Here is a 72,089-nt window from a genome sequence, read left to right on the forward strand (position 1 = left end):
GTAATTTAGCCAGTAGTACATTTGGAGGATTTGTTGGTTGTTCAAAAAAATGGTAAAAGGTCACTGCCAGTTGGTCTAACTCAACCGTACGGAGCCCTTAAGCGCCTCCGAGTTATCTCCAGTTCTGGGGAAAACTCACTCGTCCGAAGGGCCACTAGTGGTAAAGCCCAAACACCCTCGGGATTGAACCGGAGATCACAAAGATCCTGATTTTCCTTTATCGAGTCACTCATACATTTCTCAAAGTGTTATCTATGGAGGATCAAAGTCTCAATTGAAAAACTCATGCTTTCTGAAGAAACGTGGATCGACTCACTGGTAGACGATCTACTTTCCTCGGGTGTGATTATGCTATTTCACCGATGGTTTCTCTTGGATCTGGGTTCTTCCACCTACAAAATGAACAGCACCGTAAACTTACCCCTCAGAAAGGGACAGAGGGGTCCTCTTTGGGGTAACCCTCCGGTGTGAGAATAAGTATTTGTGGGAGAAGATAATAATATGTGAGAGTAAGGAATTTGGAGTGTATTGCTTAATAGCTGAATACTCTGTAATTGGATGTTATCAGATGTGACTGTATGTAACTGAATGATTGAGTGTCTTTTCCTTGTGGAGTTGATGTGGTATTTATAGTGCTAGGGTTTCCACTGATTGAGGCTTAGACCTAATCAGGGCCTTGCTGGCCTCCTCCAATTGCTTTGCGCCACGTGTCCTTGGGGACACCTGGTGCTTTTTCATTGGTTATAATCACGTGGTAGCACATGGTTTATGCTGAGTTGTCCACCTTTCATTGGCAGCTGTCGACATCAGCATATTCTTATTCCTTAAAAAGATACCTTCTGGAAGGTTGTCTGACGTGCACAATCAAGGTTGCCCTAATCCTGATTTGGATAAGGACGAGGTTGATTATGTGCATGTGTGATATGCGCCAATCCTGAGGATGCGCGAGGTCTTCTCTTTATTCTCACGCGCAGATGTTTCATGCGCAGATGTGATATGCACGAGCATGTGATATGCGCCGCGCGCTGATGCGCCACGCGCATATGTGATATGCGTGAGCATATGTGATGCGTGAGCATATGTGTGCCTGGGCATATGATGCCTGAGCATGTGTGGTGCCTGGGCATATGATGCCTGAGCATGTGTGGTGCCTGGGCATATGAAGCCTGAGCATGTGTGATATGCGCCATGGGCATAGGTTTTGGCTTTGTGCCTTCGTAATGTCTTGATTTCAAGACTCTTGTCTATATTTTGTGGGTTGACCCGCCTTGCTCGGTGTTGAGGCGGGTACATACCTCTTCAAGCCCCCCCAGTCTAATGTGTGTCTTGTCTCGCGCGAGCGAGGCAAGATAGATATTAGACTTAACAGTTTGTTCTTTCAGTAGTGGTTTGTCTTTTTCTTCTTATTGTTCATCGTTGCGCGAAATTCTATCCTTTTGGTTGCAAACGAATCGTCCCTGTACGTGGTTGGTTGTTGCTGACGTGGGCCAGTGATGGAGACGTGTCAGACCTTTCGTGTGCTCGAGGTGCTACAGTTGCCTTTCGTGTCCCCTCACATGCTGTCAGGGACACGTGTCGCGCTCGCGTTGGTCCGTTCCTGCGAGTGGTGGCTCGTGAATTCTGGCAACAGCTGTAGAGTTTCTTTTCGTGTCCCCTCTCACAGTGTCAGGGACACGTGTCGCGCTCGCGTTGGCTTACACCTGCGAGTGGGGGCGCGTGAAGTTCGATCAGCACCAATATTTCTCTCTCCTGGGCCTATAAAAGCCAGCCCTTAGAGTTTTTTATCCTTCATCTTGTTGTTTATTATTCAGAGCTCTTTTCTTTCTTTCCTTGTATTCCGATTACCTTTGTTCTGCTTCCAGCTATCTGTTCTTCAGAAGTTTCCCCTGTTCGATTTTACAGTTGTATGTCTGATAGTTCAGACAACACAATCTCCCCCATCCATTGCCGTGTGAAATCGTTAGTGATGTCTACATTGAAGAAGACCGGCAAGGGGAAGAAGGCTGCTGAGGCCTCATCGGAGGAGGTAGGGAGGACCAAGGCCGTGAAGAGGTGGAATGAAATCCCCTGCAAACTGAGGCAGGCCGATCTTGACAGCCTTATCGCCTCTCAGGGTTTTCCCCCTCTGTTTGGCTGCATGTTGCCTGGGGCCGGGCAAACGGCGGCGGACCCGCCTACCGGCTATATATCATTGTATTGCCATTTTTTCACCCACTGCAACCTTCGTCTCCCGATGACAAGGTTTGTGGGTGCGCTGCTTAGGTTATATGGGATTCATATATCCCAAGTCCATCCGTTTGGACTTGTGCGCATGACTCATTTTGAGTTCATGTGCAAATCTCAGCGCGAGGAGCCCACCCCTCGGCGCTTTCAGTTTTTTTACAAGCCCAAGATCCAAGACTCTTGGTTCTCTTTTATTCCTCGCAGTCAGAAGGTGAAGTGCTCCACTGTTTCATTCAAGAGCCTTCATGACTGGTCTGAGAGGTTTTTTTACATCAGGGCTGGTGTGATCCCCATCCGCATGACCATGCGCGAGATCTCTTCTGCGCCTGCGGATGTGGGTGTCCTCAAGAACCCAACTGGCGCCTGGGTTAATAAGTTGACCGCTGAACCATCCCCCGCCAAGAACATTTGTGAGGAGGCGCTGGTGGGGGTTGGTATGAGCAGGCGGTGGGCGGACAGCGCGACTGAGCCCGTTATCCAAGTTGACGGCTTGTGTAAGTTAATCTCATTGCTTTACTTCTGCGCGAATATAATTCGTTTTGCTGATATAATTTGACTTTGTTTTGTGCAGTCACCAAGGAGTATATCCACGCCGCCTATGATGAGCATATGGAGGGTGGCTCCGTCGCGCTCGGCGCTGGGGAGGTTGGCATCCCCGATCGCTTTGATGACATGTTCATCCCTGTTGATCTGGGATTTGTCTTTGACAGCGACGCGCCTGGTAAGCCTTTGTACTTATGCATTTTCTTTTATAATACCAAATTTTGCTAACACTTCTGTTGCGTGTATTGTAGATGCGCTCGAAAACTACGAGCTGGAGCTCGCGAAAGAGGAGGAGGAGGAGGCGCCCCAACTAAAGCGTAAAGCTAAGGGGAAAACTGGCGCAGGGGCCAGTAAGAGACAGAAGAAAGATGTTGCCCCTGTTGTTCAGGATCCTCCTACTCAGGCGGGGGGATTTGAGAAAACCCAGGAGTTTCCCTCCAAGTTTCCCGTCTTCCCTGCCTCAAAAAGTGGGCAGACCTCCTGTCCACACGAGGTATGGTGCGACTACCTCCTCCCTTCGCGCTACGGAAAAGGGAAGTGGTGTTGCGCCTTCGACAGGTATACTTTGCTTACCCTTTGCTTATCTTTCATGGTTCTATGAGCGCGATTCCATTGAATGTTTGCTCTCTCAAATGCTTGTAGAGCCGGCGACAGCGCCACAAGATGTCGAGGCTGCGCCGGAGGTCGCTTCGAAGTCCCCTGTTTTACCCTCGAAAAAGGGTAGAATGGACTTCATGGCGATGTTTGCCTCGCGAACGGAGTTGCGCCAAGGTACGTATTGTGCTTATATTTTCTGACTTTTTCCTTTTAGATCAAGTCATGAACCATTTCTTTTTGTTGACTTTTTCATAGGAGTCGTAGCTGGCGTACAAGCTGCTGGCGGCACTCCTGGCGCCGGTGCCAGCGCCGCTGGTTCGGCTCCTGCTCCTGCTAGTGCTGAATCTCCCCTCATTGGGATTACTAAGGAGCAGGAGGCCGTTTTGCGCGCCGACTTGGCTGCGTCGAGACCTCCCTCACCTCCTCCTGCGCACAGCCCTCCTCGCGAGACCGATTTTGGCTCTAGGTCGCAGGAGAAAAGGCCTGTTTCCGAGGAGGATGAGGAGTTTGAAGTTGAAGACTCCGACCGCGGTCGCTTTAGTCCTGCAGCGCCACGAGGCTTCGCGGCGGAGCCTTCTCGTGGGGCTGGCGCTGACTTTTCTGCTTCATCCCCGCAGGTATAGGTTCTTGTTTTTTTTTGCTCCGCTGCGCGGACTTCCATCTTAATGTTTTGATGACTTAGATAATTACTTTGTTTCTGCAGGAAGCCGATCAAATTTACCGCCCGAGATGGAATATTACTGAAGACAACACATTTCAGTCCATGGGTGTGTGTGCGGAATTCTGGGCTCATGTTGTGCCTCCATCTGAAAGGAGGTTCCAGGAGGACCGCGCTCGCGACGACTTGCTCAACGATCATATGTTTGCTGGGTCAGCCTTCTTTGCTGCCTCCCAAGAGCTTCGCTATGATTACGTAAAAGTACGTGATGCTCTTGCGGAAGCCAAGCAAGAGGCTAAGGTGTCTGCTTGGCATCTTTCTGATGCTCGAGAGAGAGCTGAGAAGCTCCAAGCAGAGCTCAGTGAGAACAGAGCAAGTGCCAACAGCGCCTTCGTGAAGCGCGGGCATGAGCTTCAGGCTGCGCGGGAGAAGCTATAAGCGGCGGAGGCGGACGCAGCCAAGTACGCGCGCAGAGCGCGCGACTTGGAGCTGGAGGCGGTGGCGCGTGACCAAGCTCTTGTCCAGTCTATAACTGAAAAATCATCACTGGAGAGCGAGGTTGCGCGCCTGAAGAAGGAGCTGGCGGCCGCGCAGGCCGAGAAGGATGAAGCCTTGGCGATGGCAGCGTCTAGCCAGGAAGCATTTGATTCTGCGCGGGCGGAAAAGGAAGAAGCCTTGGCGGCAGCAGCGTCCGACAAAGAGGAGCTAAAACAGACTAAGGAAACTGTTGAGTTGTTAAACTCTCAGATTCCTGCCCTCGAGACGACTGTTTCTTCTCTCGCGCAGGATCGCCAATGGCTAGTCTCACAGGGCATGACTCGTTGCGCTTATGCGATGAAATACTCAGACGAGTTCCAGGCCCTTGTGATGGATTGCAACGCTGCCGCGCGCTTGGTGGGTCGAGCTGAAGGGTTTAAGGATGGCTATGAATATGGGATGCTGAAGAAGAACCCATCCGAATACCCTTATCAGAGCGACGTTGCCTGCGCGGACATGGCCGCGATGGGGGAGAAGTATTTGAATACTCCCATTCTCATCCTTGGGCAGGTACTTTAACTTTAATGAGATTACTTTGATTTATTTTCCAAGTATTTTTGTACTCATATTTTTGCTTATGATTTGCAGATATCCGCGCTTGCTGACCAGCCCGACCTCGGCGCGCTAAAGAAATTACTTGACGAGTGCGAAGGGGCTGGTGGCGGCGATGATGGCGCGGGGAATACTGCTCCTGCAAGCGGCTCTGGCGTGGCCAAAGGATCCGCTCCTGACACTACTGTGATAGAAGACTCCATTCAAGATGAACAACTTGACTATGGTCAGTTTGGAGATGACGAGGAGCAGGCTGCGCCAGATGCTGAGAGCGGTGATGAGGATGATGAAGAGGCTGATGTCAACGTGGAGACTTGAGAAGCCCTTCATGTTTTTTATTTTTATTTGTAGTTTGTATCTCATCTTGTAAACTTGTAAATTTCAACGCTTTGGAATGAAATGTTGTTTTTCCCTTATTCGCATCTTGCGCATTTCCCATTCATCTCTTTATATTGAATGCTTGCTTGTTGAATTTAAGATATGCTTGCACGTTGAAATAAGAACAAGGTTGTAAGGAAATTATTATACTTAATCCTTGTCATATTGTAAGTGATTTTGCCATATCTTGATTATGTTGACACGTGTCTTGGCGTTTCCATTATTCCTCTTTTGCGCGACGTTATCGCGCATTATGGAATTATGAGTTTTTTTAGCCTTTACGTATCAATGTGTTACTCAGATATCCATTACAATTTTATGCGCGACCTCGACCTGAGACCTTAACAACTATGTTTTGGCATTTGCTTTGCCTTAGTTGTGTTTAGGTATTTTATGGTCAGGCTGCGCGGCATGTAGGATGGATGTTGTGAGTTATTTGAGCTAAGGCTCACATTATTGGGCTAAGGCCCTGAGCTAAGGCTCATAATTTTGGGCTAAGGCCCTGACGTTTTAGAGTTAAGACTCGTTAACGCGTTTGCGCATGTATGTTTTACTTCGTTTTATTTTGTTTTGATGTCAATACAATGTTGTCATATTGCTCAAAATTAATAAAGGGAAGTGTGAAACATGTATGCAAAGGGTAATAGAATCCACGATAAGTGAAGATAGCGCGTATCATTATTCATAATGGCTTAAAAAGCCTTGATTACAAAGTTGACATTTTTTACATGAAACATTTTCTAAGCTGTGCCGCGTTCCATGCGCGCGGGATCTTCTTTCCATTCAAATCTTTTAAGGCGTATGCGCCTTTTCCCAATTCTTCCAAGACTTGATAAGGTCCCTCCCAATTGGGGGACATTTTTCCCGGGGGTATCGCGCGGCTAGCTTCATTGTTTCGAAGGACAAAATCATTTTTCTTGAAGTGGCACTCTTTCACGCGCTGGTTGTAATATTTTTCCAGTTTTTTCTTGTATTTGGCTTCACTGATGATAGCCGCCTCTCTGCGCCCTTCAAGTAAGTTGAGATCCAACCTTCTTTCGCGCTCGTTATCAATCTTGCTTATCATGAGCACTCTATGGGATGGGCATCCAATCTGCTGGGATCATTGCCTCTGTTCCATAGGTTAGGCTGAACGGGGATTCGCCATTGCTAGTTTTGCTTAATGTCCTATGTGCCCACAAGACATTAGGTAGCTCTTCGACCCAAGAATGGGATTCTCCCTCTAACCTTCTCTTCAGCCCATTCAGCAAGCTTTGGTTAGCGCGTTCCACTTGGCCATTCCCCTGAGGGTGATAAACTGAAGTGAAAATTTGGTTGATGCGCAATTCCTTGAGCCAGCTGGATATCTTCTTGTCAGTGAATTGCTTGCCATTATCGCTCACAATTTCCATGGGCAAGCCAAAACGGCATATGATGTGGCTCCATATAAACTGCTTCATCGCTTCGGCTGTGATTTTTGCTAGTGGCTTGGCTTCAACCCATTTTGTGAAATAGTCTACTGCCACTACCAAAAATTTTACCCGCCCTTGCGCTTGCGGAAGGGGACCCACAATGTCGATTGCCCATTTGTGGAAAGGCCATGCAGAGGTCACTGGAATCAAGTTGTTCTTTGGCCGCATGGTGTTTGGCGCATAGCTCTGACATGCTTTGCATTTTTGGATCTCTTTTAGAGCGTCCAAGTACATGCCTGGCCAATAGTAACCTGCGCTCATTGCCTTGGCAACCACCATGCGCGGGCCAGCATGTATTCCACAGATTCCTTCGTGTATCTCTCTGATCACATAACTTGCTTCCTCAGCATCTAGGCATTTCATGAGCGGCCCAAGATAAGAGCGTCGATATAATGTGCCATCAAGGAGTTCATAGTTCTGCGACTTGTGTCTTATCTTCCTCGCCTGTGCGCGATCATCTGGTACCTTTCCCTCCTTCAAGAATTCCATTATTGGAGTTATCCATGATGAAGGGGTTGTATGAGTTACAAGAACAGACTTCGCTACCACCGACGGGTTGCTCATTACTTCTACCCTGACATCTTTGCCAAAATGATCAAAACTGGTTGATGCCATCTTACTCAGCGCGTCTGCAGATTTGTTTTCACTGCGCGGAATATGAATGATTCTGAAGCAGTCAAATTGCTCGATGAGCTTTTTCGCCTGCTCTAGATATAGAGGCATGGTGTTCTCCTTGGCATCATAAAGGCCATTGACCTGTGCTGCTACCAGGTATGAATCAACATGGGCCTCTAGCTTTTTAACTCCGAATTTGTGCGCGATGCGCAGCCCAGCCAGCAGGGCTTCATACTCAGCCTCATTGTTGGTGCTTTTGAAGTCCAACCTGATGGCGTATGTATATTCATGATTCTCTGGATCCACCAGTTTTAGGCCTGCGCCGGACCCTTCGTTGTTTGAAGCTCCGTCAGTGAACAATCTCCACACATTTTCTTCATCATTGGCTCGCGGAGGGTCTACCTCGCGCTGAGCCTCTTCAATTTTTCCTTCAGGGACCTCGGCAATGAAATCAGCCAAGACTTGTCCCTTTATTGCTGGACGGGGCTTATAGGCGATCGTGTGCTCGCCTAATTCCAGCGCCCACTTTGTCAGCCTTCCCGAGAGCGCGGGGCGCCGCAAAACTTGTTGTATGTTGTAACCAGTCAGAACTTCAATGGGATGACCATTGAAATATCTATGAAGCTTGCGCGACGCGTGTGTTAGTGATAAAACTAACTTTTCCATGATGGAGTAGCGTGTCTCAGGATCTGTCAGCACCCGACTCACATAGTATATTGGCGTTTGGATTCCCTTGCGATCCACCAATAATACTGCGCCGATGGCGCGCTCTCCTGCTGATAGGTATAATGTCAAAGTTTCACCAGGAAGTGGAGCTGTGAGCGCGGGCAGATTTATCAAACATTCTTTTATCTCCCTGAATGCTTGCTCGGCCTCAGGAGTCCATTTGAATTGGCTTTTCTTTAAGCAATTCCTCAATGTGTTGACAAATGGGGTAGATTTGCTTGCATGGTTCGCTAGGAACCTGTTGATTGAAACCAATCTACCATTCAGCTTCTGGACCTCTTTCATGGTGGATGGCGAGGGCATGTCAAGGATGGCCTCCACCTTCTCAGGGTTCACCTTGAAACCATCCTTGGTGACCATTACACCTAGAAATTTTCCCTCTAGTACGCCGAAAGTGCATTTGCTCGGATTGAGCTTCATGTTAACTTCCTTTAGGCGCCCGAGGGTTTCTTCGATGTCTTTGAGCATTTGCTTTTCCTCCCTACTTTTGATCACCAAATCATCCACATAGACTTCTAGGTTTCTTCCAATTTGCTCGTTGAAAACAGCATCCATAAGTCTTTGGTAGGTGGCGCCCGCATTCTTCAAGCCAAAGGGCATTTTTGTGTAGCAAAAAACACCCTTGTCGGTTCTAAATGCGGTCTTGTCCTCGTCTTGTGGTGCCATTTGAATCTGGTGATAGCCCTTGTAGGCATCCAGGAAACATTTGAGTTTGAATGGCGCCACGGAGTCCACCTTTGCGTCGATGTTTGGGAGGGGGTAACAATCTTTTGGGCATGCTTTGTTGAGGTCTTTGAAGTCAATGCACATCCTCCACGACCCGTTACTTTTCTTTACCATCACAGGATTGGCTACCCATGTCTGGTATCGTATCGGGCGGATGATGTTTGCGCGCAATAGATCCTCAACTTGCTCATTCATGGCCCTCGCCTTCTCATCCCCCATGACTCTCTTCTTTTGAGCAATTGGCTCTACAGACTTGAACGTGTTGAGAGAATGTTGCGCCAGGTCTCGCGGAACCCCAGTCATATCAGAGTGTTGCCACGCGAAGACCGACATATATGCTGTGAGCAACCTTTTCATTCTCAACCTCGTGTCGTCTGATATCGTAGCGCCAATTGTGATTTTTTGCTCCGGGAATTTCGGGTTGAGAATCCATTCCTCTGGCGCGTTGTCTGCCATTGGAAGTTTCATTCTCCCTTCCCGCGGAGTACTTGTCACTGCACACAAATGATCTCTGTATACAAAAGTTACACCTGTTGGTGTTGGGAACCCCAATGCGCCGTGCGCTGGCGACGGTATGGCGTTGAATTGGGCAATCGTTTCCCTACCCAAGATCATATTGTGGCAAGAAGTGGTGGGCAAGACCAAGAAGTTGACAATTTCGGCTCGCTTGTGTTTCTCATCCCCCATAGTTAGCTCAAATTGTATTTGACCTAGGGGATGAATGATTTCATTTGAAACACCAGAGATTGGTGCATTCACAATTTCAAGCCTTGCTTGGTCTGCCGGATCCAGTTTTCTGAAACATTGCTCATACATGATGTCCGATTCGCTGCCAGTGTCCACCAGGACTTTTGACACTTCGTAATGAGCAATGTGTGTAGTGATGACAAGAGGACTGCTGATAGAAGGGCCTCCCCTGATTCTTGGGAAGATTACTTGTTGCTCGCGCCAATCTCCTTGGATTTGCGCGCTTCTCTTTCTTGATGTTTGCCCTTGCCTTCCTCCCTCGGCTACATAGATTCTTTTGTACTTTTTGCTGGCTGAGGCTCCTGATTGTTCATTTTCTGGTCTTGAGTTTTTCACCAGGTGAGCCAGCTTGCCTGATTTCACGTCCTTTTCAATTGCATCCTTCAAGTGGTGGCATGCATCAGTGTTGTGCCCTGTGGACTTGTGAAATTCACAGTACTTGCCACTGTCTGATGGTCCCTTGTAGTGTAGTGGCTTGGGGCTTTTGAATTGGACATTCTCAGTGCTTAACACCTGTGAAGGCGTTTTAGTGAGGGGAGTCCATATTCTTGGCAGAGGTCTGCTAGGATCCCTGCCGCCCTCCCTCTTGTCACCCTCCCCGCGATTACGAACGTCTTTTTGGGGCTGGGGTGAGCTTGGTTGCGCCTGCTTTTCTGTGGAAGAAAAACTGGTTGATTGCAACCTGGACCATACAGAGTTCTGTTTGCCCTTTTTTTCGTTTTTGCGCGGTGACTCAGCTTGATGCGCTCTTTCTCTTGCCCTATATTGGGCAATTTGTTTTTCATTTCCCGCGAAGACTCGCGATGCTTCCATTAGTTTGGCCCAAGTGGTTGGCATGCCATCTCTGCTCACAAGAGCTCGTCGGAGTTGATCACTGCGCGCGCCTTGTATAAAGGCCACGCGCAATAGTTGCTCAGTGATACCTCCGATTGCCAGAGACTCCTGATTGAAACGAGTGATGTAGTCTTCAATCGTTTCATCATTCCTGCGTACGCAGTGCATGATGTCATCAGGGTCGCGCGTGTGTCTGCGCTGTTGTACGAAGTGAGCTTGGAACTTTTCCAATAGTTCCTCGAACCCATCGATTTGCCCAGTAGGCAAGCTTTCAAACCAGACACGCCCCGCGCCCGTGAGGCAGCGAGCAAACATGTGACACCATGTTGGCATCGTCCAGCTTTCTAGGTTTCCAGTGTTGTAAAACCCTTGTAAGAAATCGTCTGGATCTGTTGTGCCGTCATATTTACCCAAACCACTTGGCATCTTGGTCTTATGCTGGATGGGGGCCTTCGCGATGCGCTCAGTGAACTTTGAATGTTTTACCAAGATGGCTGGCCTGTATGGTGTGGTTACATCCACTTGCCCTCTTACTGGTGGGCTGTATGGCGCGTGCAGATCCAGATCGTCTCTGGCTCCAGGCGCCATGTTCACGTGCGCGCGGGGCTGTGAGCCTCCTGCATGAGTATCTCGCGTCTTCCTCATGCTGTGCACTTCTTCATCACTAAACTCAGTGTGTGCATTGTGAATGGAATGACCATCTTCCGGCGCGCGCGCCCTTTTTGTTCCATGGACGTTTTGCTTGTCAAACGCTAGCCTTTGTGTTAAGTCGGCTGTCTTTTTGTGTTTGACCATCTCATTGTACTTGTCCATTAAACGTCGTTGCTCGTTTATGAGCCATTCTTTGGGGTCTTGTGTTTCATCTTCTGGACCCATTGGTCCTTTTTGTTTCGCGCCGGCAAGATTTTGTAACGTAAGATCGTCTGGAAGAGTTTCAGTCTGGCCATGAGGAGTTGTGATGAAAGGACGGTTACTGGTGGCGCGCGTAGAATCACGCGGCGCCCTCAGAAACTGTTGTCCCTCATTAACATCCTCACGTTCAATATCCTCCAGAACTTGATCAACTTTACGAACGCCAGAAACCATGGTGAAAATTGGTTTTTTATAGAGATCTGATGAGATCTTGTTGCCGTTGTCCCACGGATGGCGCCAATGAAGAAACGTGGATCGACTCACTGGTAGACGATCTACTTTCCTCGGGTGTGATTATGCTATTTCACCGATGGTTTCTCTTGGATCTGGGTTCTTCCACCTACAAAATGAACAGCACCGTAAACTTACCCCTCAGAAAGGGACAGAGGGGTCCTCTTTGGGGTAACCCTCCGGTGTGAGAATAAGTATTTGTGGGAGAAGATAATAATATGTGAGAGTAAGGAATTTGGAGTGTATTGCTTAATAGCTGAATACTCTGTAATTGGATGTTATCAGATGTGACTGTATGTAACTGAATGATTGAGTGTTTTTTCCTTGTGGAGTTGATGTGGTATTTATAGTGCTAGGGTTTCCACTGATTGGGGCTTAGACCGAATCAGGGCCTTGCTGGCCTCCTCCAATTGCTTTGCGCCACGTGTCCTTGGGGACACCTGGTGCTTTTTCATTGGTTATAATCACGTGGTAGCACATGGTTTATGCTGAGTTGTCCACCTTTCATTGGCAGCTGTCGACATCAGCATATTCTTATTCCTTAAAAAGATACCTTCTGGAAGGTTGTCTGACGTGCACAATCAAGGTTGCCCTAATCCTGATTTGGATAAGGACGAGGTTGATTATGTGCATGTGTGATATGCGCCAATCATGAGGATGCGCGAGGTCTTCTCTTTATTCTCACGCGCAGATGTTTCATGCGCAGATGTGATATGCACGAGCATGTGATATGCGCCGCGCGCTGATGCGCCACGCGCATATGTGATATGCGTGAGCATATGTGATGCGTGAGCATATGTGTGCCTGGGCATATGATGCCTGAGCATGTGTGGTGCCTGGGCATATGATGCCTGAGCATGTGTGGTGCCTGGGCATATGATGCCTGAGCATGTGTGATATGGGCCATGCGCATAGGTTTTGGCTTTGTGCCTTCGTAATGTCTTGATTTCAAGCCTCTTGTCTATATTTTGTGGGTTGACCCGCCTTGCTCGGTGTTGAGGCGGGTACATACCTCTTCACTTTCTATTACTACACCACATTAGAAAAACATTAGAAAAGATGAGATGTTTTAAGAAAATTTTAAAAGAGAAAACGTTTTAAGAAATTTTATTTGTGACTTTAAATTTTAAAAGAGAGAAAGGTGTGTAAATATAACAACAAAAATACCGGTATTAAATTACAAATATATATATATATATATAGATATATATAGAAAAGAGTTCAAATAAGAATAAGGAGTTTCCTAGGAATGATAAGAACCAACAAATTTTTGACATTTGCCACTACAAATGATGGTGAATGAACAATTTTAGAAAACTATGTCGGTTATTGGTAATTTTAAATCTCAACCATTGATTAACATGATCTAATGGCTAGGATTTATTCCTAGTCTCCCTAGGAAACTATTTGTTTTTAGGATAACCCTCCCCTATATATATATATTTATATATATATATATATATATATATGTTTTATTTGAGTCTCACTCATTTTATAAATTCAAATGTCTTAATCTGGTTCGAGTAGTCTTGATTGTTTTCATGCTTATTTGATTCTAACGGCATGTCGCTACTTTCGGGCGCATCCGATTCTACCGGTATTTCAGTTTATATCCAAGGCGCATTACATATTTTGAACTAGAAGATACGAGATTACTTCACTGGGGTTTTATTAACTAGATCTGCTGTTAGAGGGGCTTAAAAGGGCGAGTCAATAATTTAGACAAAACAATGAATTTTTGAAAGGTTTAGGATCCGATTTAATATTTTGACTTATTATAAGGAACTGACTATCCATGTAAACTACACCTTTTTTATTTTTGAATGGTGAATTTATTTGCTTTACTTTGTGTTTATGAAACTAGAATTCAAGATCTTCCAAACCCACCTAACTCATGATGTAAATTGCACCTTTTTAACATGATTTATACCAAAATCAATTTTTACAAAATAATTATAAATAGCACTAACACGTTTGAATGATCGATTACAATAATAATTCAATAAAAAGGAAAATTTGAATGTCCAACGAATTCTCTAAACGGGTTATTGGCTAAATTTACCACATTGGGATGCACTTGTCTTTCGATCTAAACCCTCACCTAAGGCCAACGCCCGTGAACACTTACCCGGAGGATAAAACCCGCTCAGTTCAAAGATCCAACTAGTATAAGTCACATACACATCTAGTCTCTCGTCATCATCGTAATTCATTAATATGATTTTATTTTCGTTTTAAAAGTAATTATTTTGATATACTCCTCACACAGTTAAATCATTGTACGACCAGCTTTGAGCTTTGGGACCTTCATTCATCAATCACCACAATCACTTTGATTCATTCAAGATCAAATCAATGTACGCCATTCCAATCACATTTTCTCTTTCACTTTCATTTCCTAACTTACGTTCAAATACAAGTCCGATTCGAATATTATTTACGATCTGATTCTTGATTCTGAACTTAACAGTTTGCTTGTTTCATAATTTCATCACAAATATTTGGGTATTTACTCTGATTCTTGTTTGTTTGTTTGTTTGTTTAATATATTAGGAAGTGAAGATGAAACATGTAAGTAAGAATGTACGCGATAGGCTTAGCATGTTGCCCGATGAGATTATATCGCAAATACTCGCTCTAATGCCTACTAAATACGCTGTGCGAACTAGCTTTTTATCAAAAAGATGGAGGTACACTTGGGCGTTGGTAAAGAACCTTGATATCGATGATATTCACCTCTTCCATGGCGAAAAAATCTTGACCAAGTTTGTGGATCGGGTAATGAAGCTTTGCAAAACGTCTCAACTTCAATCGTTTTGGTTACACTTTTCTGAAATGCAGGTTAGAAGCTCGAGTGTGTCAAGATGGATTGATGAGGCGATCAAGCTAAATGTCATCGAGCTTGACGTACAAGTTATGAAGCTTGGGTTGCCTTTAAGCATGTTCACGTGCAAGACACTTACAAAATTAAGATTACAAAGTGGTGCCTACGATAGATTTTATTGGGAGTTTCCGTGCCATGTCAACCTTCCTTGTGTGAAAACTCTTGATGTTGCGGTTTCTTCTGATCCTTTTGTTAGTGCACTTAGACTTATCAGTGGTTGTCCAATGCTTAAAAATTTCTCTTTGAAAGTAATATGGTGCGCAAAAGATGATGTTGATTACCTATTCAATATCCCCACTTTGAAACGACTTAAAGTAACATGGCTAAATGATCCATACTCTAACAACAAAGTTGTTTTAAACGTCCCAAATCTTGAATACCTATTTGTTGGAGGTGTATTGCACTTGAAATTTGTGGTGTAGGATGTGTCATCTTTGATTGAGGCTTCTGTTTCATTTCATCAAATAAGATTTGATCACCTATGGGGTGAGCTTCTAAAGGGATTAAGTGGGGTTATATCACTCTCGGTTCAAATTCCATGTTCCCCCTCAACCAACGAACCTCTGCCTGTCTTTCCCAATATGGAACACTTGGAGTTGAATGGTCTTTGGATTTCTAGACCGATCCTTCAGTATCTTGAAAGTTGTCCTGAGCTGAAATATTTGTGCGTTGGGAGAGTAGTTCAGTCGTTTTCACCGGTTTGATGATGTTTCTCCTTTACTGGGTTTAATTTTTGTTAATTTATCCTTGTATAATATTGATTTTTTTTCTATCGTTTTTGTGTTGAAAACAGGAGCCTGAAAAAGATGGTTGGATTATCTCGGCGTTGGTTCCAGCATGTATGCTCACAAACATCAAAATTTCAATTTGCGAAGGGCTAAAGTCTGAAATGGAGTTTTTGGGATACATGTTGGGGAATGCAGTTGTGTTGAAGTCAGTAGCAATCGCTTGGGATAACTCTATCGAAGTAGAAGCACCGCCGTTGATGGGTGAAGGGTGGGTTAAGCTTCTTCCTAGGGCTTCCAAACGTTGTGAGATTCATTTTCATGGAAGAGTTAGTTACGCTTCCTCCTCGGGCTTCAAGGTGTTGTGAGATCCATTTTCATTGAAGTTATTCTTTATCATTAATTATGCAATGAACATATTCATATGGTATTATGATGTGTGCATGTACTCGGTCTTCTCTTTTAGAACTATAAACTATCTATGTTGATTTAAGACTGGTGATTTGATGGTCATGTCTATGTAGTTTTATTCTACTTTTCGTTTCAAGTTCATAAAGAAATAAAACCTTAAATTTACATGGTTTGACAGGAGTTTAGTTTTACTACAACCCATACACGATTCGTTGATGTGGTTTTGATTGTTTTTTTAAAGTTCTGGATTGAACCCTTCTGTCATGTCTCATGGAATTTAAGAGACATAATCATGGTCATCCAATAAAATGTGATCCAAAGGTTAACACGTAGTTACGCAGCTCATAGTTATTTAATTATTCGGATTTAAAATTTGAATGAAAACGAACTATAACAGAATAACACTGTCTACTTAACACATGATCAATGTTTGCTAAAGTCTAACTATCTATTACATCGAATGGTTTTAATAAATATGCGTATACCTTTTTACCAAGTGCTGTATAATGATTAACAAACAACCGGTATATTAAGGCTAACTCAAATTAGCTCATAAACATAACTAAAATGAAAACAGAACAAAACAATTATAAGTATATGTAAGCTATATTTCTTTTTTGATGGGCATTTGTAAGCTAAACTGTTGTTTACGTGACAAGTAAAACATGTATAACTCTAACTACTGTCATTAAAAAACCTTTTGATAACTAGACAAGACATTGTTCGTGTTCCTCCGTTAAGCTTTTGTTGGACAAACATATGGTCACAAACACTCCACCGAACGAAAATTCGTATTCGTGTTCGTTCATTAAGGAATTGAGCTTGTTCATGTTCGTTCATTAATATTGTAAACGAACACTAATGAACACTATCGGGCATAACATCTGCTAATGGACAATAACAAACACTATTAGACAGGCAAACATAAACGACCCTAACGAGCAAATGAACATAAAAGATTACATATTAGTTTGAGAAAAATAATCATAAATCAAGACAACTTCAGCCATAGATCCGGAATTACACTCACAATATCCAAAAAGAATTTCATAGTGTACATAGTGATCAAAACATAACAATTTACATAGTAAAATAAATAAGTACAAGTATAAATAGTAAAATGTTAATACATGAACCTAACCGGACGGACATAAACGAACATAATCTGATGCACGTAACCAAGTGGACGTAAACAAACACATTAACGAACATTCACGAACACTATTGAACGAACGCGACCTATGTTCGCGGCATAATGAAAAGTTAGTCCATCAACTTTTAAAGTTGGCAAATTTGGCACGGAAGTTTTCGGGATGTACATTACATCACAGTTGCAATCGCAGCTACTCTGAGTTGTGTTTACAGAGAGAATTTGGTCTAATTGCAGAAAAAGGGACGGGTTACAATATTACACCAGGTGTATTTTAGTAAGCTACCAAAAGCTGATGAATTTACTGCATAATGATAGTGCTAATCAGGTTTTTATTACCAAGGTTATTATTTTTTGTTTAAATACCAAAGTTATTTTGTGCATTCAAGTGAGTAGTTTAGGCACTATTGATAGCGGTCAAAGGTGTCATGTGTCTACTCGTTGCCTACTATTATGATAATCAATAGATGGATTTGATAAGATTTGTTAATATTGTATAGTTTTTCTATTTCCTTATTATTGGGTCAACTCTTGTAACAATATATTATAAGTATCAATTCCATCCCTCAATATTCTTGAGATTGATTTTACCATATTGTTTACATGGTATTAGCCAAATCTTGATCCTACTTTCCCTCTATCCCTCTTCTTTTCCACTGCCTTTCTTTCTCCCCTTCAATGGCTGAAACCCCTTCTTCCTCCTCATCGGACTCTTTATCCATGAGTACTCTCCTACATCTCGTTACCCTCAAACTCACCCCAACTAATTATCTTGTTTGGAAAAATTATGTTACCCATCTTTTCCTTTCAAAACTTGCTCAGTCATATTGATGGTTCATCCATCAAGCCGTCGACCACTATCACCATTGACAACAAAATAGTTCCCAACCCCGACGGCTCAAGATCAAAAGGCCGTTATTATCTTAAATGCATCCCTAACCGAGGAAGTTGCTTCTGAAGTCCTTGGCATAGCAGGTGCTCGGCATATCTGGTTAGCTCTGGAATCCACGTTTAGCAACTCCTCTGTTGAACGCGTATATTCGCTTTGTGACACCCTTCGACAACTTACCAAGGGCACTTCTTATGACACGAATTATAGTCGGAAATTAAAATATATTTGTGATCAATTAGCAGCCATCGATCATCCGGTTCTTGAAATGGACAAGTTCCATTGGTTTCCAGTGGCTTAGGACCGTCTGTTGAAATTTTTTTTGTTTCTATACGAACCACTAAACCAGCCCCGTTATTCTGTGATCTTGTTACTCAATCCGAAAGTAGAGATCTTTATGCAATCCATTCATGGTACAACTCCTCCTCCTGCTGCCTTCACGGCTCAACAAACTAGAGGGGGGTACAACATAGGTCAAAATAATCGGACATACATGGGCCAAAATTGCCTTGGGGGACACTCTCAAAGTCAGGATCGTTCATTAGAGAAACGTCTCCCTCGTTGCCAAATCTGCAAAACTCATGGCCACTCTGCCACTTCTTGTCCAAATCTGTTTAAATATGCTAAGCAAAACGCACCTTCCGATGAGTCCTTGGCAAAGGCGTTTCATGCTCAGTGCCATGTTACTAACAATACCCCAGACTTGAATATTGACTCGGGAGCAACTGCACACATGACTCCAGACTTTGATTCTCTTCACCAGTCAACCCCTTATCAAGGTAATCAAAGTTTTCTATTTGACAATGGTAAGTCACTCCCTATCACTCATACGGGTCATTCAATTATTTCCGATCATATTAAGTAACGGGATGTTTTGGTCATTCCAAATCTGGCCAAGAAACTTTTATCGGTCAGTAAATTAACATCTGATTACCCAGTTGATGTACTTTTATCTCATCCGTTCTTTCACATTCAAGATCGGATAACAAAAAAGGTACTAGCTAAAGGGGTATGTGAAAATGGTCTTTACGTGTTGAAGGAGATTCTTCAAACCTTGGTTGCTTCAGTTTCTAATCGGGCATCTTTTGAACTTTGGCATGCTCATTTGGTCCATTTTTGTTTTGACACTATTTCGGTTTTAAATAAGTTGGGGGCATTGTCTGTTACTTCGGTTTTGCCCAAACCAAACATTTGTGTTTCTTGTCAACTGGCCAAGTGTCAGAGACTTTCATTTGATGTTAATTTAATACGGTCTTCACACCCATTGGATATTATTCATTGTGATTTATGGAGACCTTCTCCAATCGGGTCAAAAGATGACTATTTATATTATGTTGTTTTATTGATGGTCACTCCAGGTTCACATGGTTTTATCCATTGAAAACCAAGACCGGTTTCTATGCCATTCTATCAATATTTATTAACCTTGTACAAACTCAATGTGGAAGAAAGATCAAGGTCTTTCAAAGTGATGGCGGGACAGAGTTTGTGAATCACACGGTTCGCAAAATCTTGGAAGACAATGGAATTTTTCACCGTTTTTCATGTCCATACACGCCCCAACTAAAATGGGCATGCGGAACGTAAACACATGCATATTGTTGAGACGGGCCTTGCCATGCTTTTTAATGCACATGTTCCAGCTCAATTTTGGGTTGAAGCTTTTGAATCGGCAACATACATCATAAATCGGCTACATACTCCTTTATTAGATCACAGGTCGCCATTTCAAGCTTTATTTGATCATAAGCCTCAATATGCATATTTTCGGGTTTTTGGTTGCCAAGTTTTTCCATATCTACGGGATTACTCAAAACACAAACTTGCTCCGTAGTGTGCCGTGTATCTTTATTGGCTATAGCTCTCAATATAAAGGCTATCGGTGTCTTGATCCATCCTCCTCTCGAATCTACGTCACTCGTCATGCAAGATTAATGAAATGGTTTTCCCTTTCAAAGGGGTTGTCGAGGCTAATGGCATTAATAAATGGAGATCTCTACCTTTTTGGATGATTTACAGCTTCCAGACCAACCATCGAACCCAATCGGCCCAACACCTAGTACTTCATCAAGCCCATGCACAAGTTCACATACTCCTCAATCCAACACACCCAGCCCATTTCTCTCACCTTGTGATATGTGTGAACTTTCATCCAAACCACAAACAAACCCGCCTGCTCCACAACCCGACCCACCGAATTCGCCTCCTCCTAGCCCACAGCCCACTCCACCGAACTCTCCACCACCAAGCCCACATACTCCTTCCAGTCCACAACCCACGCCACTGCCCGATGCTAACCCACCGGACGCAAACCAAACCAACCGACCTATCACTTCCAATCCAAACCAACCGAATGCCTCCACTCATAATATGCATACTCGGTCCAAATCTGGTATTTTCAAACCTAGGCATTTTTCCGACCTTGCTTCCCTCTCAAGTCATCCTCTCCACATGGCATTGATCGCCATTACTTAGCCACATGGCTTCAAATCGGCAGCCAAGGATCAAAAATGGTTACATGCAATGCATGAAGAACTTAATGCTTTACAACGGAATCAAACTTGGACTCTTGTTCCAAGACCCGCCTCTTCTAATGTGGTTGGGTCCAAATGGGTGTATTGTATCAAATACCACTCGGATGGTTTGATAGAACGCTACAAGGAACGTTTAGTGGCTCAAGGTTTCACCCAGGTTCCGGGACTTGACTTTTCTCATACTTTTAGTCCTGTTGTTAACGATTCTATAGTTCGTATTGTTATTTCCCAAGCGGTGTTAAACGGTTGGAAATTACACCAAATTCATGTCAAGAATGCCTTTCTAAATGGCAATCTCAATGAAACCGTATTCATAGAGCAGCCCCTTGGGTTTGTTGACTCGAACTTTCCAAATCATGTGTGCCGGTTATCTAAAGCCTTATATGGCCTCAAACAATCCCCACGTGCCTGGTTTCAGCGATTGAGCTCATTTCTTGTCTTTTATGGCTTCGTATGCAGTTGTGCCGACACTTCGTTATTTATATACAAACGAGATAATTGCATCATGTATCTTCTCGTTTATGTTGATGATCTTATTCTCACCGGGAACAACGAGATCTTAATTGGTAAGTATATTTCAAGGCTTAATACTGAATTTGCAACTAAAGATCTAGGTGATCTTAATTATTTTATGGGCCTTGAAGTAATATATGCCGACTCGGGTATCTTGTTAACGCAATCGAAGTATGCCACTGACATATTGAAAGGAGCCGAGCTTCTTGATTCGAAACCAATTACTACGCCACTAGCTCCACATGAATCGTTTCATTCGGACGGTGAACCATTCTCAGACCCGACTCTCTTTCGGTCCCTTGTTGGAGCTTTACAATATTTAACGATCACGAGACCGGATCTCTCTTATGCTGTTAATCAAGTATCTCAATTTTTGCATGCTCCAACAATGGATCACTTCGTAGCAGTCAAGCGTATTCTAAGATATGTTAAAGGCACTTTATCCTTTGGCCTTACTTTTAGTAAGCCTCACAAAACATCCTTGGTTGGTTACTCGGATGTTGATTGGGCTCGTTGCATTGAGACACGGCGATCCACTTATGGTTATTCAATATTCTTGGGAGGTAATCTTGTGTCTTGGAGTGCAAAGAAGCAACCCACTGTCTCTCATTCAATTTGTGAGTCAGAATATCGTGCCATGGCGAACACTGCTGCTGAGATAGTCTGGATAACTCATATGTTGCAGGAGCTTAACGCTATGCCTCCCGATCGACCCACACTTCTTTGTGACAACAACAATGCTCTATTTATGACTCAAAATCTGGTTTCTCATAAGCGTGCAAAGCATATTGATCTGGATTATCATTTTATTCGAGAACTGGTCACTTCTGGGAAGTTGTATACATGTTTGTTCCTACCAATCTTCAGGTGGCTGGCATCTTCACCAAAAGCCTTTCGCGTGCTCCATTTGAAGTTTTCCGCTCGATGTTACGGCTCGAACCACCACCATTTCGATTGAAGGGGGGAGTATTAGGCGTATATTTGATAATCAATAAATGGATTTGATAAGATTTGTTAATATTGTATAGTTATTCTATTTCCTATTATTGGGTCAACTCTTGTAATAATATATTATAAATATCAGTTCCATCCCTCAATATTTTTTAGGTTGATTTAACCATATTGTTTACACCTACGTATCAATTATTATGCAGAGCTTCCAGGTACACTTTCTTCAATTCATTTACCTTTTTTTGCAGAGCATCCAGAGAATACATTGAATTAGGTATGTGACTAAAGTTGAATATTCTTAAGTCTTTAACATTGGTTGAAATGATGGATTGTCTCGAATATGTTTCAGAAATCTAGCTTTTAAACTCATGGTTTCAATATGTAAACATAATATAGTGTTTGATATTATCATTTCTTATTTTAATTCTATTTGAAATAGGTATTTGTAGTAATCATGTTACTGTGCAAAGGTGTAACAATCCTAATATTTACATATTTTATTGGGAATTTGCAGTAGTAGTAGTAGACTAGTAGATGACTTTTCGTAATCACACATTATTGAACTTGAACTTCATTTCGTAACTGTGATGTTTGCAACCTTTTTGTTCATTTGACTCGAACTGTACAAGGATAATCAAATATTAGCGTTTGTATACAATTAAATAAAAACTAATCACGAGAACAAAGAGTCTTGAGAAGTCTTGAATGTATCGAACTCTAGCCCAGGAATGTTATCCCATATTTATTTTAGTTTTAAGTAAATGGTATAAAAGTAAAAGTGTAACTTTCTTTTCTTTCTTACTAGGAAACACGTGAAATGTTTAATTTTATTTCTTTTCCTCTTCTATTCATAAAACTCGGGAACACAAAATAAAATCATATATTTTTCTTTCCATTAGACCATCCTCTATGGTGAGGGTCTTCAAAGCCCCTCCCCAGTGCTCACGTGACCAGCGTCACGTGAGCACTGGGGCTTCAAAGCCCAACCCCAAAGATGCCCCTCAATGGTGAGGGGGCTTCGAAGCCCTTAATTTTTTGTTTTTTTATAAAACCCCATACACCAACAAATTTGGTAAACTTAAAATACAAAAATAATAAAAATCAGACTAAATTAAACTAAAAAAGATATAAATAAAGAAAACATGTACATAAAAAAACATACAAATAAAAAAACAAAAAAATAGAACTAATATTCAGCGTCCTCGTCCTCGTTTGCATATTTTGCCATTATCCTTGTTTTTTTTCCTCCAAAAACGCTCGCGTGGCCGGATCTAGATGCGAGAGATCCTTTGCGAGGAGCTTGAAATCCTTCTCTCGTTGCCGCTTCGAGTTAGCCTTATTTCTTTCTTCATGCATGGATTTGTATTCCGCATGCATCGCTTTTCTTTCTTCATGTATTATCTTGAATTCATTTTTTGAGTGTTTTTCTCCTCGCAAAACTCTTTAAGTGCAAGCTCCAAGTTGTCAAACCGCGCGCTCACATCGGAACTCATCGAGGATGTCGTTCAAGACTAAGATCCCCCACCTCTAGCCGCCGCCTCGGCCTTGTCTCTTCCTACCGGATGTGGCAACTCATCCGGTTAATCAAAAAGAAAACCGGGATCAACCTCGTTTAAGCTACATTGAGAACGAGCATCCGACCCGACTTGAGACGGCGATTGATTGACCGAAGTAGACGTTGTTTTTGACCATTTGGACGGTCGCGGTGAAGATGTCGAGACCGGATGCCACTTTGGCGAGCTCGTGCATTTCCTCAAAATTTTCAACATACCGAAATCATGATTATGAAGGTCCTTGTATTGTTTCAAGCAAGTCTCAATAAGGTCAGCACCGTTAGTGCCGCTTCCTCTATTGTTTGTAACGCGATTGTGAACTTTGGAGAAGTTGTTCATTTTTAAAACCATTGCCTTCCATTTGTTGGAGACGGAATCATCCTCGCGGTAGCGACCTCGACCCATTATCTCAAAGAACTTACTATGTATTTCTGCCCAAAATGCCGCGTTGCGTTTACCGTCACCTACGATACATATAAAAGCTTTAGTATTAGTAAACAAAAAAAATAAAACATGAAATATATATAAATAATTTGATGATTTACCTTCAATTGAGTCTTCGGATGAGTCGATCCACACTTGCGCCAACGCCGCTTCCTCGTCGTCTTCCCACTTTTTTCTTTCAGCCCTTTCGGTAGTTGTTTGATCGGCATCAACCTTCTTTTGATGATTTCGGTTGCGACAAACTTGCGGTTCGTCTACTTGGGTTTCGGGTGTTGGGGTTTGGGGTGTTTGGGTTTGGGTGACGGAGGCATAAACGACATTGGTATTCGATACAACATATCGTTGGGAAACAGTTGTATAGTTGGAGCCTGGAGGCATTATGGATAGATGTTGGTTGGCATAGAAGGGTTGGTAGGGTCATTGTTGTTTGCGAGCATACTAGCCCACCACCTTTTAGACGAATCCACGGGTTTGGGTTCGGGTTTGAGTTCGAGCTTGTGTTCGGGTTTGAGCTCGAGCTTGTGAAATTTGAGAAATGATCCATGATAGAGAGTTAAGAGATTTTTAGAGTGAAATTTGAGAGTTTGTTTGAGTGAAATTTGATATTTGTTTGATTAAAAATTGAAAAAATGGTTTGTATTATATAAAAAATAATTATATTAAATTTTTTTAACTAGCCGTTAAGGGGGGCCCACCAATTTTCAAACAATGGCGCCGGCCGTTGGGTTGATGGGCAAGACGATGCCCCACCACCAAGGACGCCCTTGATAGTGTTGAGCGCCCAAACGGCATGCGCCATCTCCCAAACCCCACCCCATAGCGAGGGGTCTTGTTTCCTATCCTAATTCCGTTCCTTTCTCTTCTTCAATATAAATATTAAACTAAACTAACGAATATGAAATAAAATCATCTCTTATTATTTTCTGTCCTAATCCCCTTCCAATCTCTTATCCAATATAAATATTAAATGAAACTAACGAACATAAAATAAAATCATATCTTATTGTTTTCTGTCCTAATTCCCTTCCTTTCTCTTCTCCAATATAAATATTAAACGAAACTAAAGAACATGAAATAAAATCATATGTTGTTCTTTTCTGTACTAATTCCCTTCCATTCTATTCTCCTTTTAAATGAAACTTTGTAACAAATCGTAAAAGTTTAGAAACAGAATAAATTCATCAAATAACACTTTTTCTAATTAATGATAAGGTTTGGGGAAACAGAATCAATTGATCAAATAACACTTTTCAATTATTTATAAGATTTTGTACTACAAAGAGCCTATTATGAATTTCATTTAGACAATCCAATTCATGTAAGCGATTCCAGTTCTTTATTAATTTCAGTTTCATTACACAGGTAATACTGTAGGATTATTCTCTATTAATTTCAAGTAAGTTTGCATTGTAAACCATAATTTAAGTTCAAATACAATATGGGTATTGTTTACTTTCTTAAGATATGCACTTAAACATTATGGGTATTTATAATTTAGGTTTTTTTTTTCCTGATACTTGTTTGTTTAATATTATTAGGAAGTGAAGAAGTTTGAATCATGAGCTCAATAGGGGAGAATGTAGATGATAGGCTTAGCCGGTTGCCGGAAGACACTCTTTCGCATATACTCTCTTTAATGCCTAAGAAATATGCGGTTAGAACTAGCATTTTGTCGAAGGGATGGAGGTATAGTTGGATGTTGGTTACCAATCTTGACTTTGATTATACTATTACGCATTCCGTCAGTGGTTTAGATAGCTTTTCAAAGTTTGTTGATCGAGTGCTGAATTGTAAAACGTCTCGACTTCAGTTGTTTCGGTTACGGTTTTCTAATAAGGTGGTTTCCAAGTCAAGTGTTTCAAGTTGGATTGATAAGGCGGTTAGGTTAAATGTTCGTGAGCTTGACCTACAAGTTATCCCACTCGACTTGCCTTTAAGTATGCTTACGTGCAAGACACTCACAAAGTTAAGATTAGATTTGAGTGGCTCGAAAAATGATGTTTGGGAGTGTGAGTCTTCGGTTAATATTCCTTGTCTGAAAACGCTTGATATTGTTGTTTATACTAATCAGTTTGTCAATGTGTTTAAACTCATCCATGGCTGCCCGGTGCTTGAAAGTTTATCGTTGGAAGTAATGTTCAGCGACAACAGAAGAGATTACGTATTTCATATCCCTACTTTAAAACGATTTAACCTAACACTGGTAAGATGTAATAATGCTGTTAACAAAGTGGTTTTACATTTCCCTAATCTTGAACACTTGTCTGTTGGTGGTATGCTGGGCTCGTGGTTTGTCGTGAACGATTTGCCGCCATCGGTTGAGGTGTCGGTTTCATTTGATTGTGAAGTTTCATATGAGTATACAATGTTTGACCTCTGGGGTCAGTTTATGAGGGGAATAAGTGGAGTTAAATCACTTACAATTCAAGAAGTAAGCCCTTCGCCTTTTAAGTTATCGTTTATTAGTTGGTGTTTGCTCTTTGTGGTTTGTAACTAACGAATCTGTTCTTTGTTGAAGTTTCTATCCAGTTCACCTCTGCCCGTCTTTCCAAACTTGAAGCGGTTGAACTTGAAGGGTTTTCCGCATTCTGGAGAGTTTATTAAAAGCTGTCCCGCGTTGGAGCATCTTTGTATTAAAAAGGTAAGGCACTTTAGTTGTTTACTTATGAACTTCTTTTATTATTCTTTTATAATATTGGCTTTTTGTCTATCTTTAAAACAAAAGTCTGGAAGATATCGTTGGGGAGATTCTTCGTGGATCGAACCGAAGTTGGCTCCCGCTTGTATGCTAGCAACCCTTACAACCATCAAGTTTTCAACACGCACATGGAATACGTGTGAGATGGAGTGTCTGGAGTACATTTTGGGGAATGCAGAGGTTTTGAAGACGGTAAGAATCACTTTGGAAAGCGGGAGCATTGAAGAAGAAATGCAGTTGTGCACAAAGTTGAGCGAGCTTTCGGTGGCTTCCGGGTCTTGTGAGATTCAGTTTCAAGGGGCAAGCGGGCCTAGGGTGGTTAAAGTGGCAACGGGGCATTGAGAAGTTCGACTGTCAGGACTAAAGAGTAGGCTGCAGAGTGGTATGACAATTAGTATTCTATTATCATTTCATTTCGTATAAGTAAATTTTGCAGTTAAATTAAGTTTTCAAATAAATTCTATTTCATATGTGATGTGTATTTTTAGAGACTTATTGTCATTATATAAATAAATCCTTGATTTGTTTCATACTGTTTTGATAAGTTCACACTTGTAACATATGCATATAAAATAAAGTTATTTTGTAATGCCATGTTCTGGCAAACAAATGAGCATGAAAACAGGAAATAAAATCTTACTAGCTAATAACCGGACCGAAAGAATAACAGATAGTTCGGTGACATAATTTATGAATTTAGTAATTTGAAGTTGTTCTATTGACTATGCTTTCTGTATCCGAGGGTTTACCAATTAGCATTTCTGCACAATTTTACTTTTGCTCAATGCAACAGCCTAGTTGGAATGTTGGATTGGCTTGTGTGACTTGCATTTGCATTTTGTGTGAACATCCAAATTGTATGTATCATGTTGATACTTACTTTTTATGTTTCAAAATATGTAAAGGTTAAAATATAAAGGGTCAGGGAAATAAAAAGTATGGTTGGGATATAGAAACCCCTCAACAAAAATTTCAAAAGAAATGAAAAAATATCATAACTTAAAAACTAAAACAAAAAAAACTAAAACGTTTCCCTGCAGTCCTCTTTAAAAAAAATATTAAATCAAAAGGTTAAAAGAGTTCAATTTTAGCCAAAGCCAAAAAATCGATTATTATTCGGCAAAGACCGTTCTCCCCAAAAATCCTGGATTCGAGCCTCATGGAGTACAAAGAAATTTGCCTTTGAAAAAAAATCGTCAAAGACCCTACTAAAATTTGATAGCCGAATCGTCAAATAACAGTTTAATAAAAAACATATAGCCAAAGTGTTGATTAGAACATAAAAGTAATCCAAAATCCAAATTGGGCATTGTTGTTGGATTATAGGAGTAATGACTTCGATCCCTACGAAGGTTGGGTACGATTATATTCGTTGAGTTTGTTTTCAGCCATCATGATATGTTACTACTTGTAAGCTAATTGTTGTTGGCAATTTCGAATGATCTTCCTTGAAGTGCAAGGCAACTAACTTGGCGAGCAAGGCATAATTTATATATGGATCCTAATACTTCCTAATACATGTTGGTTTTAGGTTGTTAGGTTTATTTAATTGTATTATTAAATTATCTATTGTTTAGGAATTCTAGTTAGACTCGAACGTGTTTAGGTTTGGTCTATATAAACCGTGTAGGGTTTCGTTATTGTAATTGAGTTTTGACTTTTAAGTGAGTTTCTCAATAAAGGAGTTCGGATGTTTAGCCAAATACGTGTTCCATTCATCAATACCCGGTACCAATTCTCTTTACTTTTGTCTTGTAACTTGATTAAAATTATTTTCACTAACTTGCTCGAAATCTGCTCCTACATATTTTGAGCTAAGTTGGTGGTTTGCTTGATTAAAGATCTATATAAAAAAAATAAAAAAATAATTGGAGCGTATCCTTTAATCGTGCTTGACTCGTTTACAAACTGAAAAGATCCCTCAGCTCATCTACAAACCGAGAGAAAATCGAACTTAGTGGGTGTTTGGATTCCTTATCTCACCTCCTTATTCCTTTTTAAAAAGTTAATAAGTCACAAATGTGTGACTTATTAACTTTTCCCTCAACACAAAAAGCAATGTCAAACAACTTATTACTTTCTAAAATAAGCAATTATAGACACCCCCTTAATAGTCCAACTGAGAAGCCCACTTACTAAAGGAGTGTAGGGATCATAGTGAAACCCGAACCCAATGAAAAAATTTGAAATCCGACATAATTGAGACAGGTATTACGCAGCCCATTAGGGTTTGGGACAGGCTTGTGATTAGTTTTGAAATTTTTCATGGGTTTAGGATTTGTAATATACCTGATTACCCGACACAATTACGGATTACCCAATAACATTGACCCATTTATTCGATTATATACAAGACATATCTTTTTTTTAATATGTATATTTATACATGGTGTATTCTAATTATTAAATAATATCAATCTATTACTATATTGCTGTTAGTGTTCATTATTCTCGTTCAATAAACATCAATTATTTCAATAGTCTCATTGTTAATATTATTCATTTATTTAAAAACTATGGATGTGTCTAATAATATACTTGATTCTTCTCAATTTTACTTGACAAGTGAATTAGTTATATTTTGTCAATACCCCATAGAAACATGACGATTTTTGGGTCAGGTATACATGATATGTATTTTTGTCAAAACCCGACAGGTAACCCGAAATCTGATGGGTATTCCCGAAACCCAACGGTTAAATACCAGATAAATGCCCAACGGATTTGGGACGGGATTTAATAATCAGCTATCAGTTTGGAAATACCTAAACCCTTCCAAAACCTTCATTGTCATCCCTATGGTGAACCTATAAATTACATGGTGTTTGAGAAAATTAAATATTAGATAACCACAGCCTCCACCGCCGATGTTATCTCTTCGACTACCGGTGTAGGTAAGATTCCGATAGCATACATCAATACAATGTTATGTTAAGCCCTGTGTTATATAGTGTGATTTTAGAAAAAAAAAACAAAAAAAGAAAAAACAAAAAAAGAAAAAAAAAATAAAGAAAACCCTAAACTAGAATCAAGTTATTCCGATTTCTCATTAATTAATTTTACTACATTCAAATATTATTATTTCTGATTTTGGGTTTCTTTTATTTTTCTAAGGAAGCCAAGAATGAGTTCAGACAGGCTTAGTGGGTTGCCTGTAGAGATTATTTCACACATTCTCTCTAATGCCTACTAAATACGTTGTGCGACAGGGCCGTCTCCAAGAATTTAAATACCTCGGCCGAGCTAAATTAAAAATGCCCGTAGGCCATAATGAAAATTTTGTGTTCACTGATGTATATGAATAAAACTTTTATTGACCGTTTTATTATAAGCAAAAACCATTTTAAGCATGTAATTATCTCATAAACCATTGCAAATAACCTTATGTTTAACAACAAAAAACATATATATGTAATATGTATACAAAAAGTTTGTGTCCCCGAAACTTATGTGCCCCGGTCGAGAGTGTGCCTGGCACACCCTCCGAGCCTCCCCTGCTGTGCGAACCCCATTTCATCCAAAAGTTGGAGGTACAGTTGGATGTATGTCAACAACCTTGATTTTGATGATGATAATTACCCTATCGATGACAAAACTAGTGGATGGGGTACTAAAGCATTGTAGAGCATCACAAATTAATCTATTTCGGTTACACTTTTAGAAACTGTCGATTGGAAGTTTGAGTGTATCAAGTTGGATTAACGGGGCGGTCAAGTTAAATGTCAACGAGCTTGACATAAAAGTTATCAGGCTTGTGTTTCCATTAAGCATGCTCACCTGTAAGACTCTCACAACATTAAGGTTAAGTTGTTTTTTATTCGGTGATAATGTTTGCGAGTATTGGTGTCATGTCAATCTTCCTTGTCTGAAAACTCTTGATGTTGTTACTCATACCGATTCTTATTCCAATGTACTTAAACTTATCGGTGGTTGCCCAATGCTTGAAATTTAATCTTTGGAAGTAAAATGGGGCGACACGGACGGAGGAGATTACATATTCAATATCCCAACTTTGAAACGGCTGAAACTAATACGAACAAGTTCTATATGTTGTAACAAGATTGTTTTCAACGTCCCTAATCTTGAACACCTATTTGTTGGAGGTCTTTTCTACTCAATTTTTGTAATAGAAGATGTGATGCAGTTGTCAGCCCAGTGGGCCCAACTAAAGTGGACGGCCCAATCGTCAGCCCCAACTAGTCTGGATGGAAATAATTTGCAGCTGGAACTATTTAATAATTTTTATGTCTTTGCATATCTTTAATTTAGTATTTATGTTGGACTGTTCAGTTCATTTTCCTACTGTCTTTTTTAGAGGCCTATGGTTGTCTTTAAATTGTTTGGGTTTCTCTTTGTTGAAGGGAGATTTTGATTAATAAACTTTCAAAGAACCGTTCCAGCTTGTTTTCGTTTTTGTGTTCGATCCAACTTGGTTGTATACGAAAAACTGCATCAGTTGGTATCAGAGCTCAACGAGATCAATGGGCGACCGTGGAGGACTTATGTATAGACATCCACGTAGAAACGCCGACTGAGGCAACGAGGGCTATCGTCGTGACCCACGAGACATCGAGGAGATTGCACGCCTGCAACAACCAGTCCGGGACCTTGAATTGCAGCGAGAGAGTCGATCCGATGAAGAAACCGAGACTGACTCCCTCATCTGGGATGAAGGGGGCGGCCCTCAACCGTTTTTCCAAGATGAGCGGAGGAACCCATTCGCAAGAATGGAACCCTAGCCTGACCCGTTGCGAAACTTGGGGGTCAAGACTGACGTCCCGGAGTTTGATGGAAAAGCTCAACCCGATGTGTTTATTGACTAGCTTCAAACTGTGAACGCATCTTTGATCTACGTGACATTCCCGACAGACTCAAGGTAAAACTCGTGGCCATTAAACTCCGTAATTATGCGTCTTTATGGTGGGAACATGTTAAGAAAAAGAGGGCTCAAGAAGGGAAGTCTAAAGTTAGAACATAGGACAAGATGAAGAAGCTACTTCGCGAAAAGTTTTTGCCGTTAATTTTCACCAAGAAGCGTTTCTGGAATATCAAAGTCTTTCACAATGATCAACCACCGTTTAGGAGGTGATTTGTGAATTTGATAGACTACGAATGAGGTGTGGTGCTGAGGAGGAGGAAGAGCAAATTATTGCACGTTTTTTGGGGTTTTACGACCTGAAATCACCAATATTGTCCAATTGCAACCATATTGGACATATAACGACGTATGCCAACTAGCTCTAAAAGTGGAGAAACAACTGAAGGTAACAGGAAAGCCACCGCTTTCTCGGTCAAACTCGAACCGATCCGAAGTCACGAGAACCCCAGCCCCACCAGGAAACCGATTCGGACAGGGCCAAACCGAAGGAAGCTCCTCGTCCGCTACCCTAACGGGATCATCCCGAGCACCGGCCAGATGTTTTAAGTGTGGCAGTATGGGCCATTTCGCAAGGGAATGTTCTAACACTCAAATGGTTACTCTCACAGAGGACACGTTACCTATTTATGATACGGAAGATGACCAACCGAAGGATGAGAAAATATAAGTTGTTTACCCAGATAAGGGCGAATCTCTGATTGTTCAACGGGTTTTAAGCACCAATCCAACCCGCTCGGTCGATGACAATCTATGGCTTCGCAACAATATATTTCGAACACGGTGTACGGTGAAAGGAAAGGTGTGCACTATTATTATTGATGGCGGTAGTTGTGAAAATATGGTGGCTTCGGTAATGGTGGAGAAATTAGGATTAAAAGTAGAACCGCATCCCGAACCTTATCAGTTGACCTGGTTAAAAAAAGGTAATGTTGTGAAAGTTAATCAACGATGTCTTGTACAGTTCAGCATAGGTAATCGCTACTCAGACGAGATTTGGTGCGAGGTTATTCCTATGTATGTGTGCCATATTTTGTTGGGGCGACCAGGGAAGTATGATCGACGCGCGAAGCATGATGGGTTCCTTAACACTTATAATTTCAAAAAAGAGGGGGTCAATGTTCAGTTAGTTCCTCTTGACACACGTGAATCGGGAACGGAAGCGCTCATACTTAACAAATCAGCTTTCTTGGATTTCACTAGGGCCTCAAAGCCCCCATTAATATTTGCTATGGTTATCACTGAAACCAATCCCACAACCAGTGATTCTCCACCCGAGGTACTACCAATACTTTCCGAGTTCCATGATGTCTTTCTATCTGAAATACCCACGGGTCTACCCCTTGTTCGAGAAATTCAACATTGTATTGACTTTCTGCCCGAAGTTGTCATCCCGAATCAAACGGCATATCGTATGAATCCCAAAGAGTATGAAGAACTACACCGGTAGATCACTGAACTCCTTGACAAGGGGTTCATTCGAGAGAGTATGAGCCCATGTGCGGTTCCAGCTTTGTTGGTTCCAAAACCTAATGGCACATATCGGATGTGCATTGATAGTCGGTCCGTTTACAAAATCACGATCAAATACAGGTTTCCCATTCCCCGTTTTGATGACCTTCTTGACCAACTACACGGAGCAACGATTTTCTCTAAAATTGATTTAAGGAGTGGATATCACCAAATTCGAATGCGCCCCCGGTGACGAATGGAAAACGGCTTTCAAAACACTAGATGGGTTATACGAGTGGATGGTGATGCTCTTTGGCCTCTCGAAAGCTCCAAGTACTTTTATGAGACTAATGAATCATATATTTAAACCACTTATTGGTCAATGTGTTGTCGTTTATTTCGACGACATACTTGTTTTTAGTCGTGATCTACCACAACATCTCTATCACTTACGACAAGTCTTTACTATTTTGAGGGATCAGAAACTTTATGCTAATCGTGACAAGTGTTCTTTTTTGTCACCAGAAGTCTTATTCTTGGGCTATCTAATTTCGGGAAACGGCATACGCATGGATAAATCGAAGATCGAGGCGATCATCACTTGGCCCACACCAAACAGGATTCATGAGGTACGAAGTTTTCATGGGCTAGCATCTTTTTACCGACGGTTCATTCACAATTTCAGTACCGTAGTAGCACCTATTACCAATTGTTTAAAGGGGAAAGTCTTCTATTGGACACCCGCGGCTACAAAGGCGTTTGAGGAATTGAAACTTTGTATCACACGAGCACCCGTCCTTGCATTGCCTAACTTTCAGATGACGTTTCAAGTTGAGTGTGATGCATCTGGGCTTGGCATTGGGGGCGTTCTTAGCCAGGAGGGACGTCCGATCGCTTTTTTTAGTGAAAAGCTAAGCGAGGCCAAACAGAAATTCAGTACTTATGACAAAGAGTTTTATGCTATTATACGATGTTTGGAGTTTTGGCGGCATTATCTCCTCCACAATGAGTTTATTCTATTTTCTGATCATCAAGCGTTACGCTTTGTCCAGGGGCAACACAAACTCAACCCGCGCCATGCCAAATGGGTCGAGTTTCTACAAGATTTCTCTTTTGTCATTCGACACAAGTCCGGCGCAACTAACACAGTCGCTAATGCTCTAAGCCGCCGTCGCGCGCTGCTCACATCCCTACAGGTTCGGGTTGACGCATTTGAATCCTTTTGTACTCTATATCCTGATGACCCGGAGTTTTCTACCTTATGGGTCGCTTGTCGGGTTGCCCCGGCCATGGATATTCGCTTCAAAGTGGGTTTTTGTTTAAGGGTCTTCGGTTGTGTGTTCCTAGGTGTTCTTTATGCGACGCTATTATTTTAGAAGGACATCAAGGGGCGTTGGCGGGGCATTTTGGTAGAGATAAGACGCTGAAACTGGTTAAGGAACGGTTTTTCTGGCCCAAGATGAGTGTGGATGTCACTCGGATTGTTGAAAGGTGTCGTATTTGTCATATTGCTAAAACCCATCACTCGAATGCCGGGCTCTATACGCCGTTACCTGTTTCAGATGGGCCGTGGGAGGATGTCAGTCTTGACTTTGTGGTGGGTCTACCTCGGACTCAAAGGCAGAAAGACTCTATAATAGTGGTTGTGGATCGTTTCTCAAAAATGGCGCATTTTGTTCCATGTGCCAAAACTTATGATGCGAGTCCGATTGCTCGTCTATATTTTGCAGAAATTGTGAGGCTACATGGAGTGCCAAAAACATTAACTTCAGATAGGGATGTTAAGTTTGTTGGGCATTTTTGGAGAACGTTGTGGAAACGGTTGGGATCTCGCCTCAATTTTAGTAGTGCTCACCATCCTCAAAGTGACGGGCAAACGGAGGTTACAAATAGTAGTTTGGGTAATCTGTTGCGCAGTCTTGTTGGATCCAATCCAAAACAATGGGACACGGTTCTTCCCCAGGCCGAGTTCGCCTATAATCGGTCTACCCATCGTTCCACCGGGATGAGTCCATTCTTGGTCGTTTACGGGTGGAATCCTTTCACCCCACTCGATCTTGCGCCTTTACCAGCTACAGAACATTTCATCGCTGATGGAGAGGACCGAGCAGCTCAAATAAAGCTTATTCACCAACAGGTCCGTGACCGTATTATTAATAACAATATTGTGTACCAACGACGGGCCAATGTCAAGCAGAAAAAGGTTGTTTTTCAAGAGGGTGACCTTTTTTGGATTCATTTAAGTAAAGATCGTTTCCCGGGTGGTCGTTCGAGTAAGTTACAACCGCGGGCGGATGGCCCGTTTAAAGTTTTGAAGCGCATCAATGATAACGCCTATAAGATTGATTTGCCAGGGCATTACAATGTTTCAGCCACCTTCAATGTCGCTGATCTTTCACCGTTTGTACCCGAGGTTGATGACCCGTATGACTCGAGGACGAGTCCTTTCAAAGGGGGGAGGATGATGCAGTTGTCGGCCTAACGGACCTAATTCCAGAACCCAGTGTCGGCCCAGCGGGCCCAACTAAAGTGGACGGCCCGATCGGCAGCCCCAACTAGTCTGGATGGAAATAATTTGCAGCTGGAACTATTTAATAATTTTTATGTCTTTGCATATCTTTAATTTAGTATTTATGTTGGACTGTTCAGTTCATTTTCCTACTGTCTTTTTTAGAGGCCTATGGTTGTCTTTAAATTGTTTGGGTTTCTCTTTGTTGAAGGGAGATTTTGATTAATAAACTTTCAAAGAACCGTTCCAGCTTGTTTTCGTTTTTGTGTTCGATCCAACTTGGTTGTATACGAAAAACTGCATCAAGATGTGACATCTCTAGTTGAGGCTTCTATTTCATTTGGTGATATAAAATATTATCACGTATCGGTTGAGCTTCTAAAGGGATTAATAGGAGTGAAATCACTCTGTCCAAATTCTAAGTTCCGGCATTGACTACAAGACTTTTTTTAGTTCATCTCTGCCCCTCTTTCCGAAAGTGAAGCACTTGGAGTTAAAGGGTTATTGGCATTCTAGACAAATAGATCAATTTCTTGAAAGTTTTCCTGAGCTGAATCATTTGTGTATTGAGAAAGTAGTTTACCCGTTTTTCGAGGTCCGGTGATATTTCTTCTCAACTCGTTTTAACTTTTTTAATTTATCCTTATGTAATAGACTTTTTTCTAACATTGTTTGTGTTAAAAACAGAAGCCTAAAGAATATAGTTGGGTCGAACCGAAGTTGGTTCCGGCTTGTATGCTAACGAAACTTACAACCGTCAAGTTTTCAGTTTGTGAGTGGTGGAAATGTGATCTACCGTTTCTGAAATACATGTTGGGAAATGCAGAGGTGTTGAATGTTGGATTAATTTCTATTCCGGGTCACAAGTCGGTGAACCGGGCCTAAGAGGTTTTAACAAGTCGGTTAAAGTATAAGGGGTATTATGAAATATTCTTCCATATGCTTGGTGGCCATGTTCACCTTTATGCCCAAGTTCATCTTGGTGGCCAAGTTGAGTGGTGACCACATATTATGCTTGGTGACCAAGTTGGGTTACTAGTATAAATAAATGTACAAAGTTAGTGTTAGACACAACATCACAACAACAACAACAAACAAAACAATCACCACCATCACTATCAAAGTTATTGTAATAAGTTTTTTGAGTTATAGTTTCTGGTTATAATATAAGTCGGTTATTCATAAGTTATGCGTTAATTATCGTTTATCATTCTTGAATTGGTATCAGAGCTCGGTTCAAGAACGCGATAATTAACGGCCAACAAAGAAGGTGTCTCGATCGAACAAGTTGGTTTGATTTCCTGAAGAAGTTGTTATCGTGGTTGATCGAACAAGTTGGTTTGATCTCCCAAAGAAGTTGTTGTCATTGTCGATAGCATAGTTCGTTCAATTGTTACTTTATTCAAACAAGTTGGGTATGAGTAGCCATGGGTGACACGACTCAACCGCCGCCGCCAAAGGGGAAAGAGAACGGGCAATCTTCCGTTCAATGTCCAATGTTAACTGCAACGAACTATACCGTGTGGGCTATGAGGATGAAAGTAGTCATAAGAGTTCACAAAGTTTGGGACACCATCAACTCTGGTGTCCCCCATGAAGACAAAAATGACATGGCTATGGCCTTGTTGTTTCAATCCATACCTGAAACCTTGATAATGCAAATTGGAGATCAAGAAACAGCTAAAGACATGTGGGATTCGATTAAAACCCGACACTTAGGTGCCGAACGGGTTAGAGAAGCACGTCTCCAAACCTTGTCAATGGAATTTGACAATATGAAGATGAACGAGTAAGATTTCATAGATAACTTTGCGGGCAAGTTATCGAGCATTGCCTCGAAATCAGCGGCTCGAGGCGAAGTTATAGATGAAGCAAGGTTGGTAAAGAAGTTTCTCAAAAGTCTCCCAAGATCGAAGTATATTCAAATGGTTGCTTCGCTTGAGCAAATGTTGGATCTCAATAAAACAGGATTTGAAGATGTTGTAGGCCGACTCCGAGCCTATGAGGAGCGAATCCAAGAAGAAGAAATTCAAGGGGGTGACCAAGGTAAACTTTTATTCGGTAAATATGATTCATCAAGTCATAGAAGTTTCGAATCTAATGGGGGGCAGGACGAGGAGGTCGAGGCCGTTTTAACGGCCAATACCGAACCCCTAGTACCGAACAAGGGTGATCAAGTCGGGGGAAAACAAAGGTGAAGAAAGATCGGTCAAAGATTTTATGTTACCGATGTGACAAAATGGTCACTTTGCATCAAGTTGCCCGGACCGAGTTCAAAAGGGTCAAGAAGCAAACCAAACCGAAGCCCAAGAAAATTTTGATAATGCGGCGTATATGCATCAAGTTGTGTTCTTAAATGAACAAAACCTAATACCAAAGAAATACGAGACCGAGCGGGTCGAAGATGATGTATGGTATTTGGATAATGGGGCAAGTAATCATATGACGGGAAACCGGTCATATTTTTTAGAGTTAAACGAGAACATAACCGGAATGGTTAAGTTCGGAGATGGGTCATTTGTTCAAATCAAGGGAAAAGACTCAATTATTTTCCAAGGAAAATCGGGTGACCAAGACTTGCTAACCGAGATTTATTATATTCCGGAGTTAAAAAATAATATAATAAGTCTCGGTCAAGCAACGGAGTCCGGATGTGACATTCGGATGAAACACGATCTTCTGACCATGTATGATGAGAACGGGAGGTTACTCATGAAGGTCAAGAGATCCGAAAACCGACTCTACAAAATACGAATGAAAATTGGAGCTCCCGTGTGTTTGCAATCGAAGATTGAAGATGATACATGGCGTTGGCACGCAAGACTTGGGCACATCAATTTCAAGTTAATGAAATCGATGGCTAAGAAGGATCTTGTATGAGGTTTACCACATGTTGAACACGAAAATCAGGTGTGTGAATCGTGTTTGGTGGGTAAACAAACGAGGCGTTCGTTTCCGGCTACATCCTCGTTTAGAGCATCCCAACCTTTGGAGTTAGTTCATGGTGATTTGTGCGGTCCAATAACCCCATCCATTATCTCGGGTAATAGGTATGTCTTTGTTATTATAGACGATTACTCACGATATATGTGGACGTTTTTATTGAAAGAAAAAGGTGAAGCGTTTGAAAGTTTTAAGAGGTTTAAAGCCCTAATCTAGACGGAGGCGGGTTTACCAATGAAAACTCTTCGAACCGATAGGGGAGGAGAATTCACTTCACGTGATTTCAATCGGTTCTGCGATAAAAGTGGAATTATTCGGCATTTAACCGCCCTGTACACACCACAACAAAATGGCGTGGTAGAAAGGCGAAACCGGACATTAATGGGGATGGTGCGGAGTATTCTAAAGGCGATGCATGTACCGAATTATATGTGGGGAGAAGCGGTCCGGCATTCAACTTTTTTAATCAATCGGGTCCCAACCCGGTCCTTGGTTGATCAAACTCCATATGAACGGTTCAAGAAAAAGAAACCGATTATTGAACACGTTCGAGTATTTGGGTGCATGGCGTATGCTAAAGTTGATAGTGTACATCTAAAGAAACTTGATGATAGGTCAAGACAGCTCGTTTATCTCGGGTCGGAGACGGGTTCAAAAGCATACCGTCTCTTCGATCCGAACACCCGGAAAATTGCTGTTAGTCGAGACGTTGTGTTTGACGAAAACAAAGGGTGGAATTGGGTAAATAAAGTCGAGAAGAATGACTACGAGCCGGGTATGTTTTCTAATATTTGGGGGGTGCGGTTGACAATGGAACTGGTCAAATCGAACCCACTATTGAAGAAACGTCTGTAAGCAACCCAGGTAGCCCAAGCTCTGAACCTACATCACCAGTTCAACCCGAGTCCAACGACTCAGCCGAACCAAGTCATATCGGGCCTAATTCCTCAACCCGATCTCAAGTTCAGTCGATGGGTAATGGGTCACATGTCAATTCGGGTGAAAATGAGGCCCAAACGGGTCTAAGTCGTTCAACCCGAGTCTCGATTTTACCAAGAAGATTACAAGAAGATTATGTGTTACATATTGACTCTAACTATGAGCAATTGCTTCTTACAGCAAGTGGTGCACCGAGTAGCTATTTTGAGGCTAAGTCGAACCAAGAATGGGTTCGTGTTATGAATACCGAGATCGATTCGATAAATAAGAATGAAACATGGAGGTTAGTCGAACTTCCAAAGGGTGCAAAATGTATCGGGTTGAAGTGGGTGTTCAAATTCAAACGAAACGCGGATGGAACGATAAACAAGTACAAAGCAAGGTTGGTTGCAAAGGGTTACGTGCAACAACCCGGGATTGACTTTGATGATGTTTTCTCTCCGGTAGCCCGAATCGAGACCGTTCGGCTACTAATCGCATTGGCAGCATCTAACGGGTGGGAAATCCACCATCTTGATGTAAAGACGGCTTTTCTACATGGTGAATTGAAAGAAGTTGTGTTCGTTTCACAACCCGAAGGATACGAGAAAAAAGGAGAGGAGGCAAAAGTTTACAAGTTTTCAAAGGCCTTGTACGGGTTAAGGCAAGCTCCCCGAGCTTGGAACACAAAGCTCGATAACATCCTACGAGACATGAAGTTTCAAAAATGTTATAAGGAACAATCGGTTTACCGAAAGACAGATGGAAAACATTTTTTATCGTAGCCGTGTATGTGGATGATTTATTTGTGACAGGTACAAGCTCGAGTATAATTTCTGATTTCAAAAAGGGTATGGCGACCAAGTTTGAGATGTCGGATCTCGGGAAGTTAACCTACTATCTCGGAATCGAAGTATTCCAACGAGAGGATGGGATAGTAATTACACAAGAAGGATACGCCAAAAGGATTCTAAAGGATACCGGTATGCAAAACTGTAATCCGTCTCAAGTCCCGATGGATCATGGTGTGAAATACTCAAAAGCCGAGAATGAAGTGGAACTCGATGCAACCGAGTATCGAAAGGTAATGGGTTGCTTACGGTATTTATTACACACTCGTCCGAATATGGCTTACTCTGTAGGTATTGTTAGTCGATATATGCAAAGCCCACGAGAATCTCATGGTATGGCAATACGACACCTATTGAGATACTTGAAGAACACGACGAGTTATGAGATCAAGTACGAGAAGAACGGGTCCAAACGACTTGTCGGGTATAGTGATAGTAGTCATAACATAGATGAGGATGATGGTAGAAGTACCACGGGACACGTGTTTTATTACGGGCAATCTCCAATTACATGGTGCTCACAAAGGCAAGCGACAGTTGCACTCTCATCGTGTGAAGCCGAGTACATGGCGGCTTCAGCAGCCGCATGTCAAGCTGTATGGCTCCGAGAGTTGTTGAGCGAGTTGACTGGAGAAGCGTTGCAGAAAGTTGTGTTGAAAGTTGATAACACGTCCGCAATAGCCCTTGTGAAAAATCAGGTTTTTCACAACCGAACAAAGCATATAAAGTCTCGCTTTCATTTTATCCGAGATTGCTACAACGACGGTGAGGTCGATGTTGAGCACATTAGCGGGAAAGAGCAACAGGCTGATATCCTCACTAAAGCACTCGCAAGAATCAAGTTCACGGAGATGCGCGAGTTACTTGGAGTTGAAGACCTTTCTAATCCGAATCAGAAATTAGGGGGGTGAATGTTGGATTAATTTGTATTCCGGGTCACAAGTCGGTGAACCGGGCCTAAGAGGTTTTAACAAGTCGGTTAAAGTCTAAGGGGTATTATGAAATATTCTTCCATATTCTTGGTGGCCAAGTTCACCTTGGTGGCCAAGTTGAGTGGTGACCACATATTATGCTTGGTGACCAAGTTGGGTTACTAGTATAAATACATGTACAAAGTTAGTGTTAGACACAACATCACAACAACAACAACAACAAACACAACAATCACCACCATCACTACCAAAGTTATTGTAATCAGTTTTTTGAGTTATATTTTCTAGTTATAATATAAGTCGGTTATTTATAAGTTATGCGTTAATTATCGTTTATCATTCTTGATTGAAGACGGTGGCAATTACTTGGGAAAAGTTATGTCTAGAAGAAGAGCAAACACAGTTGTGTGAAGAGTTGTTTAAGTTTCCAAGGGCTTCCAGGTGTTGTGAGATCCAATTTCATGGTAATTGATCTAATTCTACACTTATGCAGTGAACATCATATTCATATGTATTATGCAATGTGCATGTACTCACTTGGTTATATTTTTTCTAGAACTATAAACTAATTATGTTGATTAAAGACGGGTCATACTAATGGTTATGTGGAGGTAGTTTTATGCTTTCTATCCTGCTTTGGACTTCATGTTTATAGGGTGTTTAGACTTTTAACTAGAAATTTATAAAAAAATTAACCTTCATGTTTATAGGCTACTGATGAACTTAACCGAATAATAACGGACCGAAAGAATAACAGATAGTTGGTGACATAATTTATGAATTTATTAATTTAAAGTTGTTCTATTGACTATGCTTTCTGTATCAGAGGATTTAGCAATTAGCATTTAGCAATTAGCATTTCTGCACTGTTTTACTTTTGCTCAATGCAACAACCTAGCTGGATTGGCTTGTGTGACTTGCATTTGCATTTTGTGTGAACACCCAAATTGTATGTAACATGATACCTACTTTTTATGTTTCAAAATATGTAAATATTAAAATATAAAGGGTCATAAAAATGAGAAATGATGATTGAGATAATAATAATAATAATAATAATAATAATAATAATAATAATAATAATAATAATAATAATAATAAAGGGGTGGCGGCACAGCTTGTTGCCCGCCTACCTGCTATGTTGATGTAATATCTATGTTTCTATATTTTATAAAACAGAATAAAAATAATAATAATAACTCAAAATATAAATAAAAAAAAAACTAAAACGTTTCCGTGTTGTCCTCGTTCAAATAAAGAATGATTGAAAAGACTTCAGTTTTATTCAAAGCCAAAAAATTGATTATTATTTGGCAAAGAACGTCCAGACCCAAAAGTCCTGGATTTGAGTTCCATGTAGTACAAACAAATTTGCCTTTGAAAATAAAAACAACAAAGACCTCTACTAAAATCTGATCTTTGAACTGTCACATAACAATTTAATTAAAAAAATGTATAGACAAAGTGTTGATTGTAACTTGATTAAAATTATTTTAGCAAATTTGCTCGAAATCTGTTCCTATATTTTTGAGCTAAGTTGGTGGTTTGCTCGATTAAAAATTTATATAAAAAGATAAATTAAAAATCCATTGGAGCGTGCGTACCCTTTAATCGTGCTAGACTTGTTTACAAACCGAACCGATCCCATCAGCACGTCTACGTACAAACCGAGCCGAAATCAAACTTAGGGGGTGTTTGTATTCCTTATTTCACCTCCCCATTACTTTTTAAAAAGTTAATAAGTCACAAAGTGTGACTTATTAACTTTTCCCTACCACACAAAAAGCAATGTCAAACAACTCATTACTTTCTAAAATAAGCAATCTCAGACAGCCCTTTAATGGTTCATCTGAGAAGCCTACTTATTTAGGGGGTTTCGTGATGACAGTTTATCTCGAACCCTATGAAAAACCCGAAAGGCCGAAACCCAACATAATTGCTACAGTTAATACTTTACTCATTAGTGTTTGCGATGATTTTGAATTAGTTTTGATTTTTTCGTGGGTTTAGGATGGGTTTGAGATTTGTAGTATACCTAATTACCCGACGCAATTACCCCGATAACATCGACTCATTTACTCTATTATATACCCGACATAATGTATTCTAATTACTAAATATAATATCAATCAATTATTTATAAAAGTAGGTCTACAAAGGCCGAGTACTTCCCTGGTACTCGCTACAAGATATGGTGCCTAGACGAGTTTCTTTAAATTCACCTAGATACTAAAAATCATCAAAGGTGGTTAACTTGGCCGATTTTGACTTAAAAAATAAAAATAATCATAATTATATCATATTAAAGAATGAATATCATATTTTTTAACTAATAATTAGCAATTTTTATAATGTATTTGAAAATGTATTAATCTTATTTGTATTGATATCACCTATTTTGTTATAAATATTAATAAACTTATGATATTGACATATATATAATATCCAAAAATTATTTTTCATTATATTTACCATGACCGAGTGTTCTTCAAGTACTCAGAGTACACTCAACTACCCAATACGTCGCTTAAGCCCGCCTAACTACTTTTGCAACCTTAATTTTATTACTGTTAATAATTTTCATTATTCTCGTTCAATAAACATCAATTATCTCTCAAGACTTTTCATTTTCTTTTTAAACTCAAACCGGTTCATCAATCATATCTACTTTAATAACATAATCAATTAGTTAAGATATTATCTTTTGTATATATAGTAGTTGAATACATCTCACTGTAAATATTATTCATTTATTTGAAAACCATGGATGTTTCTAATAACATGCTTAATTGATTCTTTTAGATTTAACTTGATAGGTGAATTAGTTATATTTTGTCAAAATTTGATAGAAACCCGACGAGTTTTGAGTCATGTATACATGACATGAATTTTTGTTAAAGCCCGATGAGAAACCCGAAACCTGATGGGTAACTACTCGATAAATACTCAACGGGGTTGGGACTGAATTAATAATTGGGTATGAGTTTGAGAATACCTAAAATCGTCCAAAACCCGACTCATTTCCATCTCTATGGGTGTTTGAGATTGCTTATTTTTATCTTCTTATGACTTATTGCTTATAATAACTTATTTTTTTGAACAACCAACAAACATAGAATGTCTAGGTACTCCGTATGGAGTGACCCGATGGCAAAATGACATCGCTAGTTGGGCCGCCCAGCCCAGCCGTACGGAGCCTTTAAGAGCCTCCAAGTTATCTCATGTTTCAGGGAAAACCCACCCACCCAAATACACATTGATGGTAAAACTCGGACGCCTTCAGATCAAACAAATCTTTGTCTTCCTTCATGTGTCCGAAAAAGTTAACCTAAAGATTGTTTAGGACTCTTTAGTTTTACCTTCTTATATAACTTATAAAGAGAAATTATAAGTTACAAATATTGTAATTTATCAAAATTTTATCACACGTAATAAGGAACACAATAACATTTTTTTTAATAAAAAAACTCACCCAGTCACACACATAACCACCGGAGCCAACCACCGCCTCCGTAGCCGCCGCTATCTCTCCGAAGACGGCTGTATGTAAGATTCCGATAGGCTCGTTAATTGTTTCGGTCATACACTCATACATCAATACAATGATATGTTACGCCCTGTGTTATATATAGTGTGATTTTAGCTTCTTTTTTTTCACCAAAAACCCTAACCTAGAATAAAGTTACCGAGTTCTCATTAATTAATTTTACTGAATTCAAATCTCAAACCCTAATTGATTATTATTTCTTTTTTATTTAAAGGAAGCCAAGAACGAGTTCGCTTAGCATGTTGCCTAAAGATATTATTTCACACATAATCTCTCTAATGCCTACTAAATACGCTGTGCGAACCAGTGTTTTATCAAAAAGATGGAGGTGCACTTGGATGGATGTCGATAACCTTCACTTTGATGATGATATGGTATCCATTCATGACCAAGACATCTTCGCAAAATTTGTGGATCGGGTACTGAAGCATTACAAATCATCACAAATTAATCTATTTCGGTTACACATTTCTAATCTGTGGATTGAAATTTCGAGTGTATCAAGTTGGATTAATGGGGCGGTCAAGTTAAATGTCAACGAGCTTGACATAAAAGTTACTAGGCTTGGGCTTCCGTTAAGCTTGCTCACATGTAAAACACTCACAAAATTAAAATTGGATTATTTTGTCTTTCATAGATGTGTTTGTGGGTTTCCGTGTCAGGTCAATCTTCCTTGTCTGAAAACTCTTGATGTTGTTGTTCATTCCGATCCTTTTCAAAGTGCATTTAAACTTATCGGTGGTTGTCCGATTATTGAAAGTTTATCTTTGGATGTAAGACATCACGGTACGCATGAAGAAGATTACATATTCAATATCCCAACTTTAAAACAACTCAAACTAATAAGGGAAAATTATGCATTTTGTATCAACAAAGTTGTTTTAAACGTCCCTAATCTTGAACACCTATTTGTTGGAGGTTATTTCTACTCGATTTTTGTAATTGAAGATGTCTCATCTCTGGTTGAGGCTTCTGTTTCATTTGGTGAAATAGAATCTAATCATGTGTGGGATGAGCTTCTAAAGGGATTAACCGGAGTTATATCACTTTCTGCCCAAATTCCAAGTTTCGGCATTGACTACAAGCCTTCTTTTACTCCATCTCTACCCATCTTTCCGAAAGTGAAGCAATTGGAGTTGAAGGGTTATTGGCATTCTAGACAAATACCTCAATTACTTGATAGTTTTCCCGAGCTGAAACATTTGTGTATTGAGGTAATGAGAAAGTAGTTGACCTGTTTTTCGAGGTCCAATGATATTTCTTCTCAACTTGGTATAACTTTTTTAATTTATCTTTATGTAATATTGACTTTTTTCTAATCTTGTTTGTATTAAAAACAAAGCCTAAAGAACATAGTTGGGTTGAACCGAAGTTGGTTCCAGCTTGCATGCTAACGAAACTTACAACCGTCAAGTTTTCAGTTTGTGAGTGGTGGAAATGTGATCTACCGTTTCTGAAATACATGTTGGGGAATGCAGAGGTGTTGAAGACGATGGCAATCACTTGGGAAACGTTATGCCTAGAAGAAGAGCAAGCAGAGTTGTGTGAAGAGTTGCTTAAGTTTCCAAGGGCTTCTAGGTGTTGTGAGATCCAATTTCATGGTAATTCATCTAATTATACAATTATGCAGTAAACGTCATATTCATATGTATTATGCAATGTGCATGTACTAACTTGGTTATATTTTTTCTAGAACTATAAACTAATTATGTTGATTAAAGACAGGTCATACTAATGGTTATGTGGAGGTAGTTTTATGCTTTCTATCCTGCTTTGGACTTCATGTTTATAGGGTGTTTGGACTTTCAACTGGAAATTTTTTAAAATTTTAACCTTCAATTTTTAACCATGTGACTGTTTATTAACACAGATTAACCAAAAACATGTTTAATTAGATGTTTATAGAAAAGTTATCTTTACAAAACAAATGCAGTAACTTTTATAATTATGAAATTACTTTTCTTGAAAATCCTCTGTAAATGTAACGTTTCTCAGCCCCTAATCCTTCGTTGGGAGCTCGTTGAAGTCTTGATAGAAACTTTCGCCGTTAAAAAAACATATATATAATTTGACTATACAAGTTTGGATGTAACTTTTCAAAAATGATAAGTGACAAATGGAGGCATTCTGCTGTTCTATGTATTTTCATTACCAAACTTAAATTACAAGAATGGAGACTCATGTCATTGATATTTGGAGTAAAACTTTGGAATTTCGTTTTATATCGTTCAACGGGCACATTGCGTCCTTCGCTAAAGCCTGCAAATAGAGTTTGTAGAATTCATGTTGGGGAATGCAAAGGTGTTGAAGAAGGTAACAATCACTTGGGAAAGTTCAAGCAATATAGAAGAAATTGAACCAGAACCGTTGATGTGCGAAGAGTTTGTTAAGCTTCTTCATAGGGTGTCAGTCGTATCGAGTTGATGGGTTGAAATATGTAACCCGAGTCTGGCCCATTTTATTATCTATGACAAAAACTTCAACATTAACCTACACACACATAAATTTGGGTCAACCCGAACACCACCCCGTTCAGCCTATTTTTCAAAATAAAATATAGAAAAATTAGAAACAAAATGGATGTAGTTTAGAATTGGTTGAGTAAATGAGTTATATGAATATTATATTTTTGAAAAATATTAAAAAAAAAACTGAAAATGGATTAGAAATTGCAAATGTCTTAAAAAATTAGAAAACGAAAAAACACACATAGGTTAGTAAATTATTATTATTATTATAAAAGCTTTTTTAAAAATACTAAATGGGTTAAGGGTCAACCTACACCCGACTTGTTATTATAACGGTCAAATCGGCCACTCATTTAAACGGGTCATGTTAGTCGACATAAAACTAGTTTCTTTTCGTGTTGGGTTCGGATCATGTTTCAGGTCGTGTCAACAATTGTCGCCCCTACTTCCTAGGGCTTCCAAACATTGTGAGACTCATAGAAGAGTTGGTTTCAACATTCAAGGTATTGTGAGCAGTGGCGAAGCTTGGACGAAGATGTCAAGGGGGACGAATGAAAATACGCATTAAAAAACCGTAAACGGAGGGGACCGAGATCAAATTTTCGGCTGAAAACGGGTAAATTTACACTACATATAAAAAATGTCGGATGAAAACTGGTAAATTTACACTACTGCGCAAAAAAAAACGGTGGGGTGGGGGCCACCCCTGCCACCAACTATCGTTCGCCACTAATTGTGATCCACTTTCATGGAGGTTGCTCTCATTCTTCAATTATGCAATGAACATATTCATATGGTATTATGATGTGTGTGTATACTCGGTCTTCTCATTTAGAACTACAAACTATCTTTGTCAATTTGAGATTGTTGATTTGATGGTCATGTCTTTGTAGTTTTATTCTACTTTGCGTTTCAAGTTTAGAAAGAAATTAATCCTTAAATTTACATGGTTTGACAGGAGCTGTTTAGTTTTAGTACAACCCAAATACGACTCTTTATATAATAGGTTAATCATGTCAAACTCAAACATGGCATGATAATTAATTGGATAAGTAGGTTAACCAAAAACATGTTTATTTTTATATCTTGTTAAGAGATGCTTATCTTTATAACACCACACAAACACACAATTACACAAACACACACACGCGTAGCTTTATATACCTAAAATTAAAAGATTATTAACAATGTTATATGGGCAACTTAATTTATATGGCCGAGCCAATGAGCTAGTGGTGGAATGGTAAGGAGAGACTTGATGTTTCATGTGACCCTGGTTCAATTCCTGTCCTAGCATTTAGTTTCAGATGCACGAGGATGATGATGGGAGACCAGGCGAGTAGGTGGTTTTCACTAGTTGGATCCTTGAACTGAACGAGTTTTATCTCACCGCACTGGCGTGCCTTCGGGCGAGTGTTCACAGGCGTTGTCCTTAGGTGAGGGTTTTTCCCCGGATCGAAAGGCGAGTGTATCCCGATGTGGTGAATGTCAGTAGCCTGTTTGAAGGATTCGTTGACCATTCAAAAAATATAATTATACGGCCAATCCGTAGTTCCAAACAGTTAAAACCGAACATATATATTTTAAACCGCCAAAGCCCCCGTCTTTTTTTGTATTTAAATGGTTCGGTCGGTTTTACGAACCCCTAATATGGGGACGTTTATCTAGTCATGTTGATTTACAAAATCAAACATGTCTGATTGTAAACAGTTGTCATTAAAGAAAAGCTTGTTGATTAATTTCTAAACACATATTACCAAAAAGAGCTACGAAATATCGCGAGGAAATAGTTTTAAAAAAGAGAAACAAACTCTATACTTTGTTCATTTTATGCAAAGATAAGTGTCCGTGTTCTGTTAGACCACCCGTAGTGGTGGCGTGATTATGGCGTTTTGGCCATAACGCCGGGGATACACCGCCCCCCGCGTTTTAGGGTGTGAATTTTGGTTTAGCGTTTTGTGAATAACGGTTGATTGGCACCATAACCAACACCAGACTGATGAGTCACACCTCCATGGGGCTTCAGACGAACATTCACCATAGGCAGTGGGTTCAGGATAGACGTCGTCTGACGGCGGAAGTGGTGGCAGCAAGGTAGCATGTTTCCTCTGACGACGGAAGAGGGCAGCCGTAGGTGAGTGTGATGTCGTAGCCACCGCCGCATGGGGTGGGATTGTAGTTGTCGAAGTCATCGACGTTGTCTCCGGATTCGTCGTGGTGGCCTTTCGGGGGTATCGGAATGGATTCAGACCAATACACTGTATATATGATGAAGTAGGACCTTGTATGACGCCGAATTTTTTTTCAAAATGGTATGTATTTACAAAAAAAAAACGGGGAAAGTAAAAAAAAAAGGTAAACGGTGTATCCTTTCCTGTCACCAGAGGATTAGGAACAATGGTCTTGAATACGGATTAGGATCCTCCATTGGCAGGTGAGGTTCAATCATTGGGACCTATTCCTTCGCTGCCAATGAAGGATTAAGAGGAGCAACTTCCAAACCCCGTTTGTGTTCCGTTATGAAACTTAGCCGACATTTAAACAGTTTCAAAGCTGCCATTTGCCATCCATCTGCCATCTAAATACATGCATAAATCCATTCAAAGCTTCAACTTGTCCTCAAAGCTGCAACATCTTACAAGTTAATACCACTTTTCATATGCCCCCTGCCAAACACCATCAATATATAAAAGACGATTCAGAATCCAGCCAACCACCTCAAAGCTGCCAAACACTTTTAATATATTAAATATGCAAAATTTCACATGCTATCTGCCACAGTCAAGACCCGTGAATGGTGATTTTAAACCTGCACAATTGTAGGGTTTGGAGGTAGAAGACGAGTTTGAAAAAAAAAACAATTTCTTCCTAAGCCTCTACCACCAGTAGAGGATTAGGGTTTTACTTTTTGTTCCTAATCCTCTAGTGGCAGGAAAGGATTAGGGGTGTTTTTAATTTTTGTTCCTAATCCTCTGGTGGCAGGAAAGGATTAGGGTTTATTTTTTTCCCTTTTAGCTTTTAAGTATTTAAATAAAATCCAAATGGTATTCTAACGCACGTTGCTGGTAGCCCAGCTGGTAAGTACATTAGTTATGGAATGGGAGGTCCCGGGTTCAAACCCCTCCCAGCCCATTTTTTGGTAACATTTTTTTAAATCAATTTCCATCATTCACTTTTTTTGTGAAGAACAAGCATGCCATCTGCATAGAAACATGCATGCACAAAGCATGCATACCTACCCTACACATACACATGCATTATTGATTCAACATTCATCATTCAAGACCTCACATGTACAAATCTGATAACATTAAAACTGCCACCACATGCATTATTGATTCAACATTATTAATTTTTTACCTACCCAACTATTAATATTTTACCTACTTATTAATATTTTACCTACCCAACTAAACGTAGAGAAAGGAAAAAATTAACTTGGCTGGTCAAATTGGAATGCAAAAAAATGCCTAGAATGCTAATCACTGTTGATCTAGATAAATTTAACAAACATCAACAAATCTTATTGAATACACCATTATGATATTTATAATGTACGTAATAGATCTCGTATTACATCAGAGTGAGAAATGGATCATTTTTATACTTTGATTAAGACAATTAGACAAACTTAATTAAACAAGTGGCAGCCTAAAATTTTTCAAAATAGCATATTTACTTAAAAGAAAAGACGTGATTCAGAGTTTATTTACCATATTTATCCTATGCAACACAGAAGACAAATGATGGTGGAATAATATGGAAAAACAATGAAGGAAATTAGAATAAGTAAATAAAAAATTCTAGATATACAACAATCACATTCATGTATACTACATATAGTCATATAGACATAAACATAGTCACTGATTTAGTAAGGATGAGCAAATACAAGTCAGCTATAAGTATCAACAATCCACAAATTTAAGCCAAGGCCAACTTATTTATCAGAAATTTAAAGAACAAGAATATTATTATCATGGCCAAACACAGATTAATGAAAACAAAAACTATTTCCAATAAAATTATGTATATAGATATAAAGAACATTAGTAAACATACATGCATGGTGGTGGACCCTCTCCCTCTGGTTATAAACAACTTACTTATACTAAAAACTATATATATACATCACCCCCACCTTCATTCTCAAACCCACACTTCTACAATCTCACACTCAAGCTCACACTCAATTTCACAAACCACATCCAACACCTCAAACCCACCCCAAATTCACCCAAGAAAATGAATTCAAACTTGCATCTCAACCCGGGGCCAAGCGATGATACTCTCTTGTACCTAGGAGCCGAACACCGAGTCCGAAAGTTGACGCTCCTCAATCCACGAGAGGGGGCGATTTCTACATTGGATTTTAAATGGGGAGATGGTACATTTTGGGTGCGAGCCATGGAAGGTGGCATACGACTAGAGGGTAGAGTTTTGGGGTATATTGATTCATTTGGATTTGGCGGTATTGTTCGTTGTGGTTATAGAAAAGTTGACCAAGCATTGGTAGTTGAAAGGTGGCGCCCCGAAATGAACACGTTTCACCTGCCATTTGGCAAGACGACTGCCACCTTGGAGGATGTTAACGTTCTATGGGGATTACCCATAGAGGGCGAGGCGTTAGCTGGGTTCGAAGAATCGTCCGACTACAACGAACGGAGGCACATGTGCTATACTTATTTGGGTTTTAATACAAAAGAATCTGATTATAAAAATCAATTTTTAAAACTCAAATGTATAGTAGATTTTATGTTAGAAAACCCAATATACGAAGATTCTACTGATATAGAATGTATTCAGCGTGCCCGTTGTATCTGCCTAATAGTTGCTTCTATTAACATGTTAGCAGATACAAATAATGCGTACGCCTCATTACATTTACTATCTCATTTAAAAGACCCTCAAGTTAGTGGGCGACTTAGTTAGGGTTCTGCTGTCCTAGCGTGTTTGTATAGAGAACTCTACAAGGGTACCAAACCCCAAACAAAGGTAGTTGGCGGCCCAATGTTACTGCTACAAGTATGGGCATGGACACGGATTAGAAAAATGAGCCCCACAATTCTTGATCAAGAAATCAATTGGAGACATCCATATGGAGCAAGGTATGAAAAGATTTTATAATTTTTTTTAATGTTTGGTTGTATTAAATTTTTGGTTGACGGTTTAATATTTTGAATCATTTTTTATAATATTGGGTTGTGTTAAAAGATTTTAAAAGAATATAAATATCTATTATCACAAATTTAGATTTTAAAATTGTTGATTTTAAAATAATATAAATATCTATTATTATGATTAAAACTTTTTGCATGTTAACACTTTAAAAAAAGACATAAACAAAATTAACTTTTGATAATGGTTAATAAGTATCATTTAAATAAATATGTAAAATAGATGCATTTTTAATTCTCTAAAATTGGATTAAAGGAATTATTTTTATTTAAATGAGAAAAAAAAATTCTTTTTGAGATACTAAGCGTTATCTTTTAAATATAAGTTGGTTAACTAATTTTGAAAATAATAATTATGCACACTTTAATTTTTTTTTTTTGAATATCATATAGATAGAGATTTAATCTCGATTTATTAATGTATTTTTGAAGGTGGGCGGAGCATCATATGAATAACATGGAGACTCCTTCACACGTGCTGAAGGCTCACCAGACAACACTACAAAATCTACGACATGACGATGTACTTTTTTTCGTTTACCATATAGGTTTTGTATAGAGATTGTAAATACTAAATATTAACAATATTTTTGTTTTAACAGTTTGATTGGATGCCTTATCGGGACGTGATGATTAGACTCCCGCAAATGTGTCTATCAGGCATAAACAGTTGGAGGTCATCATGTTGTCTAATTTATTGGAATGTCGTTGAGTATCATCCGGTGGAACGGGTGATGAGACAGTTTAGATTTCTTCAGGAGATCCCTAACCCTATCCCTTTCTCACGTGAAGGGCTCCGGAGACTCCGTAAGATAGCATAGAAAGGGAGGTTGGACACTGACTGGTCTGACGTTCATGCCCAGTATGTCGAAAATTGGAACCAAATACGCCAAAATGTGGTGCAAGGTATACCGACCATCACGGTTACGGCACTCCAAACTTACAATGAATGGTTCCATCAACATACTGTGTTATACATAAAGAACCCGAGGCACGGCCCCGGTGTTGCACATAGTGGGTTCGATGATCAAGGTGGAACGACAAGATACTTGGTTAGTATAATTACTAATGTAAAATTAAATTTAACAAATAAGTAATGCGTTTGCGTTTTAATTAATTTTTCATTTTTTAGGTGGATGGACTAGGCCACATTAGTCAAGAAGCCATCAGAATGCAGAGTATGGGCTATGAAAATTTTTCAAGGGTCCAAAACATGGCTTCTCAACTAATTCAATTTGTTAATCATGTGGATCAGCCATCCTACATACAGACTACTGAACCGGATTTGAGACACGATAACACGCTCCCCCAACATGCTCCGCGCCCTATGAAAATTTATCTATCGCACGGAGGTACCGCCACGCTTCTTTATTTGTAGCCTTAAGCTCATCCATCAGGCGATTATACTTTCTTCGTTGTGTTGTGCATCCGATCTCCCAACACATCCTTTTCAAGCTCACACTCTTGAACTTCGCCATGAAATTGCTTCTTACATGCCTTAGACAAAATCGATGGTAGGCGTGGGGTTCCTTCCATGATTCTAAATTACCATGACGTGTTTTATGCCCTCATGCATGTCAGAAATTACACACAACTTTCGCCTTGCGGGGTCTTCAACGTTGTCGGCAAATTGTTGAAGAAACCACTTCCAGCTCTCGTTTGTTTCCTCATCCACCAACGCGTACGCAATCGGCAAGATCATGTTGTCTGCGTTTTTGGAAACCGCCATCAATATTTTACCCTTGTAAGTGCCCCTAAGATAAGTGGCATCTATAGAGATCACAGGAATGCAAAAACTAAAGGCTTCAATACTTGGACGGAATGTCCAAAATACATACTTGAATACTGAGCAGTCACTTGGACTATAGGGATGATGTAACCACTGGACAACGGTACCGGGGTTTGCTTGTTGTAGTGCCATTATTGTAACAACTCGGACTTTCCAAATTATATTATCCGACCCGCTTTTATGTTTGGGTAATTTTAAATGATAAAATATCGCGTCTATCAAGTATTTAATATTTTATTTATAATTGTTTATTTTATATATTTATTAAATATAAATATACTTTGAAAAATGTACATTTTTAGCCCTAATCTAAGCTTTAACCATTTTTGTTCCATCTTCATAATTGAGGGACCATTTTATAAAATATGATATATTAATATCTTTTAATCCATACCCGATTACCCAGTATCCAGATTATGTTACCAAACTCGTTAACCCGATCCATATTGCACCCGTTACCCGTTTAATTTACTTGCACCTTAATTCTCAATACAAACTTAGAAACTGAATCTTTCAGATCGTTATTCATACCATAAGTGACCACCGACTAAATTAATCAAGAAACAAGATCCAACCTTAATCAATTGACTCGTTTATGTGATTAAAACCTAAACCGACTTCAAGAACAACGATTTAACCTATATAAACATTATAATAATTAAATTAATGTTGATTTCACCTTCCTCGCATCACAACGAAACTTTACCCTATATCTAATTCATTCAAACACGGTCTGAATGTGTTGTTCGTGTTCCGTTTTGTCCGTGGGCCATCCTTTCACTGTTCACAATCAATTCGCTAACCAAACAGGTAATTAAATACATGTTATTGATCGACATTAATCATTTTAGCAAAGCCCTAACAACAATTGAATAAACATTGAACGGATTAATCAATCGTGATTTTTAAGGTTCTTGGTAAATTGGGTTTTATAGTCTGCTTGTTTAAATATATTAACTCTTATGTTTTAATCAGTTGGCTGTCTTCGTTAAAGTTAAAACCCGGATGCGGCTGGGGGCGCAGGTTCGATTCCCCCTACCCATTTTTGTTAGAATTTTTATTTTTAAATCTTTTTAATTCATAAATGAATTAATTTATAATATAAATATATTAATAAACCAATCTATTTATAAGACCGGCATGAACCGAATATTTTTCCGAACTTTGGTTACACGCTATATATATGTATATATTATATGCAAACACATATATTAGATAATTAAAATGTTTAAAAATGTTTTAATAAATATTTTAATGAAGTTTTAGTTTAGAATACCTAATATAACTTTGTTAATTCACATATTAAAAATATAGCTTACGTAGTTTATACAAGATCATATTTTATATAAATATTATTATTTATTATTTATCCATTATTATTTACGACATTTACTTATAAATAAATCTTTATTTATAATGAAAATATATATAAACACATTAAACATATTTTTAGTTAAAACAAACATTTAAAAACAAATCTCTCTATATAATTTATCCATATTTTATAAATATTTATTTTGTATATTCTTGTATCAATAAATCATATATTTTCGATAACACCTTGATAATCAAATTAATAATAAATCTTTGTAACATTTAACTTTCGTAGGAATTCACACGATCATCGAGTTCCCGAATTGCTATCTAATCTTAGTTCCGTTATTCAAATGATATTTATTTCCTCAATTATTGTAATTAGGATTCTCGTCGGTAAATCCCGAAGAGCTTGACTTGCCGCTTTCTTACATATTCATTATCTCTTGCTTAATCACTAAGGTGAGTATTTCACTCCTCTATTTTACTTATTTTTAAACCTTTTTGGGGACATGTGCGTATCTTATATATGTAACTATTATCTAGTATTCAAAACCGCAACTGTTAATCCTTGTGTGTATATCAGTTTATGCTTAACTTGCTATTTGCTTACTTGCTTTATGTGAACGCTGTATGGTTACTTCGGCAACCGATGTCCATTTTTATGGCAACGGTTTAGTCCGTGCTTTGGTAACCAATGTCCATTTATATGGATTGGTTGAGCCCTTTCTTTATGGTTTGCTTTCTTATTGGTTTGTTTGATTGATTATGTGATATGGCTTAACTGTTTATTCTCACAGGAACAGTTTGCATCTTTCTTTATTTATTATATAGTATTATGGTACTGTCTTAAACTGGTGTTTTACTCACTCAACATGTGTTGTTGACAAAATTCTATTTTATACGCATATGCAGGTTATCATAGAAATTTAATGCAAGTTGGTGAAGACTTAGTGAAGAATTTAGTTAGAGGAATATTTTAAATCAAGAAATATAAAATTTGTATTTTTGTATGAATTATGTACTTGTTTGTATTTGATTTATTTGATAATTGAGTTAAATTAATAGATATTGTCATTTGAATATTGCATGATAGTACCTTGAGAGCTGTGGCAATCAGTTCACGCCCCGATATTTCCGCCTTAGGTTGGGGTGTGACAATTATGTAGCTTGGTAATTCATGGAAGTTTTCATCCCAGCTACCGTATATGTTTTCGATGGCTTTTTTCCTGGCAGCCCAAGCTTTGCCGTAAGTGATATCAACATTCAGTTTCTCTTTGATCAGAGACTGAATTTGTTTCACAGTATACGATAAATTTGCAAGAACTTGTTGTTGGATGTGGGCTGCTACAACTTTTGATCTTAGGGATCGGTTGTTGTTGCGAGAAATAGTGGTGAAACACGAGTGAGTCGGTGTCCATGTTGTCATTTTGAAACAATTGAAATCTTTTAATTTTCTTGTCGTGCATGTCCAAATACATGGTTGAGAGGCATCGTGCTGGTTGTTTGTTTGTTTGATACTTTTACATTTCGCTGTGAAAACTTTGGGATAAATATCTCTCTGTTGTGGTTGATATTCCACATTCTAACATCGTAATAAACTTGGGCTTTTGAAGTGAAATACATATTTAAACGTATTTCTAGATCTTTTTCGTCCCAAAGATCCATTTCATCTTCCACAAAATTATCCATGGAAATATAGTCTGCATCTATTCCTCTACCAACAACATTAAGGTCGGGAAAATGGGTAAGTCCCTGACATTGTTGTTGCGGAAAAGGAGGGAGTGGCTCGTCTTCCTCCGATTCATATTCTGAAACAGATGATTCACTCTCTGATGTGTCTTCAACTTCTTCAGCAAGAGAGTCTTACAAGAAAAAAATTAATTTATTACTTTTACAACATTTTTTTGACAATAAAAATAATTAAAAGGGATGTAAAAAAGGAAGTATAAAAACCTTCATCGTGGTCTTCAATGATTGAGGAACTATCATGCTCAAGTTGTTGCAAGTATGGAACTACCGTCGTCCACGCCACATGAATTTTATAGGTGTAACTAGGGACAAGGGAAGCTAGTTGGTATATTAATAACATATCACTTTCTTGGTGAATATGTGTGGTATAAGAACCTCCATTGACGTCGTAGTAGAGTGTTGTCAACACATTTACATATGTTGTCAACCAACTCGGAATAATTGATCTGTTGAGAAACTAAGAAGGTAGTGCTACGAGTTCCCGGAGCACCCATAACAACCCCTTGTGTGTATGACACTTCACCACCATAATATAACTGCACGACAAAGGTGTAGAATGGCAAAGAAGAAGCCATTTGATGCGTGAATGAGCAAGTTGTAAGAGGAAGTTGAATCAGAAAGTGGATGGATTGTGGTATTTTTAATTGAATGTGGTTTCCTATTCACTGGTCTTAATTAGGGTTTGAATAAAAACCATAATCCTCTGTTGCCAACAGAGGATTAGGAACAAATTTGAATTTTTTTTAAACCATAATCCTCCATTGGCAGCAGAGGATTAGGATGATTTTTTTTAAACCCTAATACGCCAGAAAACCCTACTTGCAGGTTTGAATGCATATGATGGTCAGCTCACTCACGGGTCTTGACTACACTCACGGGTCAACTTTGAAACACACTATTGAAGGTGTTTGGCATGAGCTTTTAATGTTGCATGTGAAATGTTATAGCTTTGAAGGCATGCAATATATTTATGCATGCATGCAAACATTAAAGTTAGATGGCATATGGCAGCTCCCTGTATTTATGCATGTGTAGGTAAAACATTAAAGTTAGTTGGGTATTATTAGTAGGTAAAAAACAAAATTTAGTTAGGTGGGTGTTAGTAACGTCGTTAGTAGATGAGTGGTATTAATTTGTAAGAGATAAATACATCTTGTTTCAAACGTACATTACCCACTTTCAACTATAAATCAATGTTGTAAAAGTAGGATTACAAGGCCGAGTACTCGCTACAAGGTATGTCGCCGATGCGAGTTTCTGTAAATTCGCCTAGTTATTAAGAATCGGTCAATGTGGTCAACCTCAGCCAGAACCACATTTATCGGTGAATTTGGATCGATTTTGACTCAAAAAAATAAAACAAAATTCGTATTTCAATAATATTAACGAACAAATATCGTTTTTTTAATTAATGATTAGTAATTTTTTAGAATATTTTATTATTTAAAAATGTATTTCGTTTATTTATATTGATATTCACCTTTTTTTATAGATATTAGCAAACTTATTATGTTTGACATATATATAATATCCAAAAATTAATTTTCTTTATATTTACCATGTCCGAGTACACTCCGAGTACTCCCTGAGTCTCCGAGTACACCCAACTCCCCAGTTGGCCGCCTAGGGTCTGCCTAGCGACTTTTGCAACCATGCTATATATACATACTTCATAATTAACATTTTCACATCAACCCTACCATCTTTCAAACACTTAATTTTCTTTCAAATGGCACACTGAAGAGGCAAAGAAGAAAATGAAGAATTTTGTTACTCACAACCAGTTTCCAAATCAGCAAGATGGACTAATGATGTTTGGAGGCGTTTAACGAGGCCTCGTGCAATAACTTCGGCATCTTCTTCATATGTTCCCGAAAACCCCCACAAAAACCCCCACCCCCACGAAAAAATAATTTTGCAGTTTCTAATCCAGCGAAAACAAGTTGGTCAAAAGATGTAGTTGAGTTTTATATTAACGGAGACGCCCCATTTTGCTATACAAAGTTTTTACCCATGAAAAATCTCAATCGAAGTTTCTGGGGTACTTTGTTAGGGTACGAGTCCAATGGTTCCCTTTATGAAATGGTAAAATTCTAGAGTTTTATATACTTATATATAAAGTTTTATATACTTTTACATATATGCTTCATTAAATGACTAACTAATATTTTTGATAAATATGTTTTTAGCACATCAAAGCGTGGACAACAAGATTGATGATCGTTCGATACGCAAAGTTAAGAACTAATCCAGATTTAAGACTACATTGGACGGTGTTGCCCCCGTGTTTTTATGACGAAATGCAAAACGAAGACTCTATAGTTGCAATAGAGCTAGCCGAAAAAAAAGACTCATGTCCACAATTTTGGGAGGTTGACCAAGTGTATATTCCGTTTTCGTTTCATTCTGGTGGTGATTGGTTACTCGTCCGTATAGATCTGCGAACGATGGAAATTACCCAATACTGAACAGATAAAAGATGGAGAAATGAAAAACTTCAAAGCACTAAAATGGAGATGTTATCATTGTTTTTCCCGTGGTTTCTTGATCGTATACGTTATTGGAGAAACTCGAATATTTCATATGAGAAAAAAGAAATGGTAATCGGTTAAGTGAAGTTAACGTGCCTCAAGACAAGGGTAACACTTCTAATTCAAGGGTTGTGGTTTGTATGATGATGGAAATGTTGGTTAAAAAGAAGCTCTTAGTGATTGAAAATGACGTTGATGAGGTATGTGCTAACTACCGACGCAAGATGGCTCTTAAATTATATAAGTGGCACTTGGAACCCGACCTTAGAGTTTGTTGTATTATCATCATATTGTACCTCTATTTATTTTATGTTATCTAAATTTACTTGTAAGTCGTGTCATTTGCCTTTGTTACTTGTAATATTAATCTTCAATTTATATCATGTTATCATGTTGGTTAAAGTTAAAAACACCCCTAATCCATTGGGTTGTATGATACTAGATTTATAGTTATTGAAATATCAATATGAAATACACATATGTATTTAAAAGTGACACCTATAATATTTAATTTAAATTCTATTAATTTGACGTGTAGGGATCGGATGACCCATCATATCTTTAAATTTATGTCAAGAAACAACTTTTAGCATCAACATTAAAGTCCATAAATAAATAAATGAATGATGGAAATTGATTTAAAAAAATGTTACCAAAAAACGGGCTGGGAGGGGTTTGAACCCGGGACCTCCCATTCCGTAACTAATGTACTTATCAGCTGGGCTACCAGCGACGTGCGTTAGAATACCATTTGGATTTTATTTTAATATTTAAAAGCTAAAAGGGAAAAAATAAAAATAAACCCTAATCCTTTCCTGTCACCAGAGGATTAGGAACAAAAATTAAAAACACCCCTAATCCTTTCCTTCCACCAGAGGATTATGAACAAAAAGTAATTTTTTTCCAAACTCGTCTTCTACCTCCAAACCCTATAATTGTGCAGGTTTAAAATCACCATTCACGGGTCTTGACTGTGGCAGATGGCATGTGATATTTTGCAGCTTTAATATATTAAAGGTGTTTGGCAGCTTTGAGGTGGTTGGCTGGATTCTAAATCGTCTTTAATATATTGATGGTGTTTGGTAGGGGGCATGTGAAAAGTGGTATTAACTTGTAAGATGTTGCAGCTTTGAGGACAAGTTGAAGCTTTGAATGGATTTAGGCATGCATTTAGATGGCAGATAGCAGATGGATGGCAAATTGCAGCTTTGAAACTGTTTAGACGTCGGCTAAGTTTCATAACGGTACACAAACGAGGTTTGGAAGTTGCTCCTCTTAATCCTCCATTGGCAGCGAAGGAATAGGTCCCAATGATTGAACCTCACCTGCCAATGGAGGATCCTAATCCGTATTCAAGACCATTGTTCCTAATCCTCTGGTGGCAGGAAAGGATACACCGTTTACCTTTTTTTTTGACTTTCCCTGTTTTCTTTTTTTTTGTAAATACATACCATTTTGAAAAAAAATTCGCACGACGCCGTATGACTAAGTTTGACTTCTTAGTTCACTAAATATAGTTGGTGGGGAATTATTATTTAAATATGATTATTTAAAAAACACAAAAAAAATGTAAAATTGACCGGGCGCCACGTGGCGCATAACGCCCAGAGGTGGAAAGCTATGACTATACCCTCTTTTTGCAAAAAGACCATAAATCTGACTGGGCGCCACATGATGTTATGTTCCATGTAATAAGATTAAGGGTGTGTTTGGGATTGTTTATTTAAGTGAAAAAAGACTAATTAACTTATAAATTTTTTAAAAGAAGTTTAAGAAAAATGTTTGGATTAGCTTAAGTGTTGGGGAAAATCAGAATGACACTCTTTTGTAAAAGAGGTGTAATAGGTTTTGAAGGTTAGAGATGTGTAATAGGTAAATCAAACTCATTAAGTTAATAAGTTATATATTCCTAACTTTTCAAAACCCTTTTACTTTGCCTTCTCCGTAAGTTAAAATCCATAAGGCCTTATGGTTTGCTAAACACGTTATTAACTTTTCAAAAAGTTTATAAGTTAATGAAAATAAGGAATCCCAAACACCCTCTAAATAAATAATACCAACATACTATGTCGAATTGGCGAGTTCATCTTTTTATAATACAATACTGTTGTTACAATTATTTTAACCTGAAAGTCATAGACAAAATATACACAAGATCAAAATCGGTGGTTCGGTATCACAAAACTGTCACATGTCCATGTGGTGGTATCAACTCGTACCAAGTCACATATTTATATTTGCTTATAATTGTAATCATTTTGTTTTAGTTCCGAGACTATAACGAATATAAATAAAACCAACTCAATTTATATGACTCGTCGCCACAACTTCCAGGTTTTACAGACTAAATAAACGTTATTTATTTATTTTTTTGTTTTTTTGTATTATAAGCTATACGAGTATTATGACATTTACTAACATAATTACTGGGTTTATTGCCAGTACCGTAACGAAGCTCACCGATTTCAACAGAATACGTGTCACTTTAATCATAAGTTGTATTTGTTTTTTTTAATGTTACTTATTTTTATTAAAAGTTACACGTGTGTCACTAGTGTCTTTTACGTTGACGAATTAATTTTTCAATTTAACGTCAACATAATAACGAACTTACCTCATACAAACCAAATGCACGTTAATACACCGCTGTAACACGAAAAATACACTACCGTATCGTAAAACCGCTTTTTAAGAAAATCTTAATAAAATAAATAAGTAATATTTACTTAATTTTAGAAAATTTATAATATATATTTGTTATTTTTTTAATTTTAGATACTATTTAAAAGAATAACTAAAATAACTTTATGTTCTTGGTGTCGGCCTTTGCTACCGTCTCGAAAGTAATGTTGTAGAAATCGCTAGGCACGCGGGGTGGGGACTAACTATTAATCGGGATTAATCGGATTAGACTTTAATGTATAATTTTCAGTTTTATATATAATTTTATGTTTTATATATACACATATACATTTCGGCTGGAATCTCATTACAAACCGCTAAATTTGTTCGAATCTCGTCAGAAACCGTCGATTTTGACCAAAACCTCGTGTAACATCCCCAAAATTTTGATCCAAAATTGACAACTTAGGAAAGTTGAGGGATCAAAAATAATCTCAAGATAAGTAATGAGAAAATATTAAATAAGGAATTATGAGAAAAATAAGGAAATAAAAATATTTCCTAAGTTAAATGTTACTTACATGAAAGAAATTTAATCTCACATTGGAAGATGAAAGAAAGTGGAAGCATTCCACTAAGATATAAATAAGGAAAATGAAATCCATCCCACATGGAAAGTGGTAAAGAAATGGAAACTCTTTATAAAGAAGAGATTTTCTATATTAATATTCTTTTATGAATATCATGCACCAAGTGGTCCTAGCGGAGGGTGCGTAGCACCCGACGCGCACGCGCTCGCGCTTGGGCGAGGACGAGGCCGATGGCGATGGCGATGGCGAAGGGCATTGGGCGCAATGTGGCGCTTTGATGGCGCACTTTGCACTTCGCACGCTCGCATCGCCACGAGCCGCTTTAAGAGCCGCTTTACGTGTCAAGCCACGTGGCGACACGTGGCAAGATCTCAGAAGTGTACCATCACGCTACGCGACGGTGTTGGAGAGGGGCCCATCGCGGTACGCGATGGGACCCGAAATCAGCTATAAAATGGGAGGCCATGGGCTCATTCCCTCACACCTCCCATACACACTCTCTCTAGAATTTGAACTCTCTCTACCTCGGTTTGCGTGCCGAACATCGTTTTACGTGCCGCGACCCGATAATTATTACCTCATAATCTGTGCCAAATACTTGGTGTTTTCCTCGAAGTACGTGCCACCCAAAAATAAACCGACATTTCGTCTCGAAGTACGTGCACGACCCGGTGACCGAGCATTGTCTCGTTTTGCGTGCCAAGAAGGGTTGATCAAGAACATCTCGATAAATGTGCATAGACTAGAAGTGCTGCCCGTAAAAACTTAGGAATATCTAACTCCGAATACCCGTGCGAGGTAAGGGGTTCTACCTAAGTTATTATTTTATTATTATTAATGGCTTAGACCATAGTCGGAGTTATAGCCAAACCTTGATTTATGATTAAGAATAATATAACTTTTCTTAAGCAAAGGTTATAGCTAAAATAGTATTTCTTTATTGTTAAGAAATATAATATTCAAAGAATATAGTTGATTAATGCTTTTTCTTGAAGAAGAAAATCAGTATAGACGTTTTTTCCTGAAGAAGAAACGTAGCCTATAATTGGTAAATTAAGAAAGGGACTAAAGGTCCAAATGTTTTGAATAAACATATGTTTTTATCAAGGTTAACGCTATACAAAAACGGACTAAAGGTCTGATGCTAGATCGCTGATCTAGTTATTTATACAAATGTTATTCTCGTACTATAGGCCCGAGGTAACCAATCAAGAGACAGAATCAGAAAACAGGAATCAGTATCAGAAACTGATTATAAACAGAAAAGGTGAATACGCCCCAAACCTTTTATACTGAGTCTGACTGTTTAAAACTTTGTGTACAATAATAAGAAGCGGACACTCTGATTAAGAGTATACATGTGTCTGGATCCAAACATACATGGTGACTCGGCATTTCCTCGAGGTCATGCTTATCATCAACATGCCTCTGAAGGTCTATGGGACTGTTCAGATAAATGATATTGTGTATATAATTAATTGTACATGGTACTTAGGGTAATTTGATCCCAATTTAGTTGGGTGCCTAATGAGTAGTCACAAAGGTACTATTATTGGTTTCACAAAGGTATTGAAAAGAGATTTTAGAGTCAGCGTTATTCACCAGCTTTGTGCTGACGTATTTTACCCCATGTTACAAGGAAACAAGAAAGGTTAGAATTTACAAGCAAGGAGGAATTGAAGATTGGAGTTATAGTCATTAGATGCTATCTGGTGGCTCAGATATTTTATTTGAGAATATTATAAATTATGTTTTCTAAAGAAATGTATTGATGTCACACCCGACCCGGGGGGGGTAGTCGTGACCGACTGGTATCAACCATGAGCAACGGAAAATAAATAAACTTAAAAGGAAATTCATAACATGCTAAGAGTTTGCAAATTCAAAGATACAACTACAACAAACGGGTCAACCATGACCCATAAATTGTCTTAGATGCATAGCACCATTAATTAGTCTAGGATGTCATCTAACGATTACATCTTTATTTATCAAGTAGTCTTCCATGACTACATTACTTTATTCTTGAAAACCATGGATTCTACGGTTCACTAAGGCGACTAAGGCGTAACCTCTTTCCCTTCCCCAATGGCTAAGTTACCTGAAAAGTACACACTAAAATACGTCAACATAATGTTGGTGAGCTCGTGAGTTTAACACACACAATAATAAAGTTGACACATCATGGTATATCACATATCAAGTCCACAATCAAACCTGCAACTAGCATAAGTATCCCCCAACTCATACTAGAAGTTATACCGTCCCAAACTATCGCCCTGCTAAAAGCAATAATCAAACACGTAGGTTATATGCCGCAACGATCCGCAGATCTCAGTGTGGTTTACACAACATAGGGTCACTGTGCGTGGGGGTCTCCCAAATATTACTAACCATACAAGCCTCCGGCCCATCCCCTTAGGCTAATGATTGTGTAAAAATTGGGACAAAATTTAGCAGTAAAACACCCCGATAGTTCCATACCATATAAAAAGTTTAGGAGTATGTACTAGTTCCCAAAATTTAAGTAAAGAGGGATTACACGCGAGACTCACCGAATGCTCCAAGTAAATCAACGACTGACTTCCCGAAAGTGGTGGTTCCTATGGTAAATAACGAATTATAAATACTTAACTCAACTAGTTTTAACCTCAATAAAGATTCAATGGTGAAACGAGTATTTAATTCTAAGCGTTGGCCCAAGTGTTAAGTTCCTGGTGGATAAATTTTCCTTTTATGGAAAGTTTACACTTATATAAGTTATAATGTTAATGATGTGTGTTTAAGTATTTAGTTCAACTACTAATTATGTTAATAACCTCGTTTTACTTGACCACGTTTTAATAAAGTTTCTATATTTAGAAAGTTCGGGCCTTATGTTCGGTTGCGGGTTACCGTATGACCATAAGAACTAAATAATTTGTTCACATTAGTAGCATGATCATTTCTGGTTGGAAACATCAGCCCTCGGGTTTTCAAAGTTAACAACACAAGTGGTTATCGGTGTTGTCAGTTTTTAACGGCAGGCCTTTAAAATATGGTTTTCGTAAACAAATTCCCTTATAATTAATACTCCAATTTTTCCAGAATATTAGGGTATATGAAAACATATTATTTTCAGATCTGAGATTTCAGAAAGTTTGGTAATGTAAGGACTTAGTTCCCGTATTTTCGTTTAGCATTCGTTTTGGTGAAAACCGGGTTTAAGACTTGGTAAATTTTAGGAAAATATGTAAACACTAAAATTATGACTTTATTACAATATACTTACTGTAAAAAAAAAATATTCAGAATGTTCATATTATTGTAGTTTTGAAACTGCCCGTTCGGTTTATGTCGGTTCGCCGTAACTAGCGGTTAAATGTCAAATCTTGCCCCCAAAGAGGTGTTGTTTTTTCCCTAAAATATTTTTATACATTTATATTAAATATTTTAAACAAAATATTCTGGAAAAAAATGTGGGTCTTACAGTTTTGAAACGTTTTAGTCTTAAAACCCGGCCCGTTCGGTTTTAAACGAGCAATACTTTAAAGTTTGTAAACGGGCCTGTTTGTAAATCCAACTCCCATTAAACATTTCATAGTTTATATTTATCTTTTTTTTTAAATTATAAGCTTATGTTTTAAAGGTCTGGTTTTATAATATTCGGAAGTTACGGTTTAACTTGATACCTTGTTCCAAAAATACCCTTTTTAAACAAAAGCCCACTTTTGGTCACCAGACAACTTAAGACCAGTTATGTTACATAAAAATAAGTTGTTTTTACATTCCATGGGTTTTAAAAACATACTCTTGGCTGTATTAATGCTAACGAACTCGGTTTCGGCCCGTTTGGCTTCTAGTTCGATTTTTAATGCGAGTTTTCGCGAAAGACAGATTTGGGCCAGCTTATTATTTTTCAAAATATCATTTTTAAAGCTGTACAATAATGTCATAATCTTATTTAGGTTTACGGGCTTATTTCTTAGTTAAACGAGTTATAAAATACGGGTTTTATAACGGTTTTTAATATACGGTTGATGTAACTTTCCGGGGCTGAACTTGTGCAGCTTATTGGGATTATTTTTACTGTTTTTAAACTTCTGGAAATTATGTTAAAATTTAGAAGTTAAGATGGTCACTTGTTGGTGCGGTTTTCAAACTAGTTTATCTATTAAACGAGTTACCGAACGGTTTTATTGTTAGCTTTTGGGTTTGGTTATTTTTCCGTTTAATGACAAAAATCAAATACTTTTAAACTTCTGGAACCTGTGCTAACAGTTCAGAAGTTACAAATCGCATTTTTGCTCGGTTTTTGAACTAGTTTGACTTTAAACGAATAACCGAATGGCCATTATTTTGGCCATGGTTTTAGGACTTCATGACGCGCGATTTTTAAGGTTCCAGACCAGTTATAGATTCTGCAGATTCCGGTTATTACGTAAACAAAGTATTAAGGTTCGGTTTCTTGGCCCGTTTTGTTTAAAACCAAGGTTTTTGTTTATAATTTCTAATTTATTTGGAAATTTACTCTCCTATTGCTCTGAATCTGATTTATTAATCTGTTTATTAACATTGTTTAGATAAATTTAAAGCAAGGTTAATTTCTTATTTGTTCACGGTTTAACATGCGGGTTTAACACAGAGCCAAAACTTAGAATAATATACAAACAGAAACGAATATTGGCTGTGGTGGTACCTGGTGTGTGTTAGGGTTTCACGAGCAACCGGATTCCTCCACCAGCAAGACAGCGAGACACACGGAAGAATATGGCTGCTGTGAGCGACCAGAATATTAGCAACAATCGAATGGGGTTCAGAATCGGAATAGAATAATAATAGAACACTGGATTACCAGATTATGGATGTTTCTTGGCTGGTTCAGAATCTTCAACAGAGAGTCAGAGAGAGAAGCAGATAACAGATAGTTTACTTGAAGATGTTGTGAGAATAAAGATGATAACATTGATTTAAATTGAGAAGAGGGAAAGATTTGATTAGAGAATTTCTTGGATACTGAAGGCATGCATAGGCTCTGGTTGGGGAAGAGAATTGGTGGAACGTGAATGGGGGCAGAGATGGTTAGCAGATTTAATTGGGCTGCAGGAGATTTGTTTTGATTTTTGGTATATAATATCTTTTGTTATTATTATTATTATTTTTATTATTATTATTATACATAAAATGTTATAGATAATTAACAATGGGGCTAGTCTTTGTATAAAAATCATGGGTAATATATTGTAGGTGATTGTATTACAAACAATGGGGCTCGTTTATCGGTTTTTGTTTCATTTTATTCGGTCACCGGACATACATATAGAATGTCGTTTGGAGTTTGAGTTATATGTTTTGGATACCCGGTATGATTAAATAATTCTTGGAATGTTTCTTAAAACTTTCGATTTATCAGGCTCGAGTTCGTTTCGGTTAAACTAGTGCTTGTTCGTTTTGTTTTTATTTGGCCAAGCCTATCGACATACGGTTCAGTTCGACCAACACTATGTTCGGTATCTATATTAAAAAAAAATTAGCCCTGTATTTGGGGCTGTCACAATTGTAAACGATGAACGGGTATTTAAACCCGACTTTTTAATAAGTTTTCAAAGTAATAATATTTATTAAAGACTTCCGCAAAATATAAACCGCAACTCTGATTTATTTACAAAACAGATACCAACTTGTGGTCACACGCCTAGGCCCTAAGTCGGGGTGTGACACCTCATTAGAAAACGCTGACTAATTCCGATTAATCACGATTTTGGCTAGAGTTGACCATTGACATATTAATTGGCCGACTAGCGCATAGTCAGTAGGGTGAGGACCAGCGATTAAGATTAATTATTGATTAATCGATGTCTAGTCTGAATTTTAACAACACTACTCGGTAAGAATGGTTTTTGCTTTGTTTTAATGAAAGTTGTTAAAAAAAAGGTTCATGCTATGCATACACCAGCCCCTTGGTGTGGGAACAAGGCTATACGGCTCGTATAGCCCTAACTTATTGACCTGCGTACGAACGTGTTAGTGTGCCAGCTTTTTGCAAGTCTATACGAGCCGTATAGACCCTATACGAGCCGTATAGATTTCCAACTCGTATAGTCTACGTAACTCGCCTGACCTATACGACCCGTATAGGGTCTATACGACTTGTATATGCAGCATGTCAGCATGTACTTTGACCAGAGATTTTTAATTACTTTTCTGGTCTATACGACTCGTATAGGTGGTATACGACCCTTATAGACCAGGTATCAGATTTTATTTCTCAAACCATGTAAGATTTGTGTGTTGCTTTGTAATATAATACCAACATCTACACCAACAAATGAAACCAAAAAGTCGTCACCCCGAAACGCTCATGTTGTACGTAGGTTGTTATGTATATTTTTATTTTGTAACCAACTCGGGTGTTACTTTTAATATTTTGTAATTTTAAAATTGAAAAAAAAAACTGTAACATCCCGAAATTTCCAAAATGATATTAATTATATTACTTAATAATAGAGGGAAAGTTTACTCGGGTTATCGGGAAATAAATAAATAGAGTAGGAGTTGGTATGGGTCGGGCTAGTGTTGGGTAATGGATATGGGTTATGGACTTGGGTTATGAAAGAAGGAAGGAGAGTCCATGGGCTTAAGCCCATGATCCCTAAATATAAATACCATTAACCACCATTTAATCCTCATTTCCATACACACACACCCAAAACACACACAACCCGAACCAAGATCCGAAGGCGAAAACCCGAGCTTGTTGGTGCTGGAACGTCGTGACGGACCAAAACAACATCAAGGCTTAACCGGGTTCGTAGTTCGACTCGTTCAAGGTACGTTTATAGTTAGAAATCGTTCGTATAGGTTCGGTTTGATTTGAGAAATGATAGATCTGAGTTTGTATGGTAAAAACGAATCCAACAAAGCTAATCTTACTGAAAATGGTTAAGATTTGATGGGTTAATCGATTGATAAAAGAACCCGTAACCTATATGCCTAAATCGCACCCTTTAAACATCGATGTTAGGTCGATTTGATGGTTGGGGTTTGTAGGCGCTGGTCAGACGATCCCGTTGGTACCTAAATCGAGTTATTTGGTTAAGAAACGAAGGTGATTAAGGGATTTAAGAACGAACAGTAGCTGCAGACGACAACTTCGCCTGCAAGCAAAGTTCGCCTGATGAACTTCGCCTGCAAGCTAAGTTCGCCTGATGAACTTCGCCTGCAAGCTAAGTTCGCCTGATGACAACTTCGCCTAAAGCCAAGTTCGCCTGATGACAACTTCGCCTAAAGCCAAGTTCGCCTGATGACAACTTCGCCTGCAAGCTAAGTTCGCCAGATGACAACTTCGCCAAAAGCCAAGCTCGCCTGATGACAACTTCGCCTAAAGCCAAGTTCGCCTGATGACAACTTCGCCTAAAGCTAAGTTCGCCTAAGGTTTAACTTCGCCTAAAGTCAAGTTCGATTAGAGAATAGATTAAAACGATAAGTAAAAGTAAGCTAATACTAGGCCACCAGATTAGATCAGGCGAGTATTGATACGTGTAACTTATACAGTCAGCCGAGCTCAGTTAAAGAAGGGATTTACAACTATCAGATGAAGAAGCAAAGTTCAGGTGAGTTTCTAGCCCCATTCCTTGTTATGTTTTCGGGGCTGTGTGCATACTCGATGTGTTGTTAATACATTTATCCTAAGTGATAAGTGTATGCCATATGTGATATATGTGATGGACATGAATGATTGCTTGTCGGTACGCGAACGATCTTCGGATATTGCGCGTACTGTCAGGTTAAAAATAAAGGTACAAATATTATATATCGAGGATGTATGAATATTACAAATGAATACTTGTCGGGGCGTGAACGATCTTCGGATATTGCACGTAACGACAAGGGGTATGGTTGTTAAATGAAGGATGTAAAGAACGCCTAGAATGTTTTTATGCTATGATGTAATTATTGTATATGTGAAGTATGTGTATACAGGTACACGAATGGTATGTGAGTTCTACGTTCGACATAGTAAGTTAGGATGGCAAATCCCTCTAACTTCTGTTGGACATAGACTTGGCAGGTGATGGCGTAGTTAAGGGCTGCGAGCCTTATACGTGATGTAGATGATAGATGTAAACGTAGATAGGGACGGTGGGCCTTATACGTGTTATAGGAGATAGACGCCAACGTAGATAAGGACGGCGGACGTTATACGTAACGTAGATAAGGACTGCGGACCTTATACATAATATAGGTATATTAGGCGTCAGCGCAGGAAAGGACTGTGGACCTTATACGTGCTTTAGCATGGAGGAGGACTGCGGACCTCGTACGTGCTATGAATTAGGTTGCAACATAGGGAAGGATCGTGGACCTTGTACGTGTTGTGGATGTATGATGGTATAGGGAAGGATCGCGGACCTTGTACGTACCATGAATGGTGAACATAGGTAAGGACTGCGGACCTTTTACGTGTTCACGACCTTGAGTACAGGTATAGACGGCGGACTATGAACGTACTCTCGGTAGACTGAGGTTAGTGATTGTAGATATGTATGTATGTATGTATGGTAGTAAGTATGTATGTAGAACAGAAGGGTAACTAGTTAAGTATGGATATGTATCTTCGGATATGTATGTATGTGTATGTATTGTATGGTGTATGATTAACTAGAACTCACTCAGCGTAGCTGACTTTTAGTATGCACGCAGGTGAGTAGGATGAGGCAGCTCGCTTGAGGAGACACGTGGCACTGAATAAGAGGCTGGCATCGGAAGACTTAAGACGTTTAAGTTAAATGTTTCGATTATTTTGAAAGACAAAATGATGTTTTAAGACAAGACGTGTTTTGTTATGAAATGTTTTATGAAAGTTTTTATATTCCGCGAAAGTTTTAATGAACTCTGATTTGTACGAACTGCGTTTATGAGTAAATCCGACGCTAAAGTAGGGCTACCGGGTTCGGGGCTTTACAAGTTGGTATCAGAGCATAAGTTCGAGAGATTTAAGCATCCTACATGCTTAGACTCGAACAGAGAATGAGATTTAAAATGAGAAAGAAAGAAGATGCCAGTTCAAGATAGCCATGTGTCACTCAAGCAAGCTCCGTAAAGGTAAAGTGTATGGTAAATGGTGTATGTTAATGTTGGCTTATTTGCTAAATGAAGAATGAGTGCAGGTTAGGGATAGGAATAATTGATTGTTTGATTTGACTAACTGCTTAAGTAGAACCAGCACAAAGAGACTCATAAAGGGAAGTGTATAGGACATGGAAAGCAACGTGATCAGCTAGTCACAGCTGGCCACTGTTATTACCTGTTAGCCTTGCTATCCTTGTACTAAATAGTTCCTGGAGTGATGATGTT

At 39.1% G+C, this 72,089-nt stretch overlaps 3 protein-coding genes and 2 pseudogenes across 3 annotated transcripts; all 5 read left to right on the top strand.

Moving 5' to 3' along the window:
• Positions 1 to 14,292: 14,292 nt before the first annotated feature.
• LOC143593975 (F-box/LRR-repeat protein At4g14103-like) lies at positions 14,293 to 15,707 on the top strand (annotated as a pseudogene).
• A 9,270-nt stretch (positions 15,708 to 24,977) lies between these two features.
• On the top strand, positions 24,978 to 26,855 carry LOC143593972 (FBD-associated F-box protein At4g10400-like). Its single transcript, XM_077073415.1, has 3 exons — positions 24,978 to 26,215; positions 26,303 to 26,425; positions 26,510 to 26,855. The coding sequence occupies exons 1-3, from the start codon at positions 25,343 to 25,345 to the stop codon at positions 26,822 to 26,824; spliced, it is 1,311 nt and encodes a 436-aa protein (XP_076929530.1). The 5' UTR covers positions 24,978 to 25,342; the 3' UTR covers positions 26,825 to 26,855.
• Positions 26,856 to 30,068: 3,213 nt separating this feature from the next.
• Positions 30,069 to 30,746, top strand: LOC143593967 (putative F-box/FBD/LRR-repeat protein At5g25850; annotated as a pseudogene).
• A 9,287-nt stretch (positions 30,747 to 40,033) lies between these two features.
• Positions 40,034 to 46,291, top strand: LOC143593968 (F-box/FBD/LRR-repeat protein At4g26340-like). The gene is made up of 3 exons (XM_077073412.1): positions 40,034 to 40,938; positions 44,725 to 45,724; positions 45,853 to 46,291. Exons 1-3 carry the CDS (start codon positions 40,034 to 40,036, stop codon positions 46,141 to 46,143), a joined length of 2,196 nt encoding a protein of 731 aa, XP_076929527.1. The 3' UTR covers positions 46,144 to 46,291.
• Positions 46,292 to 51,223: 4,932 nt separating this feature from the next.
• On the top strand, positions 51,224 to 51,910 carry LOC143593970 (serine/threonine-protein phosphatase 7 long form homolog). Its single transcript, XM_077073413.1, has one exon. It carries the CDS (start codon positions 51,224 to 51,226, stop codon positions 51,908 to 51,910), a length of 687 nt encoding a protein of 228 aa, XP_076929528.1.
• The last annotated feature ends 20,179 nt before the right edge of the window (positions 51,911 to 72,089 follow it).

This window comes from Bidens hawaiensis, unplaced genomic scaffold (assembly GCF_021521415.1).
Source record: "Bidens hawaiensis isolate Kalapana, Puna unplaced genomic scaffold, B.hawaiensis_p1.1 tig00042954_1, whole genome shotgun sequence".
NCBI lineage: Eukaryota > Viridiplantae > Streptophyta > Magnoliopsida > Asterales > Asteraceae > Bidens > Bidens hawaiensis.

Bases quoted from the DNA above. Each gene is read 5' to 3' on its own strand.
- LOC143593972 (XM_077073415.1), top strand. From the start codon at position 25,343: ATGAGCTCAATAGGGGAGAATGTAGATGATAGGCTTAGCCGGTTGCCG. The intron at 26,216-26,302 runs GTAAGCCCTTCG...TCTTTGTTGAAG, and splicing joins AATCACTTACAATTCAAGAA to TTTCTATCCAGTTCACCTCT. The intron at 26,426-26,509 runs GTAAGGCACTTT...TTAAAACAAAAG, and splicing joins AGCATCTTTGTATTAAAAAG to TCTGGAAGATATCGTTGGGG.
- LOC143593968 (XM_077073412.1), top strand. From the start codon at position 40,034: ATGGCGACCAAGTTTGAGATGTCGGATCTCGGGAAGTTAACCTACTAT. The intron at 40,939-44,724 runs GTGAATGTTGGA...TTTTATTTAAAG, and splicing joins CCGAATCAGAAATTAGGGGG to GAAGCCAAGAACGAGTTCGC. The intron at 45,725-45,852 runs GTAATGAGAAAG...TTAAAAACAAAG, and splicing joins TGAAACATTTGTGTATTGAG to CCTAAAGAACATAGTTGGGT.
- LOC143593970 (XM_077073413.1), top strand. From the start codon at position 51,224: ATGAATTCAAACTTGCATCTCAACCCGGGGCCAAGCGATGATACTCTC.